The sequence below is a fragment of the Triticum aestivum genome, chromosome 7D (genome assembly GCF_018294505.1).
Source record: "Triticum aestivum cultivar Chinese Spring chromosome 7D, IWGSC CS RefSeq v2.1, whole genome shotgun sequence".
In the NCBI taxonomy this organism is placed as follows: domain Eukaryota; kingdom Viridiplantae; phylum Streptophyta; class Magnoliopsida; order Poales; family Poaceae; genus Triticum; species Triticum aestivum.
The window spans coordinates 66597401-66669489 of NC_057814.1; the positions used below are offsets into that span (position 1 = coordinate 66597401).

At 45.8% G+C, this 72089-nt stretch overlaps 3 protein-coding genes across 4 annotated transcripts; all 3 read left to right on the forward strand.

The window, feature by feature from the left end:
* The first annotated feature begins 19442 nt into the window (after window positions 1-19442).
* On the forward strand, window positions 19443-25956 carry LOC123167895 (protein SEEDLING PLASTID DEVELOPMENT 1). 2 transcript variants are annotated; one of them, XM_044585760.1, is made up of 10 exons: window positions 19443-19918; window positions 20001-20215; window positions 20382-20532; window positions 20757-20948; window positions 21237-21399; window positions 21529-21767; window positions 24487-24663; window positions 24751-24873; window positions 24947-25277; window positions 25398-25956. In XM_044585760.1, exons 1-9 carry the CDS (start codon window positions 19514-19516, stop codon window positions 25247-25249), a joined length of 1968 nt encoding a protein of 655 aa, XP_044441695.1. In that variant the 5' UTR covers window positions 19443-19513; the 3' UTR covers window positions 25250-25277; window positions 25398-25956. The 2 variants fall into 2 exon arrangements, with proteins under 2 accessions (XP_044441695.1, XP_044441694.1); XM_044585759.1 differs by having other exon boundaries at window positions 24947-25410.
* Window positions 25957-27749: 1793 nt separating this feature from the next.
* Window positions 27750-28131, forward strand: LOC123164663 (uncharacterized). Its single transcript, XM_044582208.1, has one exon. The coding sequence runs from the start codon at window positions 27815-27817 to the stop codon at window positions 28106-28108; it is 294 nt and encodes a 97-aa protein (XP_044438143.1). The 5' UTR covers window positions 27750-27814; the 3' UTR covers window positions 28109-28131.
* An 18038-nt stretch (window positions 28132-46169) lies between these two features.
* On the forward strand, window positions 46170-46502 carry LOC123166009 (uncharacterized). Its single transcript, XM_044583767.1, has one exon. The coding sequence runs from the start codon at window positions 46206-46208 to the stop codon at window positions 46491-46493; it is 288 nt and encodes a 95-aa protein (XP_044439702.1). The 5' UTR covers window positions 46170-46205; the 3' UTR covers window positions 46494-46502.
* Window positions 46503-72089: the final 25587 nt, after the last annotated feature.

The following is a 72089-nucleotide window of genomic DNA, read 5'->3' on the forward strand; positions in this document are numbered from 1 at the left end:
CCCGCCTCTCCGTGGCGAAGGTGGCATCCAAAACCAGAGCATAAGAACCGGGAGAAGGCATCACCTCCGGGTGGTCAGCTCTGCTCCAGTTGATGGCTTTTCAGACCAATGCATGAACTCGGGGGTCTCTCATGCTACTGCGTTTACTTCTTGTAGCCGCTGCCGTCTGCTGTGCTTATCGTCGGCCACGCTGGTGAAGACGACATAAGCTCCATGCTCTTCAGGATAGTCATCTTGTATTGCGCCGACTGGCCGAACCGTGCTACCTCTTGAGCACTGCGTTGGTTTTCCCTTGAAGAGGAAAGGGTGATGCAGTAAAGTAGCGTAAGTATTTCCCTCAGTTTTTGAGAACCAAGGTATCAATCCAGTAGGAGACCACGCTCAAGTCCCACGCACCTACACAAACAAATAAGAACCTCGCAACCAACGCGATAAAGGGGTTGTCAATCCCTTCATGGTCACTTACGAGAGTGAGATCTGATAGATATGATAAGATAATATTTTTGGTATTTTTATGATAAAGAGAAATAAAGATGGAAAGTAAAATAAATGGCAATAGAAATAGCTAAGTGTTGGAAGATTAATATGATGGAAAATAGACCCGGGGGCCATAGGTTTCACTAGTGGCTTCTCTCAAGAGCATAAGTATTACGGTGGGTAAACGAATTACTATCGAGCAATTGATAGAATTGAGCATAGTTATGAGAATATCTAGGTATGATCATGTATATAGGCATCACGTCCGTGAAAAGTAGACCGAAACGATTCTGCATCTACTACTATTACTCGACACATCGACCGCTATCCAGCATGCATCTAGAGTATTAAGTTCATAAGAACAGAGTAATGCTTTAAGCAAGATGACATGATGTAGAGGGATAAACTCATGCAATATGATATAAACCCCATCTTTTTATCCTCGATGGCAACAATACAATACGTGCTTTGCTGCCCCTGCTGTCACTGGGAAAGGACACCGCAAGATTGAACCCAAAGCTAAGCACTTCTCCCATTGCAAGAAAGATCAATCTAGTAGGCCAAACCAAACTGATAATTCGAAGAGACTTGCAAAGATAACCAATCATACATAAAAGAATTCAGAGGAGATTCAAATATTGTTCATAGATAATCTGGATCATAAACCCACAATTCATCGGATCTCAACAAACACACCGCAAAAGAAGAGTTACATCAAATAGATCTCCAAGAGAATCGAGGAGAACTTTGTATTGAGATCCAAAGAGAGAGAAGAAGCCAGCTAGCTAATAACTATGGACCCGAAGGTCTGAGGTAAACTACTCACACATCATCGGAGAGGCTATGGTGTTGATGTAGAAGCCCTCCGTGATCAATGGCCCCTCCGGCGGAGAGCCGGAAAAGGCCCCAAGATGGGATCTCATGGGTACAGAAGGTTGCGGCGGTGGAAATAGGGTTTTGGCTCCGTATATGATGTTTCCAGGGTATATGGGTATATATAGGAGGAAGAAGTACGTCGGTGGAGCAACGATGGGCCCACGAGGGTGGAGGCGCGCCTGGGGGAGGTGGGCGGCCCCCCTACCTCGTGGCTTCCTCGTCTGTTGCCTGACATCCACTCCAAGTCCTCTGGATCACGTTTGTTCCAAAAATCACGTTCCCGAAGGTTTCATTCCGTTTGGACTCCGTTTGATATTCTTTTTCTGCGAAGCACTGAAATAGGCAAAAAACAGCAATTTGGGCTGGGCCTCCGGTTAATAGGTTAGTCCCAAAAATAATATAAAAGTGTATAAATAAAGCCCATTAAACATCCAAAACAGAATATAATATAGCATGGAACAATAAAAATTTATAGATATGTTGGAGACGTATAAAGCTTCCCCAAGCTTAATTCCTGCTCGTCCTCGAGTAGGTAAACGATAAAAACCGAATTTTTGATGTGGAATGCTACCTATCATATTCCTTAATGTAATTCTCTTATTTGTGGTATGAATATTCAGATCCGAAAGATTCAAGATAAAATTTTCATAGACATAAAAATAATAATACTTCAAGCATACTAACTAAGCAATCATGTCTTCTCAAAATAACATGGCCAAAGAAAGTTATCCCTACAAAATCATATAGTCTGGCTATGCTCTATCATCTTCACACAAAGTATTTAATCATGCACAACCCCGTTCACAAGCCAAGCAATTGGTTCATACTTTTGATGTTCTCAAACTTTTTCAATCTTCACGCAATACATGAGCGTGAGCCATGGACATAGCACTATATGTGGAATAGAATGGTGGTTGTTGGAGAAGACAAAAAAAGAGAAGATAGTCTCACATCAACTAGGCGTATCAACGGGCTATGGAGATGCCCATCAATAGATATCAATGTGAGTGAGTAGGGATTGCCATGCAACGGATGCACTAGAGCTATAAATGTATGAAAGCTCAACCAAAGAAACTAAGTGGGTGTGCATCCAACTTGCTTGCTCACGAAGACCTAGGGCATTTGAGGAAGCCCATCATTGGAATATACAAGGCAAGTTCTATAATTTAAAATTCCCACTAGTATATGAAAGTGACAACATAGGAGAATCTCTATCATGAAGATCATGGTGCTACTTTTGAAGCACAAGTGTGGTAAAAGGATAGTAACATTGTCCCTTCTCTCTTTTTCTCTCATTTTTTTGTTTGGGCCTTTTCTCTCCCTTTTTTTATGGCCTCTTTTTTTTATTTTTCGTCCGGAGTCTCATCCCGACTTGTGGGGGATTCATAGTCTCCATCATCCTTTCCTCACTTGGGATAATGCTCTAATAATGATGATCATCACACTTTTATTTACTTACAACTCAAGAATTACAAATCAATACTTAGAACAAAAATATGACTCTATGTGAATGCCTCCGACAGAGTACCGGGATATGCAATGAATCAAGAGTGACATGTATAAAAATTATGAACGGTAGCTTTGCCACAAATACGATGTCAACTACATGATCATGCAAAGCAATATGACAATGATGAAGCGTGTCATAACAAACGGAACGGTGGTGAGTTGCATGGCAATATATCTCGGAATGGCTATGGAAATGCCATAATAGGTAGGTATGGTGGCTGTTTTGAGGAAGGTATATGGTGGGTGTATGATACCGGCGAAAAGTGCGCGGTATTAGAGAGGCTAGCAATGGTGGAAGGGTGAGAGTGCGTATAATCCATGGACTCAACATTAGTCATAAAGAACTCATATACTTATTGCAAAAATCTATTAGTTATCGAAACAAAGTATTACGCGCATGCTCCTAGGGGGATAGATTGGTAGGAAAAGACCATCGCTCGTCCCCGACCGCCACTCATAAGGAAGACAATCAATTAATAAATCATCCTCCGACTTCATCACATAACGGTTCACCATACGTGCATGCTACAGGAATCACAAACTTTAACACAATTATTTCTCAAATTCACAACTACTCAACTAGCATGACTCTGATATCACCATCTTCATATCTCAAAACAATTATCAAGCATCAAACTTCTCATAGTATTCAACGCACTTATAAGAAAGTTTTTACTAATCTTGGATGCCTATCACTTTAGGACTAATTTCTCAATTTAAGCAAATTACCATGCTGTTTTATAGGACTCTCAAAATAATATAAGTGAATCATGAGAGAACAATAGTTTCTATAAAACAAAACCACCGCCGTGCTCTAAAAGATATAAGTAAAGCACTAGAGCAAAAACTATATAGCTCAAAAGATATAAGTGAAGCACACAGAGTATTCTAATAAATTCCGAATCATGTGTGTCTCTATCAAAAGGTGTGTACATCAAGGATGATTGTGGTGAACTAAAAACAAAGACTCAAATCATACAAGACGCTCCAAGCAAAACACTTATCATGTGGTGAATAAAAATATAGCTCCAAGTAAAGTTACCGATGGACGAAGACGAAAGAGGGGATGCCTTCCGGGGCATCCCCAAGCTTTGGCTTTTTGGTGTCCTTAGATTACCTGGGGGTGCCATGGGCATCCCCAAGCTTAGGCTCTTTCCACTCCTTGTTCCATAATCCATCAAATCTTTTACCCAAAACTTGAAAACTTCACAACACAAAACTTAACAGAAAATCTCATGAGCTCCGTTAGCGAAAGAAAACAAAACACCACTTCAAGGTACTGTATTGAACTCATTCTTTATTTATATTGGTGTTAAATCTAATGTATTCCAACTTCTCTATGGTTTATAAACTCTTTTACTAGCCATAGATTCATCAAAATAAGCAAACAACACACGAAAAACAGAATCTGTCAAAAACAGAACAGTCTGTAGTAATCTGATTTGTTCGAAAACTTCTGGAACTCCAAAAATCCTGAAAAATAAGACAACCTGGAAGATTTACGTACTGATCTACTGCAAAAAGAATCATTAATTTATCACGTCTGATGAGTTTAAACAATTATATTCGTGAGCAGAAAGTTTCTGACTTTTTCAGCAAGATCAAATAACTATCATCCAAGAAGATCCTATTGGTTCTACTTGGCACAAACACTAACTAAAACACAAAAACAAATCTAACCAGAGGCGAGATCAAAGATTTATTCCTAAACAGGAGCAAAAAGCAAAAAAACTAAAATAAAATTGGGTTGCCTCCCAACAAGCGCTATCGTTTAACGCCCCTAGCTAGGCATAAAAGCAAGGATAGATCTAAGTGTTGCCATCTTTGGTGGCAATTCTTCAATAAGACACCTATAACCCCTAGGAGTTTCTTTATTTTTTTTAATTATCAAACTCCTAGGCACAAAATCAAGAAAATCATTTGTAGCAAACGGTTCCTTAATGATAGCAAAAAGATTGGGATGAACACTTATTGATTTTAAATCCGCAGTTTCCTTACTAGAGGATTCACCCTTATTTTTAGGAACATAAACAAGCTTGGCAATTTTGGTAGGAGGATTTGGAGTATTTTTTACGGAAGAAAAAGCGGACCCCAAGTTGGTGATGATTCCCTCAAGTTTATCGATTCTAGTAGAATCTTGATCTATTCTTTCATTAACTATGGGTTCTTTTTCCTTAAAACTTTTCAGAGTATCTCCCACCTTAGATCCATATTGGGTAATTTGGTTGTGGATCTTTTTATCCAAATTCTCAATCAACTCTATGGTAGCGACTTTATTTTCAATAATTTCAAGCCTTTGCATCACATGTTCCAAAGTTAACATAGTTCCATTAACCAAAAGAGGTGGTGAGCCAAACAAATCTATCATAGCATTATAAGAATCAAAAGTATGGCTACCCAAGAAATTCCCTCCGGTAATGGTATCAAGAATATATCTGTACCAAGGAGTAGCGCCTACATAAAAATTGCGGAGAAGAACGGAAGTAGATTGCTTCCTGGTAGATCTATTTTGAGCATTGCAAATTCTATACCAAGCGTCTTTTAGATTTTCTCCCTCCCTTTGCTTAAAATTAAGAACTTCATTCTCGGGAGACAACGGAGAAGATAAGTGACTAGCCATAACGACAAGGCAAGCAAGAAAGCGACGAACGGAAAAGAGAGGGCGAATAAAATGGCAAGGGTGAAGTGGGGGAGAGGAAAACGAGAGGCAAATGGCAAATAATGTAATGCGAGGGATAAGAGTTTGTGATGGTTACTTGGTATGTCTTGACTTGAGCGTAGACTCCCCCGGCAACGGCGCCAGAAATCCTTCTTGCTACCTCTTGAGCACTGCACTGGTTTTCCCTTGAAGAGGAAAGGGTGATGCGGTAAAGTAGCGTAAGTATTTCCCTCAGTTTTTGAGAACCAAGGTATCAATCCAGTAGGAGACCACGCTCGAGTCCCATTAACCTACACAAACAAATAAGAACCTCGCAACCAACGCGATAAAAGGGTTGTCAATCCCTTCACGGTCACTTACAAGAGTGAGATCTGATAGATATGATAAGATAATATTTTTGGTATTTTTATGATAAAGAGAAATAAAGATGCAAAGTAAAATAAATGGCAATAGAAATAGCTAAGCTTTGGAAGATTAATAAGATGGAAAATAGACCCGGGGGCCATAGGTTTCACTAGTGGCTTCTCTCAAGAGCATAAGTTTTACGGTGGGTAAACGAATTACTGTCGAGCAATTGATAGAATTGAGCATAGTTATGAGAATATCTAGGTATGATCATGTATATAGGCATCACGTCCGTGACAAGTAGACCGAAATGATTCTGCATCTACTCCTATTACTCCACACATCGACCACTATCCAGCATGCATCTAGAGTATTAAGTTCATAAGAACAGAGTAATGCTTTAAGCAGGATGACATGATGTAGAGGGATAAGCTCATGCAATATGATATAAACCCCATCTTTTTATCCTCGATGGCAACAATACAATACGTGCCTTGCTGCCCCTGCTGTCACTGGGAAAGGATACCGCAAGATTGAACCCAAAGCTAAGCACTTCTCCCATTTCAAGAAAGATCAATCTAGTAGGCCAAACCAAACTGATAATTCGAAGAGACTTGCAAAGGTAACCAATCATACATAAAAGAATTCAAAGGAGATTCAAATATTGTTCATAGATAATCTGGATCATAAACCCACAATTCATCGGATCTCGACAAACACACCGCAAAAGAAGAGTTACATCAAATAGATCTCCAAGAGAATCGAGGAGAACTTTGTATTGAGATCCAAAGAGAGAGAAGAAGCCATCTAGCTAATAACTATGGACCCGAAGGTCTGAGGTAAACTACTCACACATCATCGGAGAGGCTATGGTGTTGATGTAGAAGCCCTCCGTGATCAATGCCCCTCCGGCGGAGCGCCGGAAAAGGCCCCAAGATGGGATCTCACGGGTACAGAAGGTTGCGGCGGCGGGAATAGGGTTTTGGCTCCGTATATGATGTTTCCAGGGTATATGGGTATATATAGGAGGAAGAAGTACATCGGTGGAGCAACGAGGGGCCCACGAGGGTGGAGGGCGCGCCTGGGGGAGGTGGGCGCGCCCCCTACCTCGTGGCTTCCTCGTCTGTTGCTTGACGTCCACTCCAAGTCCTCTGGATCACGTTTGTTCCAAAAATCACGTTCCCGAAGGTTTCATTCCGTTTGGAATCCGTTTGATATTCTTTTTCTGCGAAACACTGAAATAGGCCAAAAAACAGCAATTTGGGCTGGGCCTCCGGTTAATAGGTTAGTCCCAAAAATAATATAAAAGTGTATAAATAAAGCCCATTAAACATCCAAAACAGAATATAATATAGCATGGAACAATAAAAAAATTACAGATACGTTGGAGACGTATCAAACCGCCGGCTGCTGGGGAGGAGGAGGCGGCGGGCCAGCATGCGGAGGAGGCTGGAGTTCGTCGCCCTTGGCGATCCTGGTGAGCCAGTGGCATTTCCGAGTGGTGTGGTTGGACGGCTTCGCGCCGCTGTGGAACTTGCAGGGTGCATCTAGAGTCTGTTCGTACGAGAAGGCGGGCAACCAGTTGGGTTTCCGCCCTTCTGGTGTTTGGGAGGAGACTGCCCTTCTGGCTGCTGGTCTTCAACTGTCGCCACTTGCCGGCTTGTGGAAGCCGGCTGCGTGGCCTTGCGCTTATGGTCATTTTGTTGCTGACGCCGACTGGTGTCACCAGCCGGGGTCCGAGGAGCTTGAGGAGCCACCTTGCCAGATGCGTCAACTTGGATCTTTGTCTTCATGGAGGAGTCGGCCGTGGCGTGTTTGTCCGCTATGATCAGTAGTTCGTCGAGGGTCGCCGACTCGTCGCAAAGAAGCCGGTGCTTGAGGAGGGTGCCTTCTCGGCACCCGGCGGTGAAATACTCGATGGCCTGCACCTCGTGCACGCCCTCGCAAGAGTTGCGCAGCTCGGCCCAACGCGTGAGGTAGTCGTGAGTTGATTCATTGGGGCCTTGGACGCACAAGGAGAGCTGGCGAGGCTTGGGCGGCCGCTTGTATGTGTTGGTGAAGTTGCGGATGAAGGCTTCGGTGAAATCAACCCAGTTGTTGATGCTGTGGGACTTCAGGCTGTTCAGCCATGTCCGGGCTGTGCCCTGGAGCATGAGCGGAACGTACTTCACGGCAACTCGCTTGTTGCTGTTTGCTATGCTGACGGCCGTGGAGTAGTCGACCAGCCAGTCCTCCGGCTTCACGGAGCCGGTGTATTTGGGCGTGTCTCTAAGAAGTGTGAACCCTTTGGGGAAGGGCTCATCTCGGATGCGGGGACCAAAACAAGGTGGACCCAATGCGCCTTCTTCTTCTAGCGCCAAGGATCGGTTGAGGCAATCGATCCGGTGGCGGGCGTCGTTCTCTCCGACTCCTTCTCGGCTTCCAAGGCGGTCGCGGAGTGTCGGGTGGTCAACAGGAGGCGGGGAAATGCGCCTCTCCCTGTGGGGAGGTGGAGGCGGGCAGTCATCCCGTCGTTCCACTGCTCTTGGGTGGCCGTCTTGGTCGCGCTCGATAGTGATGCGAGTCCGAGTGCGGCTGGCAGCCGACTCCTTGTCTCTTCTATCGCGGATGCCACCAGTCGGCGTCCGGGATGTCGCGCCTTGATCTCGGCGAGGAGGCGGATCGTCGTTTCGCCAGTTGGGCGTCTCAGCGCGGCAGCCGGCTTCTTGCTGCTCGGCAGCCGCGTCAAGGAGCCGCTGGACGCGCTCCGTCATGTGGCGACGCTCGTCGCCCTCTAGCATGTCTAGCTCATCTGCAGCCACCTGGGCTGCTCGTCTGTTTTCTGCGGGCGTGGCGTAGACGGGGCGATCTTCCCTGAACATGCTGGCAATGGTCGCACCGCGTTGCCGGATCGTGCCAATGCGGCTAGGCCCACCAGGAGCCGGCGTACCCCCGACAGCGCGGTCCATCTCACGCTGGTAGGCCTCCGAAAGGCGTCTCATGCTGGCCAGCCTGTTGGCGTTTTCGATAAGCTGGATGCGGCGCGCCTCCAGCGTCTCGGCGTCGGCGTCTTCGAGTATGGGGGCAGCCAAGTTTCGCAACGCCGCCTCGAGCGGATCTCGAGCGCCTCCGCCAGAGTGCTCGCCATGGCTGATGACAAGCACCTCCGTGACGGTGCTTCCGCCACTGTCCGCACGAGGAAGCGGCTCATCGTAGACCACCACGTTGGTGGGGAAGGCATCAAGCGACGCCGTGTCAGAGTCGACAAGCATCGGGTCGGTGGAGCCAACCGACTCCAAGTCCGCAGCAGGCTCGCCGGCGACGTGGAGCTGATCGAGGAGGCTGACAAGGTGGCTCTCTGGGCCTTCTGTGCCCGCATCAGATGCGGGCTCGTCGGAGAGGCAGATCTCGCCAACAAGATCGGTGAGGCAGCTCGCTGCGCAGACGACCTCCGCGCCATGCAGAGCGTCGGCGCAGACGCCGTCCGGCGTGCCGGGCTGGCTGCGCTCGCTTGGAAGGAACAAGGTTCCCGTCCAGAGCAGGTCTCCGGACGACGGTGCACCTCGCCCCACGGTGGGCGCCAAATGTCGGGGGTTGGGTGCGACATATGCCAAAGGGTGGCTTATCATGGTGGGAGCGAGTAGAACGTCGCCGGTGCCCGGAAGCAGGATGAGGCGTAGACACGAATGCCGGCGTACTTTACCCAGGTTCGGGGCTCTCCTAGGAGATAACACCCCTAGTCCTGCTATGTAGGGTCTCCGCATGATCATTAAGGCACTAGTGGGTACAATGGTGCTCCTCGAGCTGTATGCTAGAGGTGGAAGAAGGTTGGCTTGCTCTCTCCCTCCTCTAGGTATGAGTCTAGGTCTAACAGGTTGGGAACCCTTTGCATGGGTGCCCTGGGGGGTTTATATAGGCCTACCTCCTAGGGGTATAATGGTAATCTGGTCAGGTGTAGGACCCGGCTGTCAATGTCTTTGGTCGCCGGCTTCTCCGCCGGCTGCTGGGGCCCGCCGCCTGGTGGGTCCCGCCGACTGGTCTGGTACGGAGCTGACAGGCCGCTCCCGCCGCTCGCGGGTCTTGCCGGCTGCTTATTACTATAGCCGTGATGCTAATGACGCGTACTTGGTCAGGGGAGCGTGGCTACAGTCCCGCCGCCTGGTGGGAGATCACTGTAGCCACACCGTGTCTCATCTAGTTAATGGCGCATGGACCCCGAAGGAGGAGGGGGCCGCCTGCTAGAGGCCAGCCTCCCTTGGGTCCGACTGGTCAGGCTTCCGCCGTCTTCCGGGCTCTCGCTGCCTGGTGGGGCCCGCCGCCTGCAGGCCGTACCAATAGGCCGTCATGGGAACAGGGCTCCGCCTATCAAGAGTGACGTCAAGGGTGGAGTGGCAACAGTGCCGCGTCGCGCGGAGATCTCCGCCTGTACGGGGCATTGTGGCCGCGCCATGCCCTGGATATGGGGGAGATGGGCCACACTGTAGCCACATCCTGTCTTGTCTTCTTAATTAGGGCGCAGACTCCGAGGGCGCCGTGGGCCGCCTGCTAGGAGCCGGCCTCTCTGGAGGCCGTCTGCTAGAAGTCGGCCTGTCTTGGTGCCGCCTTCTGGATCCTGGCCGCCTTCTGGCAGCTGGCCACTTGAGCAAGCCAGCCACCAGAAGATGGCGCTTCATTCTGGATGTTTTTGGGGCGCAGCCGGCCCATTGTCTTGAAAGGCTTAGGGACTCGGGTTGGGCTACCCGTGGCCCATTACTCCGACACCCCGTGCACACGGCCTCCTGCAACTCGTGCGCACGAGCTAAACAGAGCCGCAACATCAACCCCAAGACTACGGCTTCTTCAACACCTTTGGCATCTTCGCCAAGTGACTTTAAGGCATCTTCGCCTTTGGACGTACGTCATCTTCGCCTACTCCACGAGCTCAAGTCCACTACTCCCTCGAGCTACCACGACTTCGACATCACCGAGGAGATTCCATTCTTTGGGACTAATGACCCCAATGAATACCTCGAGTGGGAGTGCAAGATGGACGACTACCTCAAGCTACATCAAGTACCCTCCAAAGTTCAAGTGAAGTGCACCACAAGTACCTTCCATGACTACGCGTTGATTTGGTGGCTTCACACACCTTCAAGGAGCTTCGACATGACTTGTTCCAAGACGAAGAAAGCGATGTGACGAGAGTTAGTGCCTCCAACATACATGGAACATCTTCAACGCCAATTGGAGAACACCATACAAGGATTCAAGTCCCTCGACGAGTACTTCAAGAGCATGAAGGAAGCCTTGCGACGAGCCGGTGTGGACGACCCCATTTGGATGAAGTTCTACTTCATGATGGGATTGAACAACGACATCTCGAAGACTATCTTCAAAAACAACTACGAGCCCCTCGACGGCCTATACATTGGTTCTCTCAAGGTGGAGCAAGAACTGATGAGGGCCAAGTCTACTCAACACCGAGCTCACTTCCCAACGACCATGCTACAAGACGGCGAGAGTGATGCTGTGCCATCTTCGGCCTTCATCCACGGCAATGACTACGAGATGGTTGAGCATGGGATTTTCCTTTTGACCACGGCGACGTATGATGACTTGAGTGACTTTAGCCACCATATTGAGAGAGTGAGTGACTTCACCACTAGCCCCATATATGATGAGTTGCCCCAATTCCCATGTAAGGAAAGCCACCACCATCGCTTGAGTGATTTGAGTGACTCCACCATATGCGACATTGAGTGCACCTACCTTGAGGGAGTGAGTGAGCCACCGCCACATAGAGAGAGTGAGGTAGTTGATGAGGCATATGAGGCCATTTAGATTTCTAACAACTTAACCTCTACCTCTATTGTGTCTTCTCATTTGGTGCTAGGTCCCATATATGATGATGCGCTGATCCTTGACGACCCCGTCCTTCCTTTGGACAAGTCGATGGCCATAGTGGACTATGATGCACCCCCACATGGTTCCATCATGATGACGATGACCACACTTTGGTTCCTACCACCTCACCTACACCACATGAGTGGAATGACATAGGTAACATAGGTGAAGGTGATGCTCTTGTCCCACTAGTGGACATTCTAGACATTGATTGCTTGCATGATGTTGATACACCTATTACCATGCTTCATGCTAGTATGATTTCCCCATGCAATGATTTACCCATTTATGATGAGTTTGATGATTGTCATGTGGAATCTATTAGTTGTGATGCCATGTTACATAGGATTTCTTGTGATAATTCTCTTGGTCACATCATGTTTGATAATCCGCTTGACTTATCATATGTTATGCATGAGATCAATCATATGTCTTATTTGCAATCTCATCGTAGTGACTATGCATATGCCATTAAAATAAACCCAATTTGCACATATGGCATAGATGACAAGCCCATGGTGATAGGCATTTGTTTTTCTTGTGATGATATTGATATGCTTCCTTTGCATCATTTATCTCATATGCCATGCCATGACCACCTAGCTTCGGAAATACATTGTTTGCCATGTTGTCAATATTCTCCATGTTATGCTTCCGCTATTGCTCATGAATACCCCCATGGTTTCCTCATACCCATTAGGATATTTTGATCCATTCTACGATTTGCATGATTCCCATGATTGTGTGCACCATATGCTCCCCATGAATAAACATGCTATTGATGTGCCATATACTTGTTTGCTCAATTTGTGTCCCCATCATGTTATACACAATAACTATTCTTTCATGATCGATGACATGTTTCTCTACCGCGCCTCAAATTTCTTTGAGCAATGCTTATCTTGTGCTAACGCTCACATGCACATACACATCATAATGGATGATGTGTACATTTACCACACACACTTTCTTTGGTTTGTGTCTCTTTTGTGTAGGTACCCATGAACACTCGTCAACCTCACAATCCCATGAGTTGACAAAACGAGCTCTAGAGAGCAATGATGATTTGGGATTCCGTGGATTGTCCTACCACCACTCCCTTCGAGCAAATACTTCGCGCATCTCTTCTACATGGCCCTCACATGGCTATGGGTTATATACCACTTCTCACTTTATGCCCATATTTCCATGTTCACTATGCTTGATATGATCATTCATATGCCTTTGTCATGCATTTGTGACCCATGCTTTGCATTACACATGTGTCTTGATTCTCGTACTTGTATGTGTATTTACAAGTTTGGTGGAGATATCTCTTGTTATTGCCATGTTCAATTTGTGACCCATTCCTGTGATGATACTTTGATCTCGCTTTGTGTTCGTGCTTGCCATATGTCATGTGCATTGCTTATGCCTATTACTTGCTCACATGACATGATTGCCATGATATCCTCTAGTGTGTTGCATCTTCGCTCCACTAGTTTGCACGACATGATTGATATGCTTGCTTATGTTGCATCATCGATGATTCATACTTGCTCGTTTCTTGCAGTTGATGGCACCCGTTTCCATGCTTTGCACATGATTGCTATTACATGTTCTCATATGTCTCCATATGTTGCCTCTCTCATGCTAGATGATTTTCCATGTATTGAGTGCAACAATGATTTTAGTCTTGCTAATGAGATTGCCCCCATAGCATTCTCACATATATTTGGAGATTTTGACATATTTCTTGTGAAGCATGCTTATCTTCCCTCTTTGCACCATATGCCTAGTGACATGAATATGCACATTGTCGCATCATATTATTCATGCACTTTTGCTACTAATGGTTATGTGCAAGAGAAGAGAATCATCATGATGGATGATGTGTTTATCTACCATGCACATGCGTTGTTTGCTTTCTTTTGTGCATGTGTAGGATACTTGGACTTCGTGTCGGCTTCCACTTCACGTGAGTTGACCATTCGAGCTCTTGAGAGCGAGCCTCATACATTCGACCACGACTCGCTTCTACACCACATTTCCTACCACTTCAGCATTGTGAAGGACGCACAAGGACATGCTTTCGAGGTGATATCCTTCTCTTTCGAGAACACCCATACCATGAGCATGCACATTGTGGATCATACTTCATGTGTTGCTTGCACCATGAGACTTATTGGTCATCTTGGACTACTTGATTGCACACATGTTAGAGATAGTGCTTTCATTCATGATTTCCACATTGCTATGCCTCATGACATATATGCCTTGTGTGTTGCATCCAGCTTGTTCATTATTTGCTCCTATCATATGCTTGGTTGCACCAATGTCATTTCTTCACATATGCCATGTCCCATTAATTGCTGCATGATTGACTTGATTGGCTCACACATGATGAACAATTGCTCTTTCTATTGTGTTGAGTGCCACTCGATTTTCACTACACCATATGCCCATTATGCTTGGATTGTCTTGCCCCATGTGTTTAGACACTTCATTTTATTCGGTGTTGTGAATGATTCCTATGCATACCATAGACCATTTGTTGAGCGTTTTATGCATTCTTGATATGATCTTGAGGTAGATGCTTGTTCACTTGGCACACATATTTGCATCTCGACCTCCCATTTGCATGCTTGTTTCCATGATATCCTTGATTGTGCTCAACTTATATTCTTACATGCCATGTCACACTTCTTTGTCAGACCATATATTATGCTTGATGACAACACTTGTTGGGTGAATCACCTTTTGAATGCTTGGTTTTGCTTTAATGCCAACCACATTTGTTTTTCCAAGTGCTTGTTATCTTTGCTCCTTTTGAAGGAATTACAAGACGGTGAGACGTTGGAGCGTGCCCATTTGGAACTACAAGATGATGAATGCTTGGTGATCGTCCACATCTACACGGCGACATTTGATAATCCCCAAGTGCAGGGAATCATCGTAGCAATTCCCAAAGGTGGAAGTGATAAGTATGGAGTGTCGAACCCACAAGGAGCTAAAGGTAAGATCAATATTCTCTCAAGTCCTATCTGCCACTGATACGACTCTACGTATACCGAACGTTTGCTTCCAACTAGAAACGAGAAATAAAACTACATTGTGGGTATGAAGAGGATAACTTTGCATGATATTGAAGAGCTAAAATATAAAAGTAGGTGATGTTATCATAAAGTTAGAATATATTACTAAATATTATAAATAGAGAGTGTGGAATAATGATGGATCGGTGTGCGGAATTGTCCTAGGCAATTGTTAACAAGATCGGTAATCACTATTGCAATTTCATATGAGGGAGAGGCATAAGCTAACATACTTTCTCGTCTTGGATCATATGCACTTATGATTGGAACTCTAGCAAGCATCCGCAACTACTAAAGATCATTAAGGTAAAACCCAACCATAGCATTAAAGCATCAAGTCCCCTATATCCCATACGCAACAATCCCCTTACTCGGGTTTATGCTTCTGTCACTCAAGCAACCCACTATAAGCGAATCATGAACGTATTGCAACACCCTACAGCGGGAATCCCTCACGCTTGCGCGACACGGAGGGCACCATAGGACAGCACCAAAATAAACACATACAACTCATACCAATCTAGATCATCAATCAACGCAAAGACGAAGGATATCTACTCAAAACATCATAGGATGGCAACACATCATTGGATCATAATATGTGGCATAAAGAACCATGTTCAAGTAGGGATTACAGCGGGGTGCGGGAGAGTGGACCACGTAGAAGATATGAGGATGGCGATGATGATGGTGATGTTCATGAAGACGATCACCGCGGTGATGATTCCCTCCCGATGGCACTCCGGCGTCACTGAGAGATAGGAGGAGAGGTTCTCCCCCTTGTGCTTCCTCCTCCATGGCCTCCCCCCTAGATGGGGAGAGGTTCTCCCTCTGGATCTTGGCCTTCATGGCGATGATGGCCCCTCCGGGATCCTCCTCCATGGCCTCCGGTGATGATGGCCCCCTCCGGCAAGGTGCCAGAGAGGGCCTAGATTGATTTCTCATGGCTATAGAGGCTTGCGGTGGCGGAACTTCCGATCTAGGTTAATTTCTGGAGGTTTGGGTATTTATAGGAGAGGTTGGCGTCGAGAACAAGTCAGTGGGCCCCACGGGTAGTCCACGAGGCACAGGGGCGCGCCCAGGAGGGTGGGCGCGCCCCCACCCTCGTGGGGCCCACGAGACTCCCCTCTGGTAGATTTTTGTTCCAGTATTTTTTATATTTTCCAGAAAAATTCTCCGTTGATTTTCAGCGCATTCCGAGAACTTTTATTTCTGCACAAAAACAACACCACGGTAGTTCTGCTGAAAACAGCGTCAGTTGCGGTTAGTTCTAATCAAATCATACCAAGATCATATAAAACAATAGTAAACATGGCATGAATACTTCATAAATTATCGATACGTTGGAGACTTATCAACATCATCTCTTTCCCATGGTGATTTGGATTTCGATCCGAGGTCGGATCTTTCCCAAGGGGGAGGGGATGATGTGGAGCATCCTATGGACATCACCATGTCAAGAGTCCATTTGGCAAGTGACACGTGCGACATCTACTTCATACATACAAAGGTGAATCATCTCCTTTACACATGTCCACTTGTACCTCTCGAGGATGGTATACTACTTGACCCCTCTCTCGTGTGCCTACATAGGTGTGAGCGGAGCTACACATTTATCGAGGAGGAGTCCAAGAAGAAGATAACATCTACGCCATCCAAGAAGGAAGCCTGGAATCGAAGAAGGAAGCGCCAAGAAGAAGGCAGCAGCTCCCAGGCGACCCCGTGCGCACGGGCGTGTACCGTGCCCACGGGACCCCCGTGTCCACGGGCCTCACGGACCCCATGCGCATGGGCTCATGCGTCAGGTCTCTAGATACCCCGTGCGCACGGGCTCCACTTACCCCGTGCACATGGGGCCCCTGAGTGTTGTTGCGGGCTTTGCCCATGTAATCCCCATTTCGCCCCCGCTTACCCCTTCATCCCTTGGACCTATATATACTCCTCTTCCTCCTCCAATTAGACTCAGCTAAGAATTGATCTAAACATTAGAGCTTAGCTCATGTATCTCCCCTTGTGGGATTCCTCTTGAGAGAGAGACACTCCATTGGAGTTCAAGACCTCCATTGGAGAAGATCCATAGTGGATAAAGCCCCCATCTAGGGAAGGATCTATCTAGATCATCAAGCCCTCATCTCCTCCATAGGATTTGGGATGAACTCTACCATGTATCTTGTTTCCCTTTGATTGTTCATGTACCTTGTGGATCTTGTGTGGATTTGAGTCTAGTGGATGTGTGATTGGATTTGTTCTTGAGTGTTCCGCTTGTGATTTCCCCCTTGTGTTCTTCTTGTTCTTGGGGATTTCCCCTCCAATTCGTGAAAGATCTCCACTTAGGGTTCCACCCTACAATATAGGGGTTTGGGGGGACGTGCGGTGCAACCTTTCTTCGAATTCCCCGCCGGCTGTCGGCGGATGGTGTAGCGACGGGTGCTCCGGTGGCGGCGGCGGTTGTGTGGGGAACGACTCGGGTACGGGCTGTTACAATTGAGGCGAGAGAGAGAGAGAGAGAGAGAGAGAGAGAGAGAGAGGAGACGTCCACCTGCCTAGGGCCCACCTTTAGTAAGTTCCCTTCACCCCACCTATCAGGATATCAAGCGGTCCCATTAGTCAGGAGGAGACCCCAAAAGAACTAGTTGGGAGGTAACGGTCAAAGGCTTTGACCGGACGACAGTGCAATGTTCGGGCTTTTGTGAGCAGGTGGTGAAGGTGGGAGGGCAAAAGTGAGCAAAGTTAGTTGGCTTGGGCAAAACTGATGAGGACTAAGCAATGAGGGGTACAAAAATAGAAATCCCTAAAATAAATGGGCTAAAGCCTAATAATTTCAACGGACGGTTCAAAAAATTCGGAAGAGAACCACCTAGGAGATCCTTGTACTGTTTTGTCAAATGCCTCACATACTAAGAGATCAAGCCCAAAACTTGTTTCAAGGATATCCAAGTACACCTATTAAACACAATATAATCCCTAAAGTTCGAAAGACCCCATAGAACAACATAAGTGATGATTACATTCAAGTGCAAGATTATTTTTGTTATGTGACCAAAACCAGCTACAAATTCAAAGGTATGCATAGAAATTCCAAACACTCAGATTTTAGAGATTAGGGGTTCAAGATTCAATTAACATTGTCTCCATGACTTTAAGGATTAAAATCAAAAAATAAAACGCATAACCCTTTCATCCTCCAAAAGAAAACACTCCTAGGCGATTAGGTTCCCTCCTCCTCCTATTGAAGCCGTCACCGGCCTGCCCTGCCGCCTTTGATGGCCTTTGGGCCATGGAGGTGCGGAGGACCTCGACAACCCGTTGGCAGAAGGGACCCCGCTCTCGTTCTTGTTAGATTCATCGTCTTTGTCGGGGCTATGCGGTGTCTGTGAGGCCCCCTCAGTAGGAATAATGTCTCCCACATTCGATCCCCGTCCAGATGGTGCTTCTATTATCGCCGGAGGGCATGCAGAGGTGTGCCTTCATTGGATCTTCTGGGATTCGGTCGGTGCTGGCCTTCTATGGATCTGTTTGGCAGTCTTTGTCCGTCTGCATGCTTGTGTTTATAGGTTTGACCCTTGTGATCTATGACTCTCTTCATCGATGATGGTTGTTGCTTTGGTGCACTGGTCGTGTTGGGCCCTAGCAAGACGACTTCTTGAGTGTCTAATACAACAAAGTTTGCTCGACTCCGATTAGGGTGGCGTGATGATGGAGACAAGCCTTCGGCTCGCTCCAGTCCATGGACCCGGTTGTGTTTTTTTGTTACTTTTGATGTTCTTTGTACTGCCATAATTGATTATGAGTAGATTAGAAGTTTGTCCCAAAAAAAACGAAAATTGAAATGTGATATCGTGCTCATATGCTTCCCCATGAGCAATAAAATTTAAATAAATAGTAATAAAATATTTTAAGATAGTTTTTTCAAGGACATGTTCGTGTGTTCTTAGTGTTTGCAAAATAGTAAAGAAAAGGCATGTGTGGTGATCTCTAAAAAAAAGCTCCCTTCAATACATATTACTTGTCGTTGGTTTAGTATAAAGCTGAGTTGTACTAAACCAACGATAAATAATATAGATTAGAGGGAGTAAAATTGGGCGATCAAAGGAAGGAGCCCTCTCTTTGTTTACCACACACGTGTTTTTTAACACAGTACATACGTAAGCGCTCATATACATGCACATACACTCATCTATGAACGCACACACGCACACCCTATCCCTATGAGCACCTTTGAAAGACTGAGCGGGCATATTATTTTGAAATTTATGAAGTCACTGTAGGCACCTCGTCGTCGACGGGAACGGCTCCTCTCACTCAATGCGCATCACCGAAAATCCTGAAATAAATTCAGGAATAAATGCGAGCACCAGGACTTAAACTCTGGTGGGCTGGGATGTCACCGTCTCTCTAACCATCCAACCACATGTTGCTTCGCCACACGTGTTTTCTTGAAGGTAGAAGAGATGTTCATATTCATTGTCGAAAACAAGCTTTACGTTCCCCTCAAAAAAGAAAAGAGAACGATTTACCAGAAAATATATGCCAACGAATACTCACGTTTATGCCATGGGATCTTGACCGTCCAATCGCAAATCCAACCGCCCATGCCTCGGGTCGCCCAATGAATGAAGCGCGGCAGCTGGTCACACCGAGCCAGAGCCACCCCTGCGCCCACCCATCCGCAACTCTTTCCCTCCACCCGCTCGCGCTCACGGCCGCCGCGATGCCGCCACCGCCACCGCCGCCGGTCCACCTCCGCCTCCGGGTCTCCATCACCCCGCCCCACCCTCTCCCTCTCCCCTACTCCCGCCGCTTCTCCTCCGCCACTTCTGGCCCAGCCACCGCTCGCCACCTCTCCCTCCGCTGCGGCAGCCGGCGCCGCGTTCCCGTGTGCGCCGCGCGGAGCGAGGCCGCGGGGGCGGAGGGGTTCGACGAGGAGCTCGGGAGGCTCCTGGAGCTGCTCCCCGGGGAGCTGCGGCGGCGGGTGGAGGACCACCCGGAGCTCCCCGCGCTGGTGGAGGTGGTCATGGACCTCGGCCGCCCCCCGCTCGCGCGCTTCCCCTCCGGCGACTTCCTCCTCTCCCACCGCCCCATCTCCTTCGACGACCTCCGCCAGGCCACTGCCAAGGTCAGGCTCATTCTGAACACTACGATACGCTGCTACTCTGCATTATGAAACGAGTCCAATTTAGCTTATCTGCCTTTGGTAGGTTGGGGACTTTGGAGGGGACAATCGCGCCGGGATTAGCCGCACGCTGCACCGGATCAGCGCGATCAGGAACAGGCAGGGAGATATTGTAGGACTGACCTGCCGCGTCGGGAGGGCTGTGCCCGGAAGTGCTAATCTGCTTCAGGATTTGGTGAAGGATGGTGGGTCGTTGCTGCTCATCGGTCCACCAGGGGTGGGGAAGACAACTGTCATAAGGTATGCTTGGATGATTAAGAAACCTCCGGCAGTGATTTCACTACATTGTATAGTGTACTGGTGAATAGTGATAGATACTTACACCACACGTGTGACAACTGTAACTAGAAGAGTTTCCATGCCAGTATGTACCAATTTTAGCATCAGATTATGCCTCGTCTTGCAGAGAAATTGCACGAATGCTAGCAGATGATTACGACAAGCGGGTGATGATTGTTGATACATCCAATGAGATAGGTGGAGATGGTGATATTCCTCACCCAGGAATAGGCAATGCCCGTAGGTTGCAAGTGCCCAACCAAGAAATGCAGCATAAGGTTTGTTCTCTTAAGTTTGTTGCCTTGTGGAGTTTGCACAATGTATATGCTTGCATCGTACTGCTCACAAGCCTATTGCTCGGCGTTGACATGCGTACTTAAAACAGATGTTACTACTTGTTTGTCAAGTTTGTCGGATGATTTTATACAGTATTGAACATTTATGTTCCTTTTAGCACACCGCTTACCTTGTATGTTAATTCTGTTCCTTTAATGCCGATCAGGTTTTGATAGAAGCTGTGGAAAATCACATGCCTCAGGCAATCGTCATTGATGAAATTGGAACTAAGCTAGAGGCTATGGCTGCTAGCACCATTGCACAGCGGGGGATACAACTTGTTGCCTCTGCTCATGGTTTAACAATAGAGAACCTGACCATGAATCCTTCACTAGATATGCTTGTAGGAGGAATACAGGTAATGACATGCTGCACTTGATTCTATTGACTGCTATGAAACGATCGTATTTTCACACTGCAGCAAAGATGAACTGTATCATTTCAGTTGAAGTTATGAACAGTGATGCAGTTCATCTAAATAACCTTAGTCGACTTTATTTTTTAGAGACAGTATGATTTTCTGTTCATGTAGCTTTAGAACATACTCCAAAATCAGTATCGCGAGATGGTGTTAGAGATCCAAATATTACTTGTTTTCTGTTTCACCATGGTTTCTAATTGATCTCTGCTCCATTGTTTCTCTAAGAGCGTCACCCTTGGCGATGAAGAAGCAAGCAGGAGAAGGGTCCAAAAAACGGTCCTAGAGCGCAAGGGCCCATCAACATTCGCATATGCTGTAGAGATCGTGTCGAAAACAGAGTTACGTGTCCATCGTAGTCTGGAAGCTACAGTAGATGCTCTGCTTGCAGGTTCTCTCTGATTGTGCCAATAATCAACTACATTATCACGTTACATTTGATGCTATGATTTTCCCATGGAGTCATAGTATACATGAATCTGTGATGCCATTATCATTAGATTTTGTTTTGGTGGTGCAGGTAGAATGCCTAATGTTGAAATTCGTAAGTTGGGTTCAACCGGCCCGGTGCAGCAGGAAGTTTCTGTGCAGAAGGATCAATTTCGTCGTGGTCCTTATGAAATTGCGTCTCAATTTGAAGTTGCTTCCTTAAGTAATGCAAGAACAAGCCTGGACTCTGCATTTAATATTGATTCTGCCAACGGACATATAGAGAACTCTAATGTGTCTGAGGCAGGCTTCAATCTCTATGCATATGGGGTACGATTTCTTCACTAGACCATTTCCTTGATGTTCATTTTTTTTTACAGTGATCTTCAGTAGTTCGTTTACATGTTTAAGGTTTTACTTGAGGGTGTTGTTGTTAACACGATGCTTGTTTGGTATGTACGTTGATTCCATTTTGCTGTATAATATCAAACTTTTGGGGCTCTTTATGGAAGTATGCTGATCCTTACAGAAACAACAACAACAGTCAACAAAGCCTTTAGTCTCAAACAAGTTGGGGATAGGTAGAGCTGAAACCCATAAGATCTCGAAACCAATTCATGGTTCTGCCACGTGGATAGCTAACTTCCATGCCCCTGTCCATGGCTAGTTCTTTGGTGATATTCTAGTCCTTCAGATCTCTCCTTACGGACTCCTCCCATGTCAGATCTCTCCTTCAGATCTCTTAACATTATCAACACACTTTAACCATCCTCTATGCACTGGAGCTTCTGAAGGGCTACGTTGTATATGCCCAAACCATCTTAGACGGTGTTTAACAAGCTTCTCTTCAATCGGTGCTACCCCAACTCTATCATGTGTATCACCATTCCGGACCCGATCCTTTCTTGTGTGGCCACACATCCATCTCAACATGGGCATCTTCGCTACACCTAAATGTTGAACATGTTGCCTTTTAGTCCGCCAACACTCAGCGCCATGCAACATTGTGGGTCGAATCAGTGGCGGAGCCAAAAACCCAATATAGAGGGGGCCAAACATGTTATATAATGTTAGAGGGGGCCAAATCATCTAAATCTTGCTAATTATGTTTGAAAAATGGAGGATTAAGAGCACATATAGCTGTATTTGTGAGAGCATAGGGGGGGGGGGGGGGGGGGGCAAGGCCCCTGCCAGCACCCCCCTGCCTCCTCCACTGGGTCGAATCGCTGTCCTATAGAACCTGCCTTTTAGCTTTTGTGGCACTCTCTTGTCACAGAGAATGCCAGAAGCTTGGTGCCACTTCATTCATCCGGCTTTGATTCGATGCCTCACATCATCATCAATATCAACATCCTTCTGCAGCATAGACCCCAAATATCGAAATGTGTCATTGTGAGGTACCACCTTCCCATCAAGGCCAACCTCCTCCTCGTGCCTACTAGTACTGAAACCGCACCTCATGTACTCAGTTTTACTTCTACTAAGCCTGAAATCTTTTGATTCCAAAGTTTGTCTCCATAGTTCTAACTTTCTATTAATCATCGACTAGCACCACATCATCCCCAAAGAGCATACACCATGGGATATCTCCTTGTATATCCCTTGTGAGTTCATCCGTCACCAAAGCAAAAAGGTAAGGGCTCAAAGTTCACCCTTGGTGCAGTCCTATTTTAATCGAAAAGTCATCAGTGTAGCCATCACTTTTTCGAACACTTGTCACAACATTATCGTACATGTCCTTGATGAGGGTAATGTACTTTGCTTGGATTTTCCGTTTCTCCAAGGCTCACCGCATGGCATTCCGTGGTATCTTATCATAGGCCTTGTCCAAGTCAATGAAGACCATACGCAGGTCCTTCTTTTGCTCCTTGTATCACTCCATAAAGTTGTCGTACCAAGAAAATGGCTTCCATGATCGACCTCCTAGGCATGAAACCAGACTGTTTTTTGCTCACGCTTATCGTTCTTCTTAAGCGGTGCTCAATGACTCTCCCATAGCTTCATCGTATGGCTCATCAACTTAATTCCACGGTAACTAGTACAACTTTGAACATCCCCCTTATTCTTGAAGATTGGTACTAATATACTCTGCCTCCATTCTTCTGGCATCTTGTTAGCCCGAAAAATGAGGTTGAAAAGCTTAGTTAGCCATACTATCACTGTCTCGGAGGCCTCTCCACACCTCAATGGTGATACAATCAGGGTCCATCACCTTGCCTGCTTTCATCGTTCTTAAAGCCTCCCTGACCTCAGACTCTTGGATTCAGCGAACAAACGCCTGCTGGTATCATCAAAGGAGTCGTCCATCTCAATGGTAGAGCTCTCATTCTCTCCATCGAATAACTTCTCGAAGTACTCCCGCCATCTATGCTGGTCGTTCACTAGGAGCTGATCTGCTCTGTCCTTGATGCATTTGACTTGGCTGACATCCCTTGTCTTCCTCTCTATGATCTTGGCCATCTTATAGATGCCCCTTTTGCCTTCCTTTGTGTCTAAGTGCTGGTAGAGGTCCTCATACGCCCGACCCCTTGTTTCACTCATAGCTTGCTTTGCGGCCTTCTTTGTCACCTTGTACTTCTCCATGTTGTCTGCACTCCTATCCAGGTGTAGGCGTCTAAAACAAGACAGTGGTGAATTTGCGGCCTTCTTTCCGACCTTGATAGTCCGACTGTGGTTTGTTGGGAAATGGTCTTGCATGCTGCTAGTGTGTGTCCTTAATAGGAAAAAAACATTGATACCCTACTTTCGTTTGTTGGAAAGTGCTCCTGCATGCTGCTAGTGTGTGTGAGGGGGGGGGGGGGTGAGAGGCTAATGTTGCCCTTTTTTTATTGTTCCTGTGACTGCAACAAGACAATAGTTAATTTGGGGTAAATGGTCCTAGTTTGGAATGTTGTTTACAACTTATGTAACTTGCCTTCCTTTGACTGCAACAAGAGTACAAGACTGGTAAATAATTGATAATTTTTGTTAGCTGTCAATTACCTGTTTATACATTATTTTGTAGAATTTTCAGTACTTAGTTTGAAACTTATTGGATAGGGTGTTCTAGATATCCGAGGAAATTGCCTTGCAAGCGATTAAACAACTGGAGCTGGAGGACATGATTACTTTGACTTATAATATCAGTGAAGCTGATGCAGTGATTGCTTTGCAATCGAAGCTCAAGAAGAATTCTCAGATTCAGGCTGTGTTGAAATCTGAAGATATACCGGTTTTCTTCGCTAAGGTACGCACTTGCGCACTTCATTTTCAATGCAGTGTTGTTTTTTTGAAGTGGCAGAATGATTCTATGGTGACTCACTTTCCTTCATAGACAAACTCCCTGGTGCAAATTACCCGGGCACTTCGCGTCCTTGTCGATGATCACGTGGATGGGTTGATCGATGTTGAAGACAATGAGGAAGTAAGATCATCAGTGGAAACCGATGCTTTGGAGGTACCATCATCACAGTTAACTTGTCCTGGATACATCATTCTTGAACATAACAAAACTGTTTCTTTGATTACAGGAAGCAAGATTGGCAGTCGAGCAAGTAGTGATCCCGAAAGGGGAGAGCGTGCAGCTCCTGCCCAGACCGTCAACCATCATCTCCTCCCAAGTGAACCTCGTCGAAACTTTCAACCTCAAGTGGGAAGTCACAGGCAAGGAGCCGAACGCTTGCCTGAGAATCCTCCCGCAATTTGCGGACAGGGAAGAAGGTACCACCTCGGAGCAAGGTGCGTCACCCGGGCTCAAAGATTCAGATAGCAGCTCCGATGGCATGGACTATACGCAGAGTGGTGTCACCAGGCTACCTTTCCTCCCGGAGTAGCATCTTGTTGAACTCCTTGGCTGTCTCTGTACGTGGTTGTATATTCCATTCCTTCCTTTTTGCAGCCATTCGTCGTTGTTGATACCCCGGTAATTCTCTCTCTCTCTCTCTCTCTCTCTCAACTGAAAGTAACTCTTTTTGATTACAGTGGCTGTTAGGCAGATAGATAGTGCTGCTTTCCAACTCACACCGAACATAACGGGATCGGATCCAACTCAGAACTGCACGACAACGTCCGGATCTTCTCGCATCTTTGCTAGTCGGTGACGTCGTCGTTGGCATGAATCTCGCCAGCTATCAGTGCCGACACGACGAGCAAACTCTGTATTTTATCTGGCTGAGTTGCAACTACGCCATGGGGGATCGTCCATCGTTGTACCCGTCGAATGTTGCGACCATCAGTCAATGTCATCCATGGCATCCTGCATGCCCACGTTTCCACACGGCACCATGCATGCATATCGAGAAGACTTGGAATGCCTGCCGCCTCACTATACTCTGCTGCCACTGCTGCCATTCTCCGGTGCGTCAGTATACTCACGAAAAGAGGAAAAGATCCTCAGCCTCTGCATTGAGGATGCCAATTAAAAAAATAGCGTGCTATGATAGAATCGTGTGGCCCTTAAAATATGATAATAGCGGGCTATATCGTGCTATAGCCTGCTATTAACGAGACATTGTACGCTGATTTATTTAACGAAACATTGCTTAGAATGAACGCTGTAGCACGCTATTGTTTTCACTGATTGGTGCATATATTATTAATTATTCATAATGCTGGACAAATCGGTCTACCATGAGAAAAGATAAAATAAAAATCAAAGCCATCCACATAGGACAGCATTGCCAAATCGTACCAACCAACCTACGACATCATGCATATTAGCATGCGAAGGACGCAACGTCTTCAAGAAGAAACCGATGCTCGTGCATGGGTGTTGGTTGGTCCATGCGTTTTCCCAAAGTAGATCTTCAAACCAACACCTTAACAAGATAACGACGTAGGGCGTCGAATCTGCCTAACCATGTCAGAAGGAAAGATCATGAGTTTTCACAAGTCTGTCTGATGCCATAGTCATTCTCTGTTGTGTCGTGATATGTATCTGCATCCTGCAGTTCTGGCAGTTCTGCACATCTTCCTTTGTGCCCCCACACCATTCCCATTTTCTTCTCCGGCGGAGAAGATCAATAATGCCGCGGCCGGTGGCCTGGCGCTGTACCTACCTGTACCTTCCATGCGTTGTTAATCAGAAGAGCGTGCCCATATATGGCTCCCCACTGGTTGCCGCATCCGGCCTCTCTGCCTCCCCGAGAGTCGCATGGCCTGTGGGCGGAAAGCTTCCAATGGCCGGCCACCTTCGTGCATGCACGCACGCACGCCCATGGCCGCCAGAGTGCATTCCGTGGAGGGGGTCTCTTGACCGTAGTTTATAACCTGCATGGCCGCCATTAGAGCCGTACCTAGAAGCCTACACCACCCTCCCTCGCGCCCATTGCTCCGTCCAGCTTATATATATACAGTTAGCCGGCCGGTGGAAAGTGACACGGAGCGCCTTATAGGCGATGGAATCATGCATGGCCGGGTCGAGCTTGCCGAGGGCATATATTTGCATGCACTGTGCTGCACTCATGCACGGGTGGCCAACGAGCTGCCGGTACGCATAGTATAGACGTACTAGGGTGGTTACTCTCCTTTAGGACTAGCCCCTAGACGTACTTCCTTTAGCAATGTGGAACTCTTAAAGAGACGGTGCTCCTCCTGCCTAGCTCGATGACTCGACCGATCTCGGCTCCAATTTGGTAAGGCCGGTGGAGTTATAAATGGGTGCATACGCGGACACAACCTCCATGCCTAGACAAGTACGTTAATGGTGCGTGCGTGGTGTGGAGTAGGGACAAAGTTCATGTGGTGACAAACGAGGAAATGCTACTCCACTTAAGAAGCGGTGAGAGATATGTATCCCGATCGATGAAAGATCACGGCGGCTGTTGATTCGCGCGGGGTGATCCGGATCAAAGATACCATGCCCACAGACTTAGCTGTCATGTCAACATGTCATACAACGGTTTTCAACTCATCATGCAAACAACGAATGGACCGATAACGATGGTTTGGTCCAACGAACAAATCAGTCATTTCAGCACCGATCTGGAGGGGCCAGCAGAGAAAGGTCTTTTTCTACGTCCAAACATGGCAATTTGTATTTGCAACATGGCATGGGTTTGGACCACCACCAGCACCGGCCGGCGCCGCACAGAGGCCGGCCATGAGCAGAAAGTTGGCCCGTTTTATTCGGTTATGTGGATATGAGGTCACCGCCCTCGTCGTTCGTTCGTTCGTCGCAGTCAGGGCGAGTGCGACACAGGCGACTTCCACCATCGCAATGCTTGGTTCGTTGTAACGGCAAACCGCTCGCTCGGGCGCGCGCCCCTATAAATCACCTCGGCGTCGCGCAGGTACGTACCCAACTCACCACCACCGCCAGTCTAGAGCGCACGAGGTAGCAACAGACTACAGAGCCTAGCATTCCACAGCGTACGAATCTACCTAGCTATACCGATCTCATGGCGTCCAGCTCGAGCGCGCCGAGGATGCCCGCCGCGGTGTGCGCCGTGCTCATCCTGCTGCTGCTGTCCGTCGCCGTCCCGTGCTGCGAGGCCGACCTCCTGCAGGTAATAGTGTCTGGCGGCCGGAGAATGCTGGCCGGTGGGAGCAATGCCGCCGCCTTGTCGCGGCAGGTGGAGACGACTGCCGCCAGTAGCACGTGGCGGGCAGCAGCTGGGAGGGCGACGGCGGCCATGCCGTACTCCGAGTCGAAGAGGTCCAGCCCCGGCGGCCCGGACCCTCAGCACCACTAATAATTAAGTAAACTCGCCTTGTAAAGTTGTCGGTTAAGGATGACGTACGCCGTAAGTTGGAATCTACAAGTCCCTCGACTTCTAGGGAATGTTAAGTTACTCAAAAATGAGTTTTGTAGTTCGTGCGTTTGCGGCATGCAAAAACAAATAAAGCGTAATATCATGCCATATATATATGGGTGACATCATACTGTTGACACCAGATTTTGGCATGGTCAAACACACAATTAAGATGGCCTCAAATGAAAAAGTCCTCAAAGCGAGAAAGTTCTGTATCGTCAAAAGAAGAAACTTTGATATTTGGCTATAGCCATCCGATCTCATCTCTAAGACCGAAGTTGTGTTTGAAGTACTGAGATTTTGTATTCAGAACACTATGCCGCTGATTACGCCCCCAAGACGGATTCGTATGGAACAATGATCTACACAAATTGTCTTCATCTGGTCGAACGATCGATTTTGATATAAAAATCATCCCAATCCGAGTTCCTATGCGAGAATTAGAGCTATCGGAATGCAGCCCTGTCAGGAGGCGAAATATAGCACGCTCCACCAGACGCCATGTCTGATGGGTAGCGCGAGTGATTCGGCCCGGAAGATGACCTCGAATAGAAAAACGTTCAACACGGAAGTTGTTCGTCTCGTCGAAACGGTCAAATTAGCTTTTGGGCTCATCTTCATTCGAGGTCTTGTGGCCTATGGGACCTAAAAACCGAACTGATGTTCCAGACTTACCTAAATCCGAGTTCGGTTAATTTTGGAAAGATTTGGACGAGATTTGGAGTCCTTTTCTTGTACGGGAAGTCCATCCGCCTCTTATATACCTAATGGGTGACGGCCGATTGAACAACACACAATCGAACAAATCAATCTACTTTTTACCCTAGTTTTACATCTCTTCTTTGTTCTTTCTCGTTCTTCGTTCGTTCTTCGTTGAAGGGCAGCGATTCTCGAGGCTCTAGGGGCGGGCGAACCGACCTAGGGCAGCCCATAGCCGCCGCACGTGCAGACGGGGTCCCTCCCGGGCGCGTGGGGTTTCGGGTGCTAAAAAGCGCCCGTCGGATTGCTTGCGTACCGCGCTTCCAGATGGGTCTCCTTCAACGTGAGCTGCGGTGCATCACCCTCGACATTGGAGGTACACGATGACGTGTTCGTGTGCGAACACATTTTTTGGCGACTCGCTGGGGATGAAAGATCAAGAATCATCATCAACCATGTCTAATCTCCCCAAGCCCTCAGAAGTTGACGCCGATAACATAATTAAGCCCCGTCTTGATGAACTATCCGAGGAACATCGACAAGCCTATGAAACGCGCAAGAAGCAACGTGAAGAGGCTTTTGAAGCACTAAAGAAGAAGCACGAGGTGGAGGATTTGGAGGCGTTTCTTGCAAGTTTCAAGAAGGACCGTCAAGGCAACATCACTCCGATTGGGAACGTCAATTTTCCTCCCCGCATCGACGAACAAGATGTAATCACTGTGAGTAAAGTTTTTTCTCCAGAGCAAGTGGATGTGATTGAAAGTCTTGTTAGAAAGGGTAATGTGATGACGTACAATTCTTTTGTGGCAAATACTAATGCTAAGAAAAATATACCTCCATCATCTAGTGGTACTGTTGGTGTATCTGAAAACACTAGTCCAACTTTACCTACTTCATCAGCACCTACTATACAACAACAATATAGTATGCCGTTGAATTTTTAACCTAGTCAAACCAACTAGCTTATGGCTGCACCTGCATATCCTAATCCTATTATGAGTGTGCCCAATTCGGCGTCAACGCCGAATCACTTTGTCACACCACCCATAGGCGCAAGCATGTTTGGTCTTTCGCTGAATTATTGTTCGGCGCCCAGCCCACAAGTTGCACCAATAGCTAGTACTCAGGTTGCTCCCATGTCATTGAAGGAAATATGCCCTAGAGGCAATAATAAAGTTGTTATTTATATTTCCTTATATCATGATAAATGTTTATTATTCATGCTAGAATTGTATTAACCGGAAACTTAGTACATGTGTGAATACATAGACAAACAAAGTGTCACTAGTATGCCTCTACTTGACTAGCTCGTTGAATCAAAGATGGTTAAGTTTCCTAGCCATAGACATGAGTTGTCATTTGATTAACGGAATCACATCATTAGAGAATGATGTGATTGACTTGACCCATTCCGTTAGCTTAGCACTTGATCGTTTAGTATGTTGCTATTGCTTTCTTCATGACTTATACATGTTCCTATGACTATGAGATTATGCAACTCCCGAATACCGGAGGAACACTTTGTGTGCTACCAAACGTCACAACGTAACTGAGTGATTATAAAGGTGCTCTACAGGTGTCTCCGATGGTACTTGTTGAGTTGGCATAGATCGAGATTAGGATTTGTCACTCCGATTGTCAGAGAGGTATCTCTGGGCCCTCTCGGTAATGCACATCACTATAAGCCTTGCAAGCAATGCAACTAATGAGTTAGTTGTGGGATGATGCATTAAGGAACGAGTAAAGAGACTTTCCGGTAACGAGATTAAGCTAGGTATTGAGATACCGACGATCGAATCTCGGGCAAGTAACATACCGATGACAAAGGGAACAACGTATGTTGTTATGCGGTTTGACCGATAAAGATCTTCGTAGAATATGTAGGAACCAATATGAGCATCCAGATTCCGCTATTGGTTATTGACCGGAGACATGTCTCGGTCATGTCTACATAGTTCTCGAACCCGTAGGGTCCGCACGCTTAACGTTCGGTGACGATCGGTATTATGAGTTTATGTGTTTTGATGTACCGAAGGTAGTTCGGAGTCCCGGATGAGATCGGGGACATGACGAGGAGTCTCGAAATGGTCGAGACGTAAAGATCGATATGTTGGACGACTATATTTGGACATCGGAAAGGTTCCGAGTGGTTCGGGTATTTATCGGAGTACCGGAGAGTTACGGGAATTTGCCCGGGAGTATATGGGCCTTATTGGGCTTTAGGGGAAAGAGAGAAGGGAGGCTGCGCCCCCCCAAGGCCTAGTCCTAATTGGACTAGGGGAAGGGGCGGCGTCCCCTCCTTCCTTTTCTTCTCTTTTCCCTTTCCTTCTCTCCTACTCCTACTACATGGAAGGGGGGGGGGGAATCCTACTCCCGGTGGGAGTAGGACTCCTCCAGGGCGCGCCATAGCTAGGCCGGCCCTCCCCCCTCCTCCACTCCTTTATATACGTGGCCAGGGGGCACCCATAGACACAACAATTGATCATTGATCTCTTAGTCGTGTGCGGTGCCCCCCTCCACCATAATCCACCTCGGTCATATCGTAGCGGTGCTTAGGCGAAGCCCTGCGTCGGTAACTTCATCAACATTGTCATCACGCCGTCGTGCTGACGAAACTCTCCCTTGAGCTCTACTGGATCGTGAGTTCGCGGGACGTCACCGAGCTGAACGTGTGCTGAACACGGAGGTGCCGTACGTTCGGTACTAAGGATCGGTCGATCGTGAAGACGTATGACTACAGCAACCGCGTTGTCATAACGCTTCCGCTTTCGGTCTACGAGGGTACGTGGACACACTCTCCCCTCTCGTTGCTATGCATCACCATGATCTTGCGTGTGCGTAGGATTTTTTTTTGAAATTACTACGTTCCCCAACAGTGGCATCTGAGCCAGGTTTATGCGTAGATGTTATATGCACGAGTAGAACACAAGTGAGTTGTGGGCGATACAAGTCATACTGCTTACCAGCATGTCATACTTTGGTTCGGCAGTATTATTGGATGAAGCGGCCCAGACCGACATTACGCGTACGCTTACGCGAGACTGGTTCTACCGACGTGCTTTGCACACAGGTGGCTGGCGGGTGTCAGTGTCTCCAACTTTAGTTGAACCGAGTGTGACTACGCCCGGTCCTTGTTGAAGGTTAAAACAACACTAACTTGACGAAATATCGTTTTGGTTTTGATGCGTAAGTAAGAACGGTTCTTGCTCAGCCCGTAGCAGCCACGTAAAACTTGCAACAACAAAGTATAGGACGTCTAACTTGTTTTTGCAGGGCATGTTGTGATGTGATATGGTCAAGGCATGATGCTATGTTTTATTGTATGAGATGATCATGTTTTGTAACGGAGTTATCGGCAACTGGCAGGAGCCATATGGTTGTCGCTTTATTGTATGCAATGCAATCGCCCTGTAATTGCTTTACTTTATCACTAAGCGGTAGCGATAGTCGTAGAAGCAATAGTTGATGAGACGAGAACGATGCTACGATAGAGATCAAGGTATCGCGCCGGTGACGATGGTGATCATGACGGTGCTTTGGAGATGGAGATCAAAGGCACAAGATGATGATGGCCACATCATATCACTTATATTGATTGCATGTGATGTTTATCCTTTATGCATCTTATTCTACTTTGATTGACGGTAGCATTATAAGATGATCTCTCACTAAATTTCAAGGTACAAGTGTTCTCCCTGGTCAGTATGCACCGTTGCCAAATTCGTCGTGCCGAGACACCACGTGATGATCGGGTGTGATAAGCTCAACGTTCATCTACAACGGGTGCAAGCCAGTTTTTGCACACGCAGAATACTCGGGTTAAACTTGACGAGCCTAGCATATGCAGATATGGCCTCAGAACACTGAGACCGAGCATGAATCATATAGTAGATATGATCAACATAGTGATGTTCACCATTAGAAACTACTCCATCTCACGTGATGATCGGACATGGTTTAGTTGATTTGGATCACGTGATCATTTAGATGACTAGAGGGATGTCTATCTAAGTGGGAGTTCTTAAGTAATATGATTAATTGAACTTTAATTTATCATGAACTTAGTCCTGGTAGTATTAGCATATCTATGTTGTAGATCAATAGCTCGCGTTTAGCTCCCATATTTTATTTTTGATATGTTCCTAGAGAAAACTAAGTTGAAAGATGTTAGTAGCAATGATGCGGATTGGATCCGTGATCTGAGGATTATCCTCATTGCTGCACAGAAGAATTATGTCCATGATGCATCGCTAGGTGACAAACCGATTGCAGGAGCAAATGCAGACGTTATGAACGTTTGGCAAGCTCGATATGATGACTACTTGATAGTTTAGTGCACTATGCTTTACGGCTTAGAATCAGGGCTTCAAAGATGTTTTTGAAGCGCCACGGAGCATATGAGATGTTCCAAGATTTGAAATCAGTATTTCAGACTCATGCCCATGTCGAAAGGTATGAGACCTTTGACAAGTACTTTGCCTACAAGATGGAGGAGAATAGCTCAGCTAGTGAGCATGTGCTTAGAATGTCTGAGTACTACAATCACTTGAATCAAGTGGGAGTTAATCTTTCAGATAAGATAGTGATTGACAGAGTTCTCTAGTCACTATCACCAAGTTACTAAAACTTCGTGATGAACTATAATATGCAAGGGATAACGGAAACGATTCCCAAGCTCTTCATGATGCTGAAATCGACGAAGGTAGAAATCAAGAAAAGCATCAAGTGTTGATAGTTGACAAGACCACTAGTTTCAAGAAAAGGGCAAAGGAAAGAAGGGGAACTTCAAAAAGAATGGCAAGCAAGTTGATGCTCCCGTGAAGAAGCCCAAAGCTAGACCCAAGCCTAAAACTGAGTGCTTCTACTGCAAAGGAAATGGTCACTGGAAGTGGAACTGCCCTAGATACTTGGCTGATAAGAAGGATGACAAAGTGAACAAAGGTATATTAGATATACGTGTTATTGATGTGTACTTTACTAGTGTTTATAGCAACCCCTCGGCATTTGATACTGGTTTAGTTGCTAAGAGTAGTAACTCGAAACGGGAGTTGCAAAATAAATAGAGACTAGTTAAGGGCGAGGTGATGATGTGTGTTGGAAATGATTCCAAGGTTGATAAGATCACCATCGCACACTCCCTTTAACTTCGGGATTAGTGTTGAACCTAAATGAATGTTATTTGGTGTTTGCGTTGAGCATGAATATGATTTGATCGTGTTTATTGCAATACGGTTATTCATTTAAGTCAGAGAATAATTGTTGTTATGTTTACATGAATAATACCTTGTATGGTCATACACCCGATGAAAATGGTTTAATTGGATCTCGATCGTAGTGATACACATATTCATAATATTGAAGCCAAAAGATGCAAAGTTAATAATGATAGTGCAACTTGTTTGTGACACTGCCATTTAGGTCATATTGGTGTAAAACGCATGAAGAAACTTCATGCTGATAGGCTTTTGGAATCATTTGATTATGAATCACTTGATGCTTGCGAACCATGCCTCATGGGCAAGATGACTAGAACGCCGTTCTTTGGAACAATGGAGCAAGCTACTAACTTATTAGAAATAATACATACTGATGTATGCAGTCCAATGAGTGTTAAGGCTCGCGGCAAGTATTGTTAGTTTCTGACCTTCACGGATGATTTGAGCAGATATGGGTATATCTACTTGATGAAACACAAGTCTGAAACATTTGAAAAGTTCAAAGAATTTCAGAGTGAAGTGGAGAATCATCGTAACAAGAAAATAAAAGTTTCTACGATATGATCGCAGAGGTAAAACATTCGAGTCAAGAGTTTGGCCTTCAGTTAAACAATGTGAAATAGTTTCACTACTCACGCCACCTGGAACACCACAGTGTAATGGTGTGTCCGAACGTCGTAACCGTACTTTATTAGATATGGTGCGATCTATGATGTCTCTTACCGATCTACCACTATCGTTTTGGGGTTATGCATTAGAGACAGCTACATTCACGTTAAATAGGGCACCATCTAAATCCATGAAGATGACACCGTATGAACTGTGGTTTGGCAAGAAACCTAAGCTGTCGTTTCTTAAATTTTGGGACTGCGATGCTTATGTGAAAAAGTTTCAACATGATAAGCTCGAACCCAAATCGGAGAAGTAAATCTTCATAGGATACCCAAAAATAAACTATTGGGTACACCTTCTATCACGGATCCGAAGGCAAGATCTTTGTTGATAAGAATGGATCCTTTCTAGAGGAGTTTTCTCTCAAAAGAAGTGAGTAGGAGGAAAGTAGAACTTGATGAGGTAACCGTACCTGCTCCCTTTTTGGAAAGTAGTTCATCACAGAAATTTGTTCCTGTGACTCCTACACCAATTAGTGAGGAAGCTAATGATGATTATCATATAACTTTAGATCAAGTTACTACCAAACCTCGTAGGTCAACCAGAGTGAGATCCGCACCAGAGTGGTACGGTAATCCTGTTTTGGAGGTCATGTTACTTGACCATGACGAACCTACGAACTATGAGGAAGCGATGATGAGCCCAGATTCCGCGAAATGGCTTGAGGCCATGAAATCTGAGATGGGATCCATGTATGAGAACAAAGTTTGGACTTTGGTTGACTTGCCCGATGATCGGCAATCCATAGAAAATAAATGGATCTTCACGAAGAAGACGGACGCTGATAGTAGTGTTACTATCTACAAAGCTAGACTTGTCAAAAAAGGTTTTGACTACGATGAGATTTTCTCACTCGTAGCGATGCTTAAGTCTGTCCGAATCATGTTAGCAAATTGCCACATTTTATGAAATCTGGCAAATGGATGTCAAAACTACATTCCTTAATGGATTTCTTAAAGAAAAGTTGTATATGATGCAACCAGAAGGTTTTGTCAATCCTAAAGGTGCTAACAAAAATGTGCAAGCTCCAGCGATCCATCTATGGACTGGTGCAAGCATCTCGGAGTTGGAATATAAGCTTTGATGAGTTGATCAAAGCATATAATTTTATACAGACTTGCGGTGAAGCCTGTATTTACAAGAAAGTGAGTGGGAGCACTACAACATTTCTGATAAATATATGTGAATGACATATTGTTGATCGGAAATAATGTAGAATTTTCTGGAAAGCATAAAGGAGTATTTGATGAAAGGAGTTTTTCAAAGAAAGACCTCGGTGAAGCTGCTTACATATTGGGCATCAAGATCTATAGAGATAGATCAAGACGCTTGATAAGTTTTTTTTCAATGAGTAGATACCTTGAAAAGATTTTAAAGTAGTTCAATATGGAACCGTCAAAGAAAGAGGTCTTTCCTGTGTTACAAGGTGTGAAATTGAGTAAGACTCAAAGCCCGACCACGGCAGAAGATAGAAAGAGAATGAAAGTCATTCCCTATGCCTCAGCCATAGGTTCTATAAAGTATGCCATGCTGTGTACCAGATCTATTGTATACCCTACACTGAGTTTGGCAAGGGAGTACAATAGTGATCTAGGAGTAGATCACTGAACAGCGGTCAAAATTATCCTTAGTAGAATAAGTATATGTTTCTCGATTATGGAGGTGACAAAAGGTTCGTCGTAAAGGGTTACGTCGATGCAAGTTTTGACACTGATCCAGATAACTCGAAGTCTCAATCTGGATACATATTGAAAGTGGGAGCAATTAGCTAGAGTAGCTCCATGCAGAGCATTGTTGACATAGAAATTTGCAAAATACATACGGATCTGAATATGGCACACCCGTTGACTAAAATTCTCTCACAAGCAAAACATGATCACACCTTAGTACTCTTTGGGTGTTAATCATATGGTGATGTGAACTAAGATTACTGACTCTAGTAAACCCTTTGAGTGTTGGTCACATGTCGATGTGAACTATGCGTGTTAATCACACGATGATGTGAACTGTTAGTGTTAAATCACATGGCGATGTGAACTAGATTATTGACTCTAGTGCAAGTGGGAGACTGAAGGAAATATGCCCTAGAGGCAATAATAAAGTTGTTATTTATATTTCCTTATATCATGATAAATGTTTATTATCCATGCTAGAATTGTATTAACCAAAAACTTAGTACATGTGTGAATACATAGACAAACAAAGTGTCACTAGTACGCCTCTAATTGACTAGCTCGTTGAATCAAAGATGGTTAAGTTTCCTAGCCATAGACATGACTTGTCATTTGATTAACGGGATCACATCATTAATTAGAGAATGATGTAATTGACTTGACCCATTCCGTTAGCTTAGCACTCGATCGTTTAGTATGTTGCTATTGCTTTCTTCATGACTTATACATGTTCCTATGACTATGAGATTATGCAACTCCCGAATACCGGAGGAACACTTTGTGTGGTACCAAACGTCACAACATAACTGGGTGATTATAAAGGTGCTCTACAGGTGTCTCCGATGGTACTTGTTGAGTTGGCATAGATCGAGATTAGGATTTGTCACTCCGATTGTCGGAAAGGTATCTGTGGGCCCTCTCGGTAATGCACATCACTATAAGCCTTGCAAGCAATGCAACTAATGAGTTAGTTGCGGGATGATGCATTACAGGACGAGTAAAGAGACTTGCCGGTAACGAGATTAAGCTAGGTATTGAGATACCGACGATCGAATCTCGGGCAAGTAACATACCGATGACAAAGGGAACAACGTATGTTGTTATACGGTTTGACCGATAAAGATCTTCGTAGAATATGTAGGAACCAATATGAGCATCCAGGTTCCGCTATTGGTTATTGACCGGATACGTGTCTCGGTCATGTCTACATAGTTCTCGAACCCGTAGGGTCCGCACGCTTAACGTTCGGTGACGATTGATATTATGAGTTTATGTGTTTTGATGTACCGAAGGTAGTTCGGAGTCCCGGATGAGATCGTGGACATGACGAGGAGTCTCGAAATGGTCGAGACGTAAAGATCGATATATTGGACGACTATATTCGAAAATCGGAAAGGTTCTGAGTGGTTCGGGTATTTATCGGAGTACCAGAGAGTTACGGGAATTCGCTGGGGAGTATATGAGCCTTATTGGGCTTTAGGGGAAAGAGAGAAGGGAGGCTGCGCGCCCCCCAAGGCCTAGTCCGAATTGGACTAGGGGGAGGGGCGGCGCCCCCTCCTTCCTTCTCTTCTCTTTTCCCTTTCCTTCTCTCCTACTCCTACTACATGGAGGGGGGGGGGGGGGGGTCCTACTCCCGGTGGGAGTAGGACTCCTCCAGGGCGTTCCATAGCTAGGCCAGCCCTCCCCCCTCCTCCACTCCTTTATATACGTGGCCAGGGGCACCCCATAGACACAACGATTGATCATTGATCTCTTAGCCGTGTGCGGTGCCCCCCTCCACCATAATCCACCTCGGTCATATCGTAGCGGTGCTTAGGCGAAGCCCTGCGTCGGTAACTTCATCAACATCGTCATCATGCCGTCGTGCTGACGAAACTCTCCCTTGAACTCCACTGGATCGTGAGTGTCCGCTGAATATGGTCTCTGATTTACTGCACAATAATGGGGTGTGGCGATACAATTTGTTGCAACAACACTTTGAGGCTGTAGATGTTGAGTTCGTACGGAGAATTCACACAACACCGCCCTAGCAACATGATTTCCTCGCTTGGCAAGCTAACCCAAAGGGTCGTTTCACTGTCTGTAGTGCTTATAAGCTGGCAGTGGAAACATGAAGAGAAATTCACGTCGGGTGCCTCAAGCTTGAGGCCGGATGGTGAAAGGAAGATTTGGAACCTAGTTTGGCAAGCTGATCTACCACACAAGATGCATATGACTGCATGGAAGGTGGCTTCAGGTGCACTGGCCACTATGAAATACAAGCTAGATCACCATCTCGGGCACTAGCGACCTGTCCCTTGTGCGGTACTACTGATGAAGATACCTATCGTTCCATGGTTGCATGTGATAATGCCTCAAAATTGTGGAATGTTGTGGGGGAAACCTAACCTATCCGCCCGATTGAGAAGGTCGTGTACACTGGGGATGAGTGGCTACAACATTTACTCTCTTTGCACTCCAACAAGTTACTGTAGCTCCATCCAGAATGGACAACAACTGACAACTAAACAAATTATCTAAGGTAAAGCCCCTGCTGATGGTCCATGCGTTCGGACGGAACAACTTGAGCACCCACCGGATCTGCCTTGGTCGCCGCCACCGGTGGACTGGCTAGCGCTCTTTGTTGATGCCTCCTATGCTCCCGAGGATGGCTCGACAGGCGCATGGATGGTGTTAAGGAATCGTGCAGGAGAGGTAATCATTGCCTTCTACTAAGTGTTATTCTACTACAATCCTGGGAGGGATGTCTCCCTTCTCTCCAATGGTCGACCCTCCCAGACATTGTGCAATCCGATTCTTTGGAGGCTTTATCTACTCTTTGGGATGGTCACCTGGCAATCGACGCTCATTAATGGTTGAGCAGGAGTTTGTTCCGGCCAAGAATGCTTGATCCCCTAATACGGTTTCACATTGTCTAGCCAATTATGCTGGCATGGCTCGTAGCACCACTTGTTGGTTACAACAAGACCTTCCTCTCATTTATGATCTTGCATTAGCACACTACTCTTCATTTATGGAATAAACTCCTTGAGACCTTGACCCTGCAAAAAATAACGAAAATCCAATTCTTACGTACGGCTTCTACTCGATCATTACATACTATGTTGATTCAGCTTGTAATAACTACCCCTTGATTTTTTTTTCTAACCGTCCCATAAATGAACTACTAGCACGTAATCTTTTTTTGTTGTAAAACTACTACGTGAGAATAGCATTGGTACCCTCAAAAAAAGAAAAGAAAGAATAGCATTGCTAAAAGAAAAAGAGTAAGCCAGAGATCGCTTTCCCCTGGTTGCCGCGCATCTGGCTCCTCTGGCTGCCCGAGAGTCGCGCGGCCTATGTATGGGGGAAATTAAGCTTCCAATAGCCGGGGACCTTGGTGCATGCATGGTACTGCCATAGACCCATAGTGCATGTCGTGGGGGTCTCCTTACGGTAGTTTAACTAGGCCGCCATACCTGAACTTCCGTCTTACGTATATACTACTACTAGTAGTTTCAAAAAGAAAACGTATGTACTAGTACTATACAATTAGCGGGCCGGTGGAAAGTGACACGGAGCGCCATAGGAGTTCGCTGCCGGGAGGGGGTGTTTGCATGCTGCAATGTCTCTCATGCACGGATGGCCAACGAGCAACTGGTGTGCGTCGTACTAGTAGAAGACTAGCTAGGGTGGTTACTCGCCTTTAGCTTTAGGAGTAGCCCGTAGATGTATTTCTTTTCGCAAACAGGAAACTCTCAAACAAACGGTACTCCGCCTGCCAAGCTCGATGACTCGACCGATCCATCTCACGCTCCAATTTGGTAAGGTCGATCGACGGTTATAAATGGACGCAAAAGGTGATGGTGGAGATGGACTCGCAGACTGCTCTAGGAAAGATCACCAGTCAACAACGGGACTTATCGACGAACGGACAAGTTGTCCGAGAGATTAAGGAACTACTAGCCCAGTTTCAAGATTCTATGGTGGTCTGGGTGCGTCGTTCCGCGAATAAAATTGCGCATATCCTAGCCAGGGAAGGTTGTTGTAAGTCGTATGTAAAACTTGGTTTCATATGGATTCGGAATGTGTTAGTGTTAGAGTAGTCATTATGGTATACGACTTCTAGTTCAAGTCAGTTTTGTACCCTACCCCAAATCGGTTTATATCCTCTTATATACTCTTGTATGCCGCACCAAATTATATATAAGCAACAGTTTTATTCAGCTTTCATGGTATCAGATACCGGTCCCAGGGTTTAGGGTATGGCTCCGCCAACACCACCGCCGTCGCCGCCGCCCGGCTACTTCGAGCGCCGGGCCGCACTCATCGCCAAGGCTGCCAACGCCGCGGCCGCTTCTCTCTCGGCCCTCACCATAGCTCCACAAAACTACCCTGCACCCATCCTCGCCGCACCAATATCTCTTGCTGACACAATCTCCGACGTCAGCCCCTACATCCCCATAGTTCTTGATCTCGCCGCCCACAACTACTACCATTGGAGACATCTCTTCGATCTCCACCTCGGCCGCTGCAACCTGCGCTCGCATGTCGCCGCCAACTGTCTTCCCCGCCCCGACGATCCGCAATGGTTGAAAGACGATCTCGCGATCGTCCAGTGGTTCTACACCCGCATCACCACCGAGATCTTCAACATGCTCGATCACGACGGCGCCACCGCTGCCAACATCTGGCACTCCCTCCGTCAGCTCTTCCAAAGCAACACCGACGCTCGGAAAAACGCTCTCCACACCGAGCTTCGCAATATGGTGCAAGGAGACGCCCCGGTGAACCTGTTCTGCCAGCGCGTTAAGACCATTGGTGATGAGCTCCGCGAACTCGGCGATACAGTTAGCGACTCACAGCTAATCAATATCGTCGTCGTCGGCCTCAGCGAAGACTTTGACAAGCAAGCCTCGTTCATACCGATGATACGGCCCCCTCCTACCTTCGCTGAAGTTCGTTCCTTGCTACAACTCGCGGCGGAAACACAAGCTCGCAAGGACTCTCGCCCCAAGGTCTTTCATGCTGCGGCTCGTCCTCCTCTGTCGTCTACACCAGCGCCGCCTTCCATGCCGGCTCCTGCCGCCGGGCCGTCCGCATCGTCATCTGTTCAACCGCCCCCAGGCTGGCGTCCTAGTCCGAACTACCGCGGCAAAAACCCTATCTACAGGCCGCCGTCGACTCGTTCGGTTCCGCCTACGACATCACCAGCACCGAGTCCTGCACCACCCACCAGTGCTCCATCTGCGGTTGCATGGCGGCCTCCTCATGATCCTTGGACGGGGCTTGTTCAAGCATGGCCCATGCCCTGGTCCGCTCCGTCCACCCTCGGTGCTCCGCCGGCATACTCAGGTGCCTGGCAACCCGGCCTTCGGCCGCCTACTGGTGCTCCCGGGGTTCTCAACCCCCGACAGCCGGCCAATGCCTATCACGCCGCCCCGACGTATGCTCCTTATGGTCATTACACCACCGACGGCGGCGCCTACTACACACCTCAGCCGGCCCTGCTCCCGACGCCACCCCCACCACAGCCGGCCAATGCCTACTACACTCCCCAGCCGGCCCTACTGCCTTCACCATCGTATCCGCCGGCACTGCTTCCGACGCCACCCTCACCTGCGACGCCGAGCTGGGATCAAGCTGCCTTTCTCCAGGCCATGAATAACTTTGCTGCACAAGGAAACTCAGGTACGGATTGGATCTTTGATTCAGGGGCCTCTAGTCATATGTCTGCATCTAGTAATTGGTTATCTTCTTGCACTAAATCTCCTTTCCCTTCCATTATCCTTGGAGATGGATCATCTATTCCTATATATTGTGTTGGTCAGGCTCAACTTCCCTCTTCCACCAAACCTCTTTTACTTCGCGATGTTCTAGTTGCACCCGCCCTCATTAAAAATCTTATCTCTGTTCGCCAATTTACTTGCGACAATCTAGTTTCGGCTGAATTTGACCCTTTTGGTTTATCTGTGAAGGATTACCTGACCAAGGCCGAGATCGCTCGCTTCAATAGCTCCGGTGATCTTTATTCTCTTAATGGAGTTCCTGCCGCCACCCCTCCAACATCCATGCTGGCCTCCGTCGATCTCTGGCATCGTCGCTTGGGCCATCCCAACCCCGCCGTCTTAGCTTCTATGCTTAGTGAATTTACCATACCATGTAATAGGGACTCTCATAATTCTGTGTTTTGCGAGTCTTGTCAATTAGGCAAACATGTGCGTCTTCCCTTTAGTTCCTCTAGTTCTTGTAGCACTTATCCCTTTGAATTAATACATTGTGATTTATGGACCTCTCCCATTGCAAGTGTTTCGGGTTTTAAATACTACCTTGTTATCCTAGATGATTTCACCCACTTTGTCTGGACTTTTCCTCTACGCAACAAATCCGAGGTCCATTCTCTTTTCCTTAATTTTCAACGCTATGTGTCTGTTCACTTCTTCCTCCCAATTCGCTTTATCCAATGTGACAATGGTCGCGAGTTTGATAACATTAAAAATCGTACTTTCTTCTTACAACATGGCATCCTGCTTAGGTTCTCATGTCCCTACACCTCCCCTCAAAATGGTAAAGCAGAACGCTCTCTTCGCACCCTCAATGATATAGTTCGCACTCTCCTCATTCAATCATCTATGCCTCCCAAGTTTTGGGCTGAAGCCCTACACATGGCCACCTTCCTTCTAAATATTCGACCTTCTAAAACTAAACCCAACACTACTCCCTATTATTCCCTCTTTCTTTCCCACCCCGACTACTCCGCGGTTCGTGTTTTCGGCTGTCTCTGTTTTCCCAATGCCTACGCCACTTCTGCAAATAAATTGTCACCACGCTCTATCCCATGTGCTTTTCTCGGCTTCTCTGACGAGCACAAAGGCTATCGCTGTCTCGACCTTCACACCGGACACGTTCATGTCTCTCGTCATGTCACGTTTGCTGAGCACATTTTTCCTTTCTCACAACGCACTACTACACCATCCAACACCCCTAGCTCCGCAAACACCCCCTCTCCCCGTCCTTTCCAACTATATACTCCCCTACCTGCCGAACACAACTTATCACCACCACCATTAACACCCACCATAGCCAATCCCAACCATACACTCACCCCACCCGAGACGTCCCCAACACCCCTGACCCCTGCTCCCTCCCCAACACCCCCGGCCCCTACTCCCACTCCACCACCCAGCCCTGCTCCCACTCCACCACCCAGCCCTACTCCTTCGTCCGACTCTTCCGCTGCGCCGGACTCACCAGTACCCACCTTACCCCCTCGTGCTATTCCTACAGCAGCCCCGATTAATGATCATCGCATGCGTACTAGGGCCAAATCAGGATTTCATCAACCCCAAGACCGCCTAAACCTTCATACCTCCGTATCTCTCACTTCTCTTCCAAAGAATTACAAAACTGCTCTACTTGATCCCAATTGGGCCGCTGCCATGCAAGAAGAATATAATGCTTTACTTCAAAACAACACCTGGCAACTTGTTCCTCGTCCTCCCAATACAAATATTGTTTCTGGCAAATGGATTTTTCGCCAAAAGTTCCACTCCGATGGGAGCCTCTCACGATATAAAGCCAGGTGGGTTTGTCGTGGCTTTTCTCAGCAACAAGGAATTGATTACGAAGAAACCTTCTCTCCTGTTGTTAAACCTAGCACCATTCGCACCGTTCTTAGTGTTGCTGTCTCCTCTTCATGGCCCATTCACCAACTTGATGTTAAAAATGCTTTCCTCCATGGTTCCCTTCAAGAAACTGTCTACTGCCAGCAACCTCTGGGTTTTGAAAATCCATCCTTTCCAACTCATGTATGTCTTCTTCAGAAATCTCTCTACGGTCTTAAACAGGCCCCACGAGCTTGGTTTCAACGCTTCTCCTCCTTCATTCAAACAATAGGCTTCACTCCATCTCTCTCCGACACCTCTCTTTTTGTGTATCATCAAACTTCTGACACTGCCTATTTACTTCTCTATGTAGATGATATCATTCTTACCGCCTCCTCTCAAAAGTTCTTAGATCATATTGTCTCTCTTCTTAGATCTGAATTTTCTATGACTGACCTAGGACTCCTTCATCATTTCTTAGGCATTGCTGTTGTTCGAGATTCCTCCAGCCTTTTTCTTTCCCAACGCCAGTATATTCTTGATCTTCTTAATCGTGCTGGTATGCTTGACTGTCAATCATCTCGCACTCCTGTCGATACTAGTTTTAAACTTTCGGCTACCGGTGAACCCTTTTCCGATCCTACTCTCTATCGTAGCCTAACAGGTGCTCTCCAATATCTCACCATTACTCGTCCTGAAATCTCTTTTGCTGTTCAACAAGCATGTCTCTATATGCATGATCCCCGGGTTCCTCACTATAATCATGTTAAACGCATTCTTCGGTATTTAAAAGGAACTCTCAATCATGGTCTCCACCTCAATAATTCTTCTCCAAACTCGCTTACCGCATACTCTGATGCAGACTGGGCTGGTTGTCCTGACACTCGAAGGTCCACTTCCGGTTTTTGTGTTTTTCTTGGTAACAATTTGATTTCTTGGTCTTCGAAAAGACAGGTTACAGTCTCACGTTCGTCGGCCGAGGCTGAGTATCGCGCTGTGGCACATGCCGTTGCAGATACAATCTGGATTCGGCAGTTACTCTCCGAGCTACACAGGCCTATTGAGCAGGCCACTATTGTCTACTGTGACAACATATCAGCAGTCTACATGACCAGCAATCCAGTTCAACACCGACGCACAAAGCATATTGAGATTGATATTCATTTTGTTCGTGAAAAGGTTGCTCTTGGTCAAGTTCGGGTGTTTCATATTCCCTTTACGGCTCAGTTTGCTGACATTTTCACCAAGGCACTGCCTACTAAGCCGTTTCAAGATATCTGTTTCAGTCTCAATGTCGTCGAGCCTGCCGTTGATACTGCGGGGGGATGTTAGAGTAGTCATTATGGTATACGACTTCTAGTCCAAGTCAGTTTTGTACCCCTACCCCAAGTCGGTTTATACCCTCTTATATACTCTTGTATGCCGCACCAAATCATATATAAGCAACAGTTTTATTCAGCTTTCAGTTAGTTCGGAGATCTCCGCAGAGGAGGCTATGAACAACGAATAAAGTAGCAACGTTTCCCTGGAAAAAAATGGAAGGAACCTCTTTGACATATCAATGGGATGCCGGCCTGCGTAGTGTGGACAAAATTCACGTGGCGGTGGGAGATATGTATATATCCGGGTCGACGAATATTGCGGCGATTGGTGATTCGCCCGTGGTGATCTGGCCAAAGATATCATTCCCACGGATTTAGTTGCTCATGTCATACGACGGTGCAATGAGACAGTTGATGATGGTTGGTCCAACAAACAATGTCAAACATGCATGGATATCTTTCTCTTTTCGAGATTTGCGTGGATATCTGACTATAATGCGCGATTTCTCTCCGTCCTGAAAATCTGATCGGAAGGGGGGGGGTCATAGAAAAGAAAGGCCTCTTTTTACGTCCAACTTGCCTATTTGTATTTGCAACATGGCGTATATATATGTGATGGATCACACGGGGCCATGAGCAGAAAGTTGCCCCTTTTTCGATCGACGAATGAGGGTAATGAGGCCACAGATCTCGTCGCTCGTTGGTCGCTGTCAGTGCGAGTGCGACACAGGCGAGTCTCCACCCATGGCGCCAAACGGCAAACCGCTTGCTCGAGCTCCTATAAATGAGCACAGCGTCCTGCAGCTACGTACCGAACTCGCCACCGTCGCCACATTCTACTCTAGTGCGAGCTGTGAGGTAGCATTCCATTCATGGCGTCCAGCTCGAGCGCGTTGAGGATGCCGGCACTGTGCGCCGTGCTCATCCTGCTGCTGCTGACCGCCGTCTCGCGCTGCGAGGCCAACCTCCTGCAGGTGACGGTGGGAGGGCGGAGAATGCTGGCCGGTGGGAGCAATGCGGCCGCAGTCTTCTCGCGGCCGGCGGAGACGACTGCCGCAAGTACCATGCGGTGGGCAGCAGCAGGGAGGGCGACTGCGGCGATGCCGTACTCTGAGTCGAAGAGGTCCAGCCCCGGCGGCCCGGACCCTCAGCACCACTAACGAAGTATTCTCGCCCCCGACGTACGTGCAACCTATCCTGAAGTAGCTTATACTGATTAAGATTAAGAGGACGGACGTACGTACGGAGTACTTGGTAAGCTGGAATAGTGAAGTCCCTCGACTTCTAAAGAGTAGTATATAGTATACTACTTACTCAAACTTGAGTTTTGTAATTCGTGTCTCTGAAGCAAGCAAGAAACATAAATGGCACATTTGATCTTTCACCTTTTCCGACTCATATATCGATCCAACCACTACTGGAATTTTCATGTACGCCGAGTGTCACTAGTGCAGAATCGGGCTTTAGCGCCGGTTTGTAAGGGCCTTTAGTGCCGGTTCTGCAACCGGCACTAAAGAGTGAAGACTAAAGGCCCCCCCTTACTACCGGTTCGGCACGAACCGGCGCTAAAGTGGCACGAGCCAGGCCCGGGTGCTGGTAGACCATTAGTACCGGTGGGTAGCATCAACCGGTACTAAATGTTTTTTTTTGGGGGTTGGTTTTAATTTTTATTTTTCCATTAATTTTGTGTTTTCCATTTAATTCTTTTTTGTTTGCTGGTATTTTACGATACTACATATTGTACACATTATGCATATATATAAATAGATTTTCTCGTAGAACCGATCATATATATATATATAATCGAATGTCTCACAACCACCATTAACTATTCACACATACACATGTATATATATATAATTTCTCCTACATGTTGCCTTGGTGCCTTCGGAGCACGATGACAAGTGGTTCATGAGGGCGGTCGCGGGTAATAGTATTCTTTTTTGGGATCTATGACCTGGCCGAGCAAAAATCCCGTTATTTCCTCTTGAAGTGCTCGTATGCGCTTTGTTGGTAGGAGCTGGTCCCGCACGTCTTTGAACTGTTAAGAAGGAGATCAATATGCATGTGTATTAGTTGTGTGACTAGATATCGACAATCATGTAAGATTTATGAATAGTGTTCTGGCAAACGTACTCATTGCTGTCTATCAGATCTGCTCCATTCGGACGCCATCATGCGAATGTTCTCGCAAACATAGTATGCACACACTTCAGTCCCCGGCGCCTGCTTCAGGGCCTTTACGAGAATAGAATTTAATCAGATAATAATTAATCAAACATGATAATTAATTAATGGTATTGAAACAAGAATGAAAGAGATGGTAGCTAGCTAGCTAGTACTACTTAATTACATACCTTGGGTCGATACCAAAATAGCTTTTGTCGCCATTTTCCTGGAGTCACCTTGATGTACTTTGCCAAGCCCTGCCCGCCGGCAAAGAAAATTAATAAAGGGGTTATTAAAAATAGTTCATATCAGGAAATGACGAACTAAATAGGCCGAGATATAGGTAATAATGATTCAAATTACCTGTTGACTATCCCCTTCACGATGCTGTAGTCACTTTCTTTTTTAAGTAGTGAGTCCAGTACTTCAACTTTTCTTCGTCAACTTTAATGTCTAACAAGATCGAGTGGAACCTGCATGCGCATACGTTTGCATGTATAAATTAAGCGGGCATGTGCATAACACTAATCAACTATAACCCTAAACCCTATACACTTATTAACATCTAGCTAGTAAGCAAAAACAGAATTTGTAGTACAAGACAGTGTGACTCACTCGAAGTTGTAAGGAAGTAGTATATCTTCATTGCTATTGAGGCGCTTCAAGAACTCTAGCATGTTTTTCTCTACATCTTGTGTACACCATTTCAATTTCCATGTGTATTCATTAACGGTATTTGGGTCAATGAACCCAATGCCATAGCGTCCAGCTTTTTTCATTTCATACATCTTCATCCTGCATAATACCACAGAAAAGAATATATAGTGAGGGTATATAATTACAGATAATTAATGATCAATCAATGAGCACGAGAGCTAGCTTGAGACTTCAATTACAGAAAGAAATCACTTACAGACAATAGCAACTGACGATAGATTTGTCGAGTGCATCTTGATTGAATAACTGAAATAGTTCCGAATACTCAATGGACAGAGCTTTCTTATTGAAGTAATGATCTTCCTCGACTTGCACCATGAGGGACTCTCGATTGGAACTCTTGGTAATTTTCATGTACCAATCATGCAATTCATATATTCTCGTGGGGAAGTTCTTGACCTCCTCGGGCTCGACCAAAGGTTGGCCCCGGACATATTTCCATTTTATTTCCTCCTCTCTAAGCGGAGACATGGGCTCGATATCGAGAAGTTGTCCAATAGTGATCTTGAGCATTTCAGCCTGCATTATATGCTCCTCGGTTATTACCACATCGCCCAGCTCGGAAACGTAAACGGTTTGCCCACGATAATATTGGGCGCGCGTACTCTCATGTGTTGTTGGCACAACAAGCGGGGGGATCGATTGCGCCGCCTGTTCTCGCACGGGGTTAGGCGGGACGGGGGCCCTGGGGGGTAGCAATGCCACTGGAGCATCGCACGGGGCCCTCATACATGCCGTACAGTGTGGTGGCATGTCCGAAGAGGCGGCACGCGTCTCCGGGGTGTGGCCCCCCTCACGGACAGCGATGACACAGTAGTAGACGTTCTGCGGTAACGATGCGGCGTGAATATTATTAAATACTCGAGGCACGATAAAATCATGAGTTTTTTACATAACGTGGGCACATGTGCTATAGGACTGATGGTAATTTTTCATAATTTTTGGTGATGGAGAACTATCTGAACACTTCCCTCTCCGCGGATTGCTCTTCGCGTGTCTACGACTGTGGCCGACGGCCTCCGAGGGCTAGCACATGCCGCCAAATCTTGCGTAGGCGGCCTCTCACAAGTCTGGAAGTGTTGTGGTGGTTGCAAACGGCCGGCACGCGTCTCCGGGGTGTGCCCCCCTCACCGATGGCGCCGCCGCCGGCACCTGAAGGGGGAAAACGGACGCGTTGGGTCGACATGGATGGGGCTTGCTGCGGCTTTGGCCCGGATGTTGGTCCAAAGTGTTCCTATGGGCTAACCTAACACAACCGGGTGGAGAGTTCCACTGGTCAAAGCCCGTCCGTGCAACGTCAAAGGCCTAGATCTCGTGGTCAAACGCTACATGGTTAGGCGGGACGGGGGGCCTGGGGGGGGGGGGGTAGCAATGCCATTGGAGCATCGCACCGGGCCCTCATACATGCCGTACGGTGTGGTGGCATGTCCGAAGAGGCGGCACGCGTCTCCGGGGTGTGGCCCCCCTCACGGACGGCGATGACACAGTAGTAGACATTCTGCGGTAACGATGCGGCGTGAATATTATTAAATACTCGGAGCGCGATAAAATCATGAGTTTTTTACACGACGTGGGCACATGTGCTATAGGAGTGATGGTAATCTTTCATAATTTTTGGTGACGGAGAAGTATCTGAACACTTCCCTCTCCGCGGATTGCTCTTCGCGTGTCCACGACTGTGGCCGGCGGCCTCCGGGGGCTAGCACATGCCGCCAAATCTTGCGTAGGCGGCCTCTCACAAGTCTGGAAGTGTTGTGGCGGTTGAAAACTCCCGGCCCGCGTCTCCGGGGTGTGCCCCCCTCATGGACGGCGCCGCCGCCGGCACCTGGAGGGGGGAAACGGACGCGTCGGTTCTACACGGATGGGGTCTTGCTGTGGCTTTGGCCCGGATGTTGGTCCAAAGTGTTCCTATGGGCTAACCTAACACAACCGGGTGGAGAGTTCCACTGGTCAAAGCCCATCCATGCAAACTCAAAGGGCTAGATCCCGTGGTCAAACGCTACACGGTTAGGCGGGACGGGGGCCCTAGGGGGGGGGTAGCAATGCCAGTGGAGCATCGCACCGGGCCCTCATACATGCCGTACGGTGTGGTGGCATGTCCGAAGAGGCATCACGCGTCTCCGGGGTGTGGCCCCCCTCACGGACGGCGATGACAAAGTAGTAGACGTTCTGCGGTAACGATGCGGCTGAATATTATTAAATACTTGCAGCGCGATAAAATCATGAACTTTTTACACGACGTGGGCACATGTGCTATAGGACTGATGGTAATTTTTCATAATTTTTGGTGATGGAGAAGTATCTGAACACTTCCCTCTCCGCGGATTGCTCTTCGCGTGTCTACGACTGTGGCCGGCGGCCTCCGGGGGCTAGCACATGCCGCCAAATGTTGCGTAGGCGGCCTCTCACAAGTCTGGAAGTGTTGTGGTGGTTGCAAACGCCCGACACGCGTCTCCGGGGTGTGCCCCCCTCACGGACGGCACCGCCGCCGGCACCTGGAGGGGGGAAACGGACGCGTCGGGTCTACACGAATGGGGTCTTGCTGTGGCTTTGGCCCGGATGTTGCTCCAAAGTGTTCCTATGGGCTGACCTAGCACAACCGGGTGGAGAGTTCCACTGGTCAAAGCCCGTCCGTGCAAAGTCAAAGGGATAGATCCCGTGGTCAAACGCTACAGGGTTAGGCGGGACGGGGCCCTGGGAGGGGGGTAGCAATGCCACTGGAGCATCGCACCGGGCCCTCATACATGCCGTACAGTGTGGTGGCATGTCCGAAGAGGCGGCACGCGTCTCTGGGTTGTGGCCCCCCTCACGGACAGCGATGACACAGTAGTAGACGTTCTGCGGTAACGATGCGGCGTGAATATTATTAAATACTCGGGGCGCGATAAAATCATGAGTTTTTTACACGATGTGGGCATATGTGCTATAGGACTGATGGTAATTTTTCATAATTTTTGGTGATGGAGAAGTATCTGAACACTTCCCTCTCCGCGGATTGCTCTTCGCGTGTCTACGGCTGTGGCCGCGGCCTCCGGGGGATAGCACATGCTGCTAAATCTTGCGTAGGCGGCCTCTCACAAGTCTGGAAGTGTTGTGGTGGTTGCAAACGCCCGGCACGCGTCTCCGAGGTGTGCCCCCCTCACGGATGGCGCCGCTGCCGGCACGTGAAGGGGGGAAACGGACGCGTCGGGTCTACACGGATGGGGTCTTGCTGCGGCTTTGGCCCGGATGTTGGTCCAAAGTGTTCCTATGGGCTGACCTAACACAATCGGGTGGAGAGTTCCACTAGTCAAAACCCATCCGTGCAAAGTCAAAGGGCTAGATCCCGTGGTCAAACGCAACAGGGTTAGGCGGGACGGGGGCCCTGGGGGGGGGGGTAGCAATGCCACTGGAGCATCGCACCGGGCCCTCATACATGCTGTGTGGTGTGGTGGCATGTCCGAAGAGGCGGCATGCGTCTCCGGGGTGTGGCCCCCCTCACGGAGGCGATGACACAGTAGTAGACGTTCTGCGGTAACGATGCGGCGTGAATATTATTAAATACTCGGAGCGCGATAAAATCATGAGTTTTTTACACGACGTGGGCACATGTGCTATACGACTGATGGTAATTTTTCATAATTTTTGGTGATGGAGAAGTATCTGAACACTTCCCTCTCAGCGGATTACTCTTCGCGTGTCTACGACTGTGGCCGGCGGCCTCCGGGGGCTAGCACATGCCGCCAAATGTTGCGTAGGCGGCCTCTCACAAGTCTGGAAGTGTTGTGGTGGTTGCAAACGCCCGACACGCGTCTCCGGGGTGTGCCCCCCTCACGGACGGCGCCGCCGCCGGCACCTGGAGGGGGGAAACGGACGCGTCGGGTCTACACGAATGGGGTCTTGCTGTGGCTTTGGCCCGGATGTTGCTCCAAAGTGTTCCTATGGGATGACCTAGCACAACCGGGTGGAGAGTTCCACTGGTCAAAGCCCGTCCGTGCAAAGTCAAAGGGATAGATCCCTTGGTCAAACGCTACAGGGTTAGGCGGGACGGGGCCCTGGGAGGGGGGTAGCAATGCCACTGGAGCATCGCACCGGTCCCTCATACATGCCGTACGGTGTGGTGGCTTGTCCGAAGAGGCGGCACGCGTCTCCGGGGTGTGGCCCCCCTCACGGACGGCGATGACATAGTAGTAAACGTTCTGCGGTAACGATGTGGCGTGAATATTATTAAATACCCGGAGCGCGATAAAATCATGAGTTTTTTACACGACGTGGGCACATGTGCTATAGGACTGATGGTAATTTTTCATAATTTTTGGTGATGGAGAAGTATCTAAACACTTCCCTCTCCGCGGATTGCTCTTCGCGTGTCTACGACTGTGGCCGGCGGCCTCCGGGGGCTAGCACATGCCGCCAAATCTTGGGTAGGCGGCCTATCACAAGTCTGGAAGTGTTGTGGTGATTGCAAACGCCCGACATGCGTCTCCGGGGTGTGCCCCCCTCACGGACGGCGCCACCGCCGACACTTGGAGGGGGGAAACGGACGCGTCAGGTCCACACGGATGGGATCTTGCTGTGGATTTGGCCTAGACTTGGTCTGTCATCTCGCGATGACATGCACTAACACGGAGAAGCAGTTATTCACCGTGGACTACACCCTCTCGGTGCCGATCAACGCCCTAGACTGTCGGGGCCGCTGGAGGGGTGCCAGTCTCTAGAACCGGGCGAGGCCCATCATTTGAAAAAGAAAACACAAGACGGTAATTATGATGTGCTAAGGTTGTTTGCCAAGCATGGAAGAAAACAAAAAAATATAATACAAAAAAGAAGGATGCTTTACCGAGAGTTCTGATGTCTACTACGCAACCTTCTTCTTGTAGACGTTGTTGGGCCTCCAAGTGCAGAGGTTTGTAGGACAGTAGCAAATTTCCCTCAAGTGGATGACCTAAGGTTTATCAATCCGTGGGAGGCGTAGGATGAAGATGGTCTCTCTCAAACAACCCTGCAGCCAAATAACAAAGAGTCTCTTGTGTCCCCAACACACCCAATACAATGGTAAATTATATAGGTGCACTAGTTCGGCGAAGAGATGGTGATACAAGTGCAATATGGATGGTAGGTAAAGGTTTTTGTAATCTGAAAATATAAAAACGGAAAGGTAACAAGTGGTAAAAGTGAGCGTAAACGGTATTGCAATGCTAGGAAACAAGGCCTAGGGTTCATACTTTCAGTAGTGCAAGTTCTCTCAACAATAATAACATAATCAGATCATATAACTATCCCTCAACATGCAACAAAGAGTCACTCCAAAGTCACTAATAGCGGAGAACAAACGAAGAGATTATGGTAGGGTACGAAACCACCTCAAAGTTATTCTTTCCGATCAATCCATTGGGCTATTCCTATAAGTGTCACAAACAGCCCCAGAGTTTGTAGTAAAATAACACCTTAAGACACACATCAACCAACACCCTAATGTCACCTAGATACTCCAATGTCACCTCAAGTATCCGTGGGTATGATTATACGATATGCATCACACAATCTCAGATTCATCTATTCAAGCAACACATAGAACCTCAATGAGTGCCCCAAAGTTTCTACCAGAGAGTCTAGACGAAAACGTGTGCCAACCCCTATGCATAGGTTCATGGGCGGAACCCGCAACTTGATCACCAAAACATACATCAAGTGAATCAATAGAATAACCCATTGTCACCACGGTTATCCCACGCAAGACATACATCAAGCGTTCTCAAATCATTAAAGACTCAATCCAATAAGATAACTTCAAAGGGAAAACTCAATCCATTACAAGATAGTAGAGGGGGATAAACATCATAAGACCCAACTATAATAGCAAAGCTCGCGATACATCAAGATCGTGCCAAATCAAGAACACGAGAGAGAGATCAAACACATAGCTACTCGTACATACCCTCAGCCCCGAGGGTGAACTACTCCCTCCTCGTCATGGAGAGTGCCGAGATGATGAAGATGGCCACCGGTGAGGGTTCCTCCCCTCCGGCAGGGCGCCGGAACAGGGCCCCGACTGGTTTTTGGTGGCTATAGAGGCTTGCGGCGACGGAACTCCCGATCTATTATGTTCCTCGATGGTTTTAGGGTATATTGGTATATATAGGAGGAACAAATATGTCAGGGGAGCCACGAGGGGCCCACGAGGGTGGAGGGTGCGCCCAGGGGGGGTGGGTGCACCCCGCTGCCTCGTGCCCTCCTCGTTGATTCCCTGACGTGCACTCTAAGTCCACTGGATTGCTTCCGTTCCAAAAATAAGTTTTCCGAAGGTTTCATTCCATTTGGACTCCGTTTGATATTCCTTTTCTGCGAAACACTGAAACAAGGGAAAAAACAGAAACTGGCACTGGGCTCTGGGTTAATAGGTCAGTCCCAAAAATAATATAAAAGTGCATAGTAAAGCCCATTAAACATCCAAGATGGATAATATAATAGCATGAATACTTCATAAATTATAGATACGTTGGAGACGTATCAGCGTCCCCAAGCTTAATTCCTGCTCGTCCTTGAGTAGGTAAATGATAAAAGAAATAATTTATGAAGTGTGAATGCTAGCAGGTGCACAAGTTTGATCAATGATAATTTCAATCACCTTTTCTAGCATCATTATATAACAGTAGCTCAACTCATAGAACTTTGCATGATCAATTAACAAACTATTCACATGTTAAAGTATAGATCATAAACTTTCTTGAAAACTAACAAACCGTGTTATTAGTCATCAAACAATTACAATTCATCTTATTGTCAGGAAGAGTCTATGTCAGAGCTTTGATTCAGCAAACTTCAAATACTCAACTATCATTTAGTCTTCCATGATTGCTACCACTCAAAGCATATTTTCAGAACAAATAGTATTCATCGAACACAGAGAAAGATAGGGGCTTAATGTTTCGCCTCCCAACCTTTTACCTCAAGGGTAATGTCAACAATAATAATGCATGCTCAAATATATTTGAATGGCCATATATGCTTAGATCTTTCCATCACATGATGCTTGCCAACTAAAGAGTAGGTTGGAATAAGAAGGAATACTACTGACTCTTGCATAAAAGTAAAAGATAGGCCCTTCGCAGAGGGAAGCAGGGATTTGCAGAGGTGCCAGAGCTCGAAGCAAAAACAGAGATGAAAATAATTTTGAGAGGTATGCTTTCATTGTCAACATAACGACCAAGAGTTCCCAATATCTTCCATACTAGATACATCATAGGCGGTTACCACGCAGAAAGGTAAAGATTTTACTCCCCCTCCACCAACGATCACACTCCACGGCTTGTTCGAAACAACGGGTGCCGTCCAACTTTCAACAATCCTGGGGGAGTTTTGTTTAAATTATTTGCGAATTTGTTTTTGATCTTTTGATCATAGGACTGGGCATCCCAGTTACCAGCCATTTTCTCGTGAATGATGAGTGGAGTCCACTCATCGTGAGAATAACCCACCTAGCATGGAAGATACTGCTAGCCCCTAGTTGCTACATGAGCGATTCGGGCATACAAAACAGATTATTATTTGAAGGTTTAGAGTTTGGCACATGCAAATTTACTTGGAACGGCTGGTAAATACCGCATATAGGTAGATATGTGAAGGAAATATGCCCTAGAGGCAATAATAAAGTATTATATATTTCCTTATATCATGATAAATGTTTATTATTCATGCTAGAATTGTATTAACCGGAAACATAATACATGTGTGAATACATAGACAAACAGAGTGTCACTAGTATGCCTCTACTTGACTAGCTCGTTAATCAAAGATGGTTATGTTTCCTAGCCATAGACATAAGTTCTCATTTGATTAACGAGATCACCTCATTAGGAAAATGACGTGATTGACTTGACCCATTCCGTTAGCTTAGCACTCGATCGTTTAGTATGTTGCTATTGCTTTCTTCATGACTTATACATGTTCCTATGACTATGAGATTATGCAACTCCCGTTTACCGGAGGAACACTTTGTGTGCTACCAAACGTCACAACGTAAATGGGTGATTATAAAGGTGCTCTACAGGTATCTCCAAAGGTACTTGTTGGGTTGGCGTATTTCGAGATTAGGATTTGTCACTCCAATTGTCGGAGAGGTATCTCTGGGCCCACTCGGTAATGCACATCACTATAAAGCCTTGCAAGCATTGTGACTAATGAGTTAGTTGCGGGATGATGTGTTACGGAACGAGTAAAGAGACTTGCCGGTAACGAGATTGAACTAGGTATCGAGATACCGACGATCAAATCTCGGGCAAGTAACATACCGGTGATAAAGGGAACACCGTATGTTGTTATGCGGTCTGATCGCTAAATATCTTCGTAGAATATATGGGAGCCAATATGGGCATCTAGGTCCCGCTATTGGTTATTGACCGGAGACGTGTCTCGGTCATGTCTACATAGTTCTCGAACACGTAGGGTCCGCACGCTTAACGTTACGATGACAGTTTTATTGAGTTTTGATGTACCGAAGGATTTCGGAGTCCCGGATGAGATCGGGGATATGACGAGGAGTCTCGAAATGGTCGAGACGTAAAAATCGATATATTGGACGACTATATTCGGACTTCGGAAAGGTTCCGAGTGATTCGGGTATTTTTCGGAGTACCGGAGAGTTACGGGAATTCGTATTGGGCCTTAATGGGCCATACGGGAAAGGAGAGAAAGGCCTCAAAAGGTGGCCGCACCCCTCCCCATGGTCTGGTCCGAATTGGACTAGGGAAGGGGGGCGCACCCTTCCTTCTTTCTCCTTCCCCCTTCCTTTCTCCTACTCCCACAAGGAAAGGAGGAGTCCTACCCCGGTGGGAGTAGGACTCCCCCCTATGGCGCGCCTCTCCCCTTGGCCTGCTGCCTCCCCCTTGCTCCTTTATATACGGGGGCAGGGGGGCACCCCAGAGACACAACAATTGATCCTTGAGATCTCTTAGCCGTGTGCGGTGCCCCCCTCCACCATATTACACCTCGATAATACCGTTGCGGAGCTTAGGAGAAGCCCTACGTCGGTGGAACATCATCATCGTCACCACGCCGTCGTGCTGACGAAACTCTCCCTCAACACTCGGCTGGATCGGAGTTCGAGGGACGTCATCGAGCTGAACGTGTGTAGAACTCGGAGGTGCCGTACGTTCGGTACTTGATCGGTCGGATCATGAAGACGTACGACTACATCAACCGCGTTGTGATAACGCTTCCGCTGTCGGTCTACGAGGGTACGTGGACAACACTCTCCCCTCTCGTTGCTATGCATCACCATGATCTTGCGTGTGCGTAGGAAATTTTTTGAAATTACTACGTTCCCCAACAGTGGCATCCGAGCCTGGTTTTATGCGTTGATGCTATGCACGAGTAGAACACAAGTGAGTTGTGGGCGATATAAGTCATACTTCTTACCAGCATGTCATACTTTGGTTCAGTGGTATTGTGAGATGAAGCGGCCCGGACCGACATTACGCGTACGCTTACGTGAGACTGGTTTCACCGTTGCGAGCACTCGTTGCTTAAAGGTGACCGGCGGGTGTCTGTCTCTCTCACTTTAGTTGAACCGAGTGTGGCTACGCCCGGTCCTTGCGAAGGTTAAAATAGCATCAACTTGACAAACTATCGTTGTGGTTTTGATGCGTAGGTAAGAACGGTTCTTGCTAAGCCCGTAGCAGCCACGTAAAATATGCAACAACAAAGTAGAGGACGTCTAACTTGTTTTTGCAGGGCATGTTGTGATGTGATATGGTCAAGACATGATGTGATATAATGTGTTGTATGAGATGATCATGTTTTGTAACTGAGTTATCGGCAACTGGCAGGAGCCATATGGTTGTCGCTTTATTGTATGAGATGCAATCGCCATGTAATAGTTTTACTTTATCACTAAGCGGTAGCGATAGTCGTAAAAACAATAAGTTGGCGAGACGACAACGATGCTACGATGGAGATCAAGGTGTCGCGCCGGTGACGATGGTGATCATGACGGTGCTTCGGAGATGGAGATCACAAGCACAAGATGATGATGGCCATATCATATCACTTATATTGATTGCATGTGATGTTAATCCTTTATGCATCTTATCTTGCTTTGTTTGACGGTAGCATTATAAGATGATCCTTCACTAAATTATCAAAGTATAAGTGTTCTCCCTGAGTATGCACCGTTGCGAAAGTTCTTCGTGCTGAGACACCACGTGATGATCGGGTGTGATAGGCTCTACGTTCAAATACAACGGGTGCAAAACAGTTGCACACGCGGAATACTCAGGTAAACTTGACGAGCCTAGCATATAACAGATATGGCCTCGGAACACGGAGACCGAAAGGTCGAGCGTGAATCATATAGTAGATATGATCAACATAGTGATGTTCACCATTGAAACTACTCCATCTCACGTGATGATCGGACATGGTTTAGTTGATATGGATCACGTGATCACTTAGAGGATTAGAGGGATGTCTATCTAAGTGGGAGTTCTTAAGTAATATGATTAATTGAACTTAAATTTATCATGAACTTAGTCCTGATAGTATTTTGCAAATTAGGTTGTAGACCAATAGCTCGCGTTGTTGCTTCCCTGTTTATTTTTGATATGTTCCTAGAGAAAATTATGTTGAAAATGTTAGTAGCAAAGATGCGGATTGGATCCGTGATCTGAGGATTATCCTCATTGCTGCACAGAAAAATTATGTCCTTGATGCACCGCTAGGTGACAGACCTATTGCAGGAGCAGATGCAGACGTTATGAACGTTTGGCTAGCTCAATATGATGACTACTTGATAGTTTAGTGCACCATGCTTAACGGCTTAGAATCGGGACTTCAAAGACGTTTTGAACGTCATGGACCATATGAGATGTTCCAGGAGTTGAAGTTAATATTTCAAGCAAATACCCGAGTTGAGAGATATGAAGTCTCCAACAAGTTCTATAGCTAAAAGATGGAGGAGAATCGCTCAACTAGTGAGCATGTGCTCAGATTGTCTGGGTACTACAATCGCTTGAATCAAGTGGGAGTTAATCTTCCAGATAAAATAGTGATTGACAGAATTCTCTAGTCACCATCACCAAGTTAGTAGAACTTCGTGATGAACTATAGTATGTAAGGGATGACGAAAGTAATTCCCGAGCTCTTCGCGATGCTGAAATCGACGAAGGTAGAAATCAAGAAAGAGCATCAAGTGTTGATGGTTAACAAGACCACTAGTTTCAAGAAAAGGGCAAAGGGATAGAAGGGGAACTTCAAGAAGAACGGCAAGAAAGTTGCTGCTCAAGTGAAGAAGCCTAAGTCTGGTCCTAAGCCTGAGACTAAGTGCTTCTACTGCAAAGGGACTGGTCACTGGAAGCGGAACTACCCCAACTATTTGGTGGATAAGAAGGATGGCAAAGTGAACAAAAGGTATATTGGATATACATGTTATTGATGTGTACTTTACTAATGTTTATAGCAACCCCTCGGTATTTGATACTGGTTCAGTTGCTAAAGTAGTAACTCGAAACGGGAGTTGCAGAATAAACAGAGACTAGTAAAAGGCGAGGTGACGATGTGTGTTGGAAGTAGTTCCAAGATTGATATGATCATCATCGCACACTCCCTATACTTTCGGGATTAGTGTTGAAACTAAATAAGTGTTATTTGGTGTTTGCGTTGAGCATGAATATGATTTGATCATGTTTATTGCAATACAGTTATTCATTTAAGTTAGAGAACAATTGTTGTTCTGTTTAAATGAATAAAAACCTTCTATGGTCATACACACCAACGAAAATGGTTTGTTGGATCTCGATCGTAATGATACACATAATCATAATATTGAAGCCAAAAGATGCAAAGTTAATAATGATAGTGCAACTTATTTGTGGCACTGCCGTTTAGGTCATATTGGTGTAAAGCGCATGAAGAAACTCCATACTGATGGGATTTTGGAATCACTTGATTATGAATCACTTGATGCTTGCGAACCGTGCCTCATGGGCAAGATGACTGAAATGCCGTTCTCCGGAACTATGGAGAGAGCAACAGATTTGTTGGAAATCATACATACAGATGTATGTGGCCCGATGAATATTGAGGCTCGTAGCAGGTATCATTATTTTCTGACCTTCATAGATGATTTGAGCAGATATGGGTATATCTACTTAATGAAACAGAAGTCTGAAACATTTGAAAAGTTCATATAATTTCAGAGTGAAGCGGAAAATCATCGTAACAAGAAAATAAAGTTTCTACGATCTGATCGTGGAGAAGAGTATTTGAGTTACGAGTTTGGCCTTCAGTTAAAACAATGTGAAATAGTTTCACTACTCACGCCACCTGGAACACCACAGCATAATGGTGTGTCCGAACGTCATAACCGTACTTTATTGGATATAGTGCAATCTATGATGTCTCTTACCAATTTACCACTATCATTTTGGGGTTATGCATTAGAGACAGCTGCATTCACGTTAAATAGGGCACCATAAAAATCCGTTGAGACGACGCCTTATGAACTGAGGTTTAGCAAGAAACCAAAGTTGCCGTTTCTTAAAATTTGGGGTTGCGATGCTTATGTGAAAAAGTTTCATCCTGATAAGCTCAAACCCAAATCGGAGAAATGTGTCTTCGTAGGATACCCAAAGGAGACAGTTGGGTACACCTTCTATCACAGATCCGAAGGCAAGACATTCGTTGCTTAGTATGGATCCTTTCTAGAGAAGGAGTTTCTCTCGAAAGAAGTGAGTGGGAGGAAAGTAGAACTTGATGAGGTAACTGTACCTGCTCCCTTATTGGAAAGTAGTTCATCACAAGAAACGGTTCCTGTGACGTCTATACCAATGAGTGAGGAAGTTAATGATGATGATCATGAAACTTCAGATCAAGTTGTTACTAAACCTTGTAGGTCAACCAGAGTAAGATCCGCACCAGAGTGGTACGGTAATCCTGTTCTGGAGGTTATGTTACTAGACCATGGCAAACCTACGAACTATGAAGAAGCGATGGTGAGCCCAGATTCCGCAAAATGGCTTGAGGCCATGAAATCTGAGATGAGATCCATGTATGAGAACAAAGTGTGGACTTTGGTTGACTTGCCCAATGATCGGCAAGCAATTGAGAATAAATGGATCGTCAAGAGGAAGATGGACGCTGATAATAGTATCACTATCTACAAAACTAGAATTGTTGCAAAAAGGTTTTCGACAAGTTCAAGATGTTGACTACGATGAGAATTTCTCACTCGTATCTATGCTTAAGTCTGTCTGAATCATGTTAGCAGTTGCCGCATTTTATGAAATATGGCAAATGGATAAACAAAACTGCATTCCTTAATGGATTTATTAAAGAAGAGTTGTATATGATGCAACCAGGAGGTTTTGTCAATCCTAAAGGTGCTAACAAAATATGCAAGCTCCAGCGATCCATCTATGGACTGGTGCAAGCATCTCGGAGTTGGAATATACACTTTGATAAGTTGATCAAAGGATATAGTTTTATACAGACTTGCGGTGAAGCCTGTATTTACAAGAAAGTGAGTGGGAGCACTACAACATTTCTGATAAGTATATGTGAATGACATATTGTTGATCGGAAATAATGTAGAATTATTCTGTAAAGCATAAAGGAGTGTTTTGAAATGAGTTTTTCAAAGAAAGACCTCGGTGAAGCTGCTTACATATTGAGCATCAAGATCTATAGAGATAGATGAAGACGCTTGATAGGTTTTTCAATGAGTACATACCTTAACAAGATTTTGAAGTAGTTCAAAATAGAACAGTCAAAGAAAGAGTTCTTGCCTGTGTTACAAGGTGTGAAATTGAGTAAGACTCAAAGCCCGACCACGACAGAAGATAGAAAGAGAATGAAAGTCATTCCTTATGCCTTGGCCATAGGTTCTATAAAGTATGCCATGCTGTGTACCAGATCTATTGTATACCCTACCACTGAGTTTGGCAAAGGAGTACAATAGTAATCTATGAGTAGATCACTGGACAACGGTCAAAATTATCCTTAGTGGAAAAAAGGATATGTTTCTCGATTATGGAAGTGACAAAAGGTTCGTCGTAAAGGGTTACGTCGATGCAAGTTTTGACACTAATCTAGATGACTCTAAGTCTCGATCTAGATACATATTGAAAGTGGGAGCAATTAGCTAGAGTAGCTCCGTGCAGAGCATTGTAGACATAGAAATTTGCAAAATACTTACGGATCTGAATGTGACAGACCCGTTGACTAAAATTATCTCACAATCAAAACATAACCACACCTTAGTACTCTTTGGGTGTTAATCACATAGCGATGTGAGCTAGATTATTGACTCTAGTAAACCCTTTGGGTGTTGGCCACATGACAATGTGAACTATGGGTGTTAATCACATGGTGATGTGAATTATTGATGTTAAATCACATGGCGATGTGAACTAGATTATTGACTCTAGTGCAAGTGGGAGACTGAAGGAAATATGCCCTAGAGGCAATAATAAAGTATTATATATTTCCTTGTATCATGATAAATGTTTATTATTCATGCTAGAATTGTATTAACCGGAAACATAATACATGTGTGAATACATAGACAAACAGAGTGTCACTAGTATGCCTCTACTTGACTAGCTCGTTAATCAAAGATGGTTATGTTTCCTAGCCATAGACATAAGTTGTCATTTGATTAACGAGATCACCTCATTAGGAAAATGATGTGATTGACTTGACCCATTCCGTTAGCTTAGCACTCGATCGTTTAGTATGTTGCTATTGCTTTCTTCATGACTTATACATGTTCCTATGACTATGAGATTATGCAACTCCCGTTTACCGGAGGAACACTTTGTGTGCTACCAAACGTCACAACGTAAATGGGTGATTATAAAGGTGCTCTACAGGTGTCTCCAAAGGTACTTGTTGGGTTGACGTATTTCGAGATTAGGATTTGTCACTCCAATTGTCGGAGAGGTATCTCTGGGCCCACTCGGTAATGCACATCACTATAAAGCCTTGCAAGCATTGTGACTAATGAGTTAGTTGCGGGATGATGTGTTACGGAACGAGTAAAGAGACTTGCCGGTAACGAGATTGAACTAGGTATCGAGATACCGACGATCAAATCTCGGGCAAGTAACATACCGGTGACAAAGGGAACAACGTATGTTGTTATGCGGTCTGACCGATAAAGATCTTCGTAGAATATGTGGGAGCCAATATGGGCATCCAGGTCCCGCTATTGGTTATTGACCGGAGACGTGTCTCGGTCATGTCTACATAGTTCTCGAACCCGTAGGGTCCGCACGCTTAACGTTACGATGACAGTTTTATTGAGTTTTGATGTACCGAAGGAGTTCGGAGTCCCGGATGAGATCGGGGATATGACGAGGAGTCTCGAAATGGTCGAGACGTAAAAATCGATATATTGGACGACTATATTCGGACTTCGGAAAGGTTCCGAGTGATTCGGGTATTTTTCGGAGTACCGGAGAGTTACGGGAATTCGTATTGGGCCTTAATGGGCCATACGGGAAAGGAGAGAAAGGCCTCAAAAGGTGGCCGCACCCCTCCCCATGGTCTGGTCCGAATTGGACTAGGGAAGGGGGGCGCACCCTTCCTTCTTTCTCCTTCCCCCTTCCCTTCACCTACTCCCACAAGGAAAGGAGGAGTCCTACTCCCGGTGGGAGTAGGACTCCCCCCTATGGCGCGCCTCTCCCCTTGGCCGGCTGCCTCCCCCTTGCTCCTTTATATACGGGGGCAGGGGGCACCCCAGAGACACAACAATTGATCCTTGAGATCTCTTAGCCGTGTGCGGTGCCCCCCTCCACCATATTACACCTCGATAATACCGTTGCGGAGCTTAGGCGAAGCCCTGCGTCGGTGGAACATCGTCATCGTCACCACGCCGTCGTGCTGACGAAACTCTCCCTCAACACTCGGCTGGATCGGAGTTCGAGGGACGTCATCGAGCTGAACGTGTGTAGAACTCGGAGGTGCCTTACGTTCGGTACTTGATCAATCGGATCGTGAAGATGTACGACTACATCAACCGCGTTGTGATAACGCTTCCGCTGTCGGTCTACGAGGGTACGTGGACAACACTCTCCCCTCTCGTTGCTATGCATCACCATGATCTTGTGTGTGCGTAGGATTTTTTTTGAAATTACTACGTTTCCCAACAATATGGTGGACACTCATGGAAGAAACTTGGTTCAAGGATTTTGGATGCACAAGCAGTATTCACGCTTAGTACAGATATTTTGGCTAGCAAAGGATTCTAAATAGCAAGCACCACATGTTAGAGGATCCATAACAATATAACTTCTATACAAATATACCCAAGCATAACTCATTATGTTGTCTTCCTTGTCCAACTTCAACTAATTTGCTCAGGTTTGAAAATAATTAATGGGGCTCACAATCATAGAAGATGTCCAAGATAGTATATTTATATGTGAAATCTCTCTTCCTTCAATATTCTTTCATGAATTGTTCAAGTGACCAATACAATGTTTGCTAACCTTCAAAAAATTTACCACCTCTACTTCTTATATGTGAAGTCATTACTCCCCATAGGATAAACATAAGAAGCATATATAATTTCAGATTTATGACATTCAAATCATTCAACCATTTACTCATAGGATATAAGTGAAGCACACGAGTAAATGACAAACTACTCCAAAAAGATATAAGTGAAGATCAATGAGTAGTCGAATAATTATGTAACTATGTGAAGACTCTCTCTTATTTAAGAATTTCAGATCTTGATATTTTATTCAAACAGCAAGCAAAACAAAATAACATGACATTTCAAGGATAGCACTCATCATGTGAAGAAGCAAAAACTTAGGATCAACCGATACTAACCAATAGTTGTCGAAGAAGAAAGGTGGGATGCCAATCGGGGCATCCCCAAGCTTAGACGCCTGAGACTTCTTTAAATATTATCTTGGGATGACTTGGGCATCCCCAAGCTTGAGCTTTTGTGTCTCCTTAATTCCTCTCATATCACGATCTCCCAAAATCTCAAAAGCTTCATCCACACAAAACTCAACAAGGACTCGTGAGATAGGTTAGTATAAACCAATGCAAAAACTTTATCATACTATACTGTAGATAATCACTAAAATTGTTATTCAACATTGCATACTAAATGCCTCTGCATATTTAATAGTCCTATCCTCAAATAGAATCATTACACAAGCAAACATATGCAAACAATGCAAACATAACAGCAATCTGTCAAAACAGTACAGTCTGTAAAGAATGCAAGATTCATCATACTTCCCTAACTCAAAAATTATAAAAGAAAATTACCACAGTAGTAAATTTATCAAATCTTATTATGCAAAAGGTTTCAACATTTTATCACCTTCTGACTTTTCTAGGGAATTTTTGCAACAGCGGTAAACTTTCTGTTTTGAAACAGCAACATGTATACTTGCAAAATAAGCATGGTAAAGGCTATCCTTGACAATTTTATTGAAAATAAAAATGCAAAAAATTATTCTAAATAACATCAAGGAAATACTAACAAAAGAAAATGACGCTCCCAGCAAAACACATATCATGTGGCGAATAAAAATATAGCTCCAAGTAAAGTTACCGATGAACGAAGACGAATGAGGGGATGCCTTCCGGGGCATCCCCAAGCTTAGGCTCTTGGTTGTCCTTGAATATTACCTTGGGGTGCCTTGGGAATCCCCAATCTTTGGCTTTTGCCACTCCTTATTCCATAGTCCATCGAATCTTTACCCAAAACTTGAAAACTTCACAACACAAAACTCAACAGAAAACTCGTAAGCTCCGTTAGCGAAAGAAAACAAAAAACCACTTCAAGGTACTGTAATGAACTCATTCTTTATTTATATTGGTGTTAAACCTACTGTATTCTAACTTCTCTATGGTTTATAAACTATTTTACTAGCCATAGAGTCATCAAAATAAGCAAACAACACACGAAAAACAGAATCTGTCAAAAACAGAACAGTCTGTAGTAATCTGTAACTAACGTATACTTATGGAACTCCAAAAATTCTAAAATAAATTGGTGGACCTGAGTAATTTGTCTAGTAATTATATGCAAAAAGAATCAACTAAATATCACTCTACATTAAAAAGTTTTAGCTAATCTCGTGAGCGCTAAAGTTTCTGTTTTTTACAGAATGATCATAAAGACTTCACCCAAGTCTTCCCAAATGTTCTACTTGGCACAAACACTAATTAAAACATAAAACCACATCTAACCAGAGGCTATATAGATTATTTATTCCTAAGCAGAACCAAAAAGCAAGAAACTAAAATAAAGTTGGGTTGCCTCCCAACAAGCGCTAACGTTTAACGCCCCTAGCTAGGCATGATGATTCCAATGATGCTCACATAAAAGATAAGAATTGAAACATAAAGAGAGCATCATGAAGAATATGACTAGCATATTTAAGTCTAACCCACTTCCTATGCATAGGGATTTTTTGAGCAAACAACTTATGGGAACAATAATCAACTAGCATAGGAAGGCAAAACAAACATAACTTTAAAACTTTAAGCACATAGAGAGGAAACTTGATATTATTGCAATTCCTACAAGCATATATTCCTCCCTCATAATAATTTTCAGTAGCATCATGAACGAATTCAACAATATAACCATCACATAAATCATTCCTTTCATGACCCACAAGCATAGAAAATTTATTACTCTCCACATAAGCAAAATTCTTCTCATTCGTAGTAGTGGGAGCAAATTCAAGAAAATAACTATCATGGGATTGAAAATTGAAATCAAGATGACAAGTTTCATGGTTATCATTATTCTTTATAGCATATGTGTCATCACAATAATCATCATATATAGGAGGCATGCTTTTATCATAATAAATTTGCTCATCAAAACTTGGGGGACAAAAAATATCATCTTCATCAAACATAGCTTCCCCAAGCTTGTGGCTTTGCATATCATTAGCATCATGGATATTCAGGGAATTCATACTAACAACATTGCAATCATGCTCATCATTCAAAGATTTAGTGCCAAACATTTTAATGCATTCTTGTTCTAACACTTTGGCACAATTTTCCTTTCCATCATACTCACGAAAGATATTAAAAAGATGAAGCGTATGAGACAAAATCAATTCCATTTTTTGTAGTTTTCTTTTATAAACTAAAATGGTGCTAAAACAAGAAACAAAAAGATTCGATTGCAAGATCTAAAGATATACCTTCAAGCACTCACCTCCCCGGCAACGGCGCCAGAAACTGCTTGATGTCCACTACGCAACCTTCTTCTTGTAGACGTTGTTGGGCCTCCAAGTGCAGAGGTTTGTAGGACAGTAGCAAATTTCCCTCAAGTGGATGACCTAAGGTTTATCAATCCGTGGGAGGCGTAGGATGAAGATGGTCTCTCTCAAACAACCTTGCAACCAAATAACAAAGAGTCTCTTGTGTCCCCAACACACCCAATACAATGGTAAATTGTATAGGTGCACTATTTCAACGAAGAGATGGTGATACAAGTGCAATATGGATGGTAGATAAAGGTTTTTGTAATCTGAAAATATTAAAACAGCAAGGTAACAAGTGGTAAAAGTGAGCATAAACGGTATTGCAATGCTAGGAAACAAGGCCTAGGGTTCATACTTTCAGTAGTGCAAGTTCTCTCAACAATAATAACATAATCGGATAATATAACTATCCCTCAACATGCAACAAAGAGTCACTCCAAAGTCACTAATAGCGGAGAACAAACGAAGAGATTATGGTAGGGTACGAAACCACCTCAAAGTTATTCTTTCCGATCAATCCATTGGGCTATTCCTATAAGTGTCACAAAAGGCCCCAGAGTTCGTAGTAAAATAACACCTTAAGACACACATCAACCAAAACCCTAATGTCACCTAGATACTCCAATGTCACCTCAAGTATCTGTGGGTATGATTATACGATATGCATCACACAATCTCAGATTCATCTATTCAACCAACACATAGAACCTCAATGAGTGCCCCAAAGTTTCTACCGGAGAGTCAAGACGAAAACATGTGCCAACCCCTATGCATAGGTTCATGGGCGGAACCCACAAGTTGATCACCAAAACATACATCAAGTGAATCAATAGAACAACCCATTGTCACCACGGTTATCCCACGCAAGACATACATCAAGTGTTCTCAAATCATTAAAGACTCAATCCGATAAGATAACTTCAAAGGGAAAACTCAATCCATTACAAGAGAGTAGAGGGGGAGAAACATCATAAGATCCAGCTAAAATAGCAAAGCTCGCGATACATCAAGATCGTGCCAAATCAAGAACACGAGAGAGAGATCAAACACATAGCTACTGGTACATACCCTCAGCCCCGAGGGTGAACTACTCCCTCCTCGTCATGGAGAGTGCCGGGATGATGAAGATGGCCACCGGTGAGGGTTCCCCCCCCTCCGGCAGGGCACCGGAACAGGGTCCCAATTGGTTTTTGGTGGCTACAGAGGCTTGCGGCGGCGGAACTCGCGATCTATTCTGTTCCTCGATGGTTTTAGGGTATATTGGTATATATAGCAGGAAGAAATACGTCAGGGGAGCCACGAGGGGCCCACGAGGGTGGAGGGCGCGCCCGGGGGGTGGGGGCGCCCCCTGCCTCGTTCCCTCCTTGTTGATTCCTTGACGTGCACTCCAAGTCCCCTGGATTGCTTCCGTTCCAAAAATAACCTTTCCGAAGGTTTCATTCCGTTTGGACTCCGTTTGATATTCCTTTTCTGCGAAACACTAAAACAAGGGAAAAAGCAGAAACTGGCACTGGGCTCTGGGTTAATAGGTTAGTCCCAAAAATAATATAAAAGTGCATAGTAAAGCCCATTAAACATCCAAGATGGATAATATAATAGCATGAATACTTCATAAATTATAGATACGTTGGAGACGTATCAGCATCCCCAAGCTTAATTCCTGCTCGTCCTCGAGTAGGTAAATGATAAAAGAAATAATTTATGAAGTGTGAATGCTAGCAGGTGCACAAGTTTGATCAATGATAATTTCAGTCACCTTTTCTAGCATCATTATATAAAAGTAGCTCAGCTCATAGAACTTTGCATGATCAAGTAACAAACTATTCACATGTTAAAGTATAGATCATAAACTTTCTTGAAAACTAACAAACCGTGTTATTAGTCATCAAACAATTACAATTCATCTTATTGTCAGGAAGAGTCTATGTCAGAGCTTTGATTCAGCAAACTTCACATACTCAACTATCATTTAGTCTTCCATGATTGCTACCACTCAAAGCATATTTTTAGAACAAATAGTATTCATCGAACACAGAGAAAGATAGGGGCTTAATGTTTCGCCTCCCAACCTTTTACCTCAAGGGTAATGTCAACAATAATAATTCATGCTCAAATATATTTGAATGGCCATATATGCTTAGATCTTTCCATCACATGATGCTTGCCAACTAAAGAGTAGGTTGGAATGAGAAGGAATACTACTGACTCTTGCATAAAAGTAAAAGATAGGCCCTTCGCAGAGGGAAGCAGGGATTTGCAGAGGTGCCAGAGCCGCCGCCACCGGGAGTGCCTCCCCCGACCCCTCCACCGAGCCCCCCCACTGCCACCTCCACCGAGCTCGTCCACCGCCACCATCTCGGCCAAGCTTCACCGAGCACCACCGGCGCGGCATCCCCTCCACTGAGCTCTACCTCGTCCGGCATCCACCTCCCCCGCCGCCCCCTGCCCCGTTGGTGAGCCCCTACTCAATCTCGTTTTTTTTAAATAAAAGGGGTTTCCCCCCTCTCCATTACAACAAAAGGTGTATATATATGCATAGTGAATAATGTGTGTGAGTGTGTGCTTTGTATGTGTCTGTGTCAGTGAGTGATGTTGGTGTATGTGTGCATATATAATGAATGGTTTTTTTATATTTAGGTGTGTATATATGTGCATATATAATGAATGGTGTATGTGAGTGTGTGTGTGGGAGAGGGGCGCTATTGATGTGTGTGTGTGTGTGTGTGTGCATGTGTGAGTGAGTGTGTGATGTGTGTGTATGGATATGTGAGTGTGTTTGTGTTTGGGGGGTGTGTGAGTGAGTGTTATTGATGTTTGTGTGTCTGACATATGATTGACACAACTTCATTCTTTCATGCAGGACATGCATCTGTTTTGACAATAGAGAGAGTGAATTCCGTTGCACGCTTCAAGGGTAATCTCTTCCCGTTCATGTGTAGGTTTTCATTATTTGTAGATCACCTAAATAGTCGCGTAACCTAGGTGTCTCCCGTTCAGAAGGGTTGTATCTATAAATATGCAAGTCTTTGCATATTTATAACCTCAACTCTTTCGGATTGTCCACGTTTTCCATGGACAACCCGAGGATGTGTAGGCGGGCCGTTTTCATGATGTACTTAGATCCGAGACAGAATTTCGACAGTGTCTCCTTGTTGTTCTCTAGATACACATCCTCTTGGCTTATTGCTGAGACGTGTATTTGGAGAACAGCGGGGAGGTGCTGCCGAAATTTTGTCTCGGGTCGGAGTACGTCATGAAAGCGGACCCAGCCTACATATTCTCGGGTGGGATTAGGACCTATCTTTACCTATTACATAGCTCAGTGCATGTCATAAAACTTGATGGAACCACTTGTTACATAAAAAAATCATGTGTGTGTTTCACTTTATATCAGAGGATGGAAGAACGTGAGTGGATGTACACCGGACATCCCAGCATGGAGGGTATGACCCCTGAGTGGATGTCGAAGACCAATGATTTCCTAGAATTAGTATTTGCTGGAGAAACGCTAGTTCGTAGAATTTGGTGCCCATGCACGGAGTGTGATAACCAGACTGAAAGAGATAAGATTACTATGAGTAAAAACTTAGGCAAATATGGGTTTACGCCAGGCTATTACCAGTGGATCTTTCACGGTGAGACAGAACATTCCAGGGCGGAGGTGGTGCGACAACGCACCGGCGAATATGATACTCGGATTGAAAACCTGTTAGATGACATCCGCTGTGCGGATTCGCGGGAGGACCCGAACTCCGAGGAGCCGCCGGAAAGCCCTGAAGAGTATCATGCAGCTTTGTTTGCGGCACAAAAACCCCTTCACGCCCATACAAAGGTTACTCAACTAGATGGCATTGCACGCCTAATGGCCCTGAAGGCAAACCATAACATGAGCATAATTTGCTTCAATGAGTTATTGTCAGTTATTGCTAGCCTGTTGCCTAAAGAAAATATATTGCCAAAGAACATGTACGAGTCGAACAAAATCCTCGGTTCACTTAAGATGCCATATGAGCAAATACATGCTTGTCCAAACGGATGCATGTTATTTAGAAATGAACATAAAGATACGAATTATTGTGTCAAGTGCAAATCCTCTAGGTATATTGAGGTAATAGATGATGATGGTAGCAAGAGGCAGCTCACAATTGCCGTCAATATCCTTCGATATCTTTCATTCACAGAAAAGATCCAAAGGCTTTATATGACCGAGGAAACTTCCCAATATATGAGATGGGCCGCCGAAGGGAAGATGTATAATACAAAAAAGACGCAACATCCACGGGATAGTGAAGCATGGAAGAAATTTGTTGAAATTCATAAGAAAACAGATGACTGGAAGAGTGTAGCTATTGGGATAACAACCGACGGGTTCAATCCATATGGTTTGATGGCTGCCATATACAGTTGTTGGCCAGTATATGTTATCCCCCTGAATCTGCCCCCTGGCGTTTGCATGCAACGACATCACATGTTCCCGACGTTGATAATTCCAGGTCCTAACTATCCCGGGAAGCATATGAGTGTGTATATGGAGCCATTGGTGGACGACTTACTTGTTGCTTGGAACAACGGGGTCCGGACATACGATGCCGTTTCAAAGAAGCACTTCAATATGCATATCTGGTACCACATATCGCT

Excerpts from the sequence above, each read along its gene's own strand:
- LOC123166009 (XM_044583767.1), top strand. The coding sequence starts at position 46,206 with ATGGCGTCCAGCTCGAGCGCGTTGAGGATGCCGGCACTGTGCGCCGTG.
- LOC123167895 (XM_044585760.1), top strand. The coding sequence starts at position 19,514 with ATGCCGCCACCGCCACCGCCGCCGGTCCACCTCCGCCTCCGGGTCTCC. Across the intron at positions 20,533-20,756 it reads ACCAAGAAATGCAGCATAAG|GTTTTGATAGAAGCTGTGGA; the intron begins GTTTGTTCTCTT and ends AATGCCGATCAG. Across the intron at positions 24,664-24,750 it reads TACCGGTTTTCTTCGCTAAG|ACAAACTCCCTGGTGCAAAT; the intron begins GTACGCACTTGC and ends TTTCCTTCATAG.
- LOC123164663 (XM_044582208.1), top strand. The coding sequence starts at position 27,815 with ATGGCGTCCAGCTCGAGCGCGCCGAGGATGCCCGCCGCGGTGTGCGCC.